The sequence below is a fragment of the Podarcis gaigeae genome (genome assembly GCF_964106915.1).
Source record: "Podarcis gaigeae genome assembly, chromosome: 16".
NCBI classification, from domain to species: Eukaryota; Metazoa; Chordata; class Lepidosauria; order Squamata; family Lacertidae; genus Podarcis; species Podarcis gaigeae.
Genome location: NC_139693.1, coordinates 6,941,758 through 7,012,727, shown reverse-complemented (window position 1 = coordinate 7,012,727; position 70,970 = coordinate 6,941,758). Strand labels below are relative to the sequence as shown.

Genomic DNA, 70,970 nt, shown 5'->3' with positions numbered 1-70,970 from the left:
CTTAACTGCCAGGGGTCCCTTTACCTTTACCTTTTACAACTCCCACCATCCATGTTCCTTGGCCATGTTTGCTCGTGCTGATGTGAGTTGGTGGAGCTCCAGTCGGAGTAAGTTGTAAGAGTTGACAGACTCCCATCCCATCTCCGACCTATTTCCAAACCAACTAAACCATGGGGGATACTCTCCAGCCAATTCGTTGCACAGGAGCTTTTTGAGGGTGATGAGAATGGAGCTCAGTAACACTAGGATGATCAAGATTTCACCACCTCTGAACTAAGTAATGCTTAGGTTATGTCCATGTGAGCATGAGTGGAGGAAAGCACCAGAGGAATGCAGTTGAAAACTGGTGAGAGCTCATCATCAAGCCTACCTGGTGAAAACAGTATACTTTGCTGCCTCCATCGCATCCTCATTGTGTCGTCCAACAGAGCTTTTCCAGGTAGTGTTGAGCCTTCTACAATCTGGCCTGAAGGAGGTGAAGGGGGAAAATGGTAGCTTGTTTGCAAAGCATTTCGAGGATAGAATTGCTTCCATACCTTGACTCCACTGTTTACATTAGATGAACCTCAAGAGGTGTCCAGAGCTCTGTCTAGTTTTGTAACACTAAGTGAGTTTCAGTTAGTAAGGCTTGAGGATGTGGACAAGGTGCTTTGATTGGTCAGGGCAAAACCACTTGCACTCTGGACCCTTGCCCCTCTTGGCTGATAAAAATTAGCAGAGAGGGTTAGGGTGTGTAGTAAAGTAGGAATATTTAGAAAATTATTCTTTGGCCAAGCAAAAGAGAGTGAGGCCTTGTGGGAGTCTCATCAGCCACAAGGACCCTGGGAACGGAATTGTGTATCTTTAAAATTCTAGACAACTGACTCCTCAGCTGAAAGGTTTATTAGAACCCAGGATGTCTTGATTAATGAAGGATCTAACACCTGAGTTCAATGATGTAAACATCCCCCCTCCCAGTGTTGTTATCTGCCCTTGAATTGCCTGGGAATGTGTCTTTGGCGGAAGGGAGGAAACCCTTTGATTTAAAAGTTTGAATTCCAAATTGGCCCAGCTGTCAAGAGGTAAATTGATAGACTAGCAAGCCGATCATTGGTGCATTCAAAAAATAATTTGAGTTTATGATTGGCTTGAAAGTTACGACGCAGGTTGCGAATTGGAAATAAAAGATCAGAGAATCCTCTGCTCTTGGCCTCTCTGCCTTTGCCCTGCAAATCGCAAAGATGCCCGGCTCTATGGTTCCAGCTTAATAGGCCGCTATTCATCTTTTGAAATGGAGATCTTCGATCGTCTTCTACTTGCAGAGGCTTAAGGAACAACAACTACCCTATCTTTGTGTTAGAGTTGTAAGTATGTAATCTTAGTTAGTCTATGTAGCTTTGTTGTTTTCTTACCTGTAACGTTCTAAAAGATGTGCCTGCTATTTTAGCATGTTTCTTATGTTATTTTAAAATAAACATTTTAAAGATGAAACTGTTTTAGTTGTGTGCCTTTCCAAAAGGGAATAGCTAAGTCCTAGCCTTACGCTTGGTTACGCTATACCGTAGAACTTCTGCCTGCAAGTCTGTGGATACAGCTTGTAGAGAAGGGGACAGCCAGGCTAACGGGTCACAGCCTTCTCCCTGGGTTGTGATTCTGGGTCCCCTGGACAAGAGGGAGTGGTGGCAGCCCTACCGGGTTTTGTTTGTTCTGTTTTGAAAAAACGTAGTGTTCGTCCGCCAACCCTGTCCTGGGTGTCCTGGTCTGGCCGGAGAGCAGAGACAGGAGAAGGGAGGGGCAAGAGGTTGGGGACGAGCATTACTACATGTTGGCAGCGTGGTGGGATTGGACTTCCCGTGGAAAGGCACTTTGATTTTTTTAAACTTGGCACGAATCTTTTGTGGGTTACAGGTGGTTTGTTTTTTTGGATAGTGATAGTTAGGAGCATGGAGGACAGTTCCGCAACTTCGCAGCAGCAATCGTTGCAAACTTTAGATCAATGGGGAGGAGAGGGAGAAGACAGCTCTCTCCCGGTGGAAACCGAACCCCCTAAAGCTGTGAGTCCTGGAGTGAAATCCGCTTCCTGGTTTTCAAATGACTCGGAAACAGGGTCAGAGGAAGAACTGGTGGATGCCAGCGTGATCCGGAAGGGTCAGAGAGAGTCCTGCATTGTGGACGGAGGGAGGGGCACTCCCGGTAAACAAAAGTTATCTCCTCGTGAGGAGGTGGAGGCGGTGAGGGCCTCCACCCGTCCTAGGAAGAACTATTCTGTTTATGCAGAACCCAGAGAGATGGATGTCTCGCAGAGTTATGATGTTGAGTGGGTTCGTGATCCGGTGAACGGTGGATTCCGCTGCCGGGAGAAGTTTCCCCAGATGGGCTACTTCATGAGACCAAGAGTTAGCCGGATGGCACCTGACTATCAAGAATCGCCACAGCAGTCCCAGGATGTGACTGTGGGAGACTGCCGTCGGGAACAGCTTGCGCCTGACGCCCGTCGGAAGGTGAGACAGCGCTCATTCAGCCCAGGCAGAGTCTACTCGCCGGTTGCGGCTCGAGAGGTGCGCGTGCCGGCGCGAAAGTACGTGGCAGAGGAGGAGGAGGAGGAGTACTTCCAGAGACCCCTGCGTGGATACGCAACAACGGCAGCGGAGCAGCTACGTGCCGAGGGGCAACCGCCTCCTGTGCCTGCGCCGAGGTATGGACTAGTCCCGAGGAGGGGGGGAGATCAAAATCAACAGTCCCCTCCAGGACTGACTTTAAGTAATCTCAACTGGAAGGTGTTCCAGAAATACCACCCCCCCACTGATGTCCTTAGTTACCTAAATTTGTTTGAGGTGACGTGCCGGGACATGGGCGTAGCCCCAGAACTTTACATGGCTGTGCTTCGGCCCCTAGTTTGTGGTGATTTGTCAGAACTTATGGGACATCTCCCTTTGGAAGAAATAAATGACTATGAAAGCTTCAAGAGGCTAGTCATGCAGCGGCATGGCTTGCACCCTGAACATTATCGTAAAGCTTTCAGGAAAGTGGAAAAGGGGGGGCTTACTGACAACATTGCGGTTTTTTCTGCAAAAATGGCCCAAAATTTCGAACTATGGCTGGCGGCTGAAGGGGTGGAGGATGTGAAAGAAATCAAACAGCTGATGCTGATTGAACAACTAATGCGCTCCCTGCCCCCTGAAATTGTTAGCCTGGTGGCTGATAAAAAACCAAAGACACTAGCAGAAGCTACTACTCTTGCCGAATCTTTTTGGCTGAACCGCACCCATCTTGTTAATAAAGGACAGAGTAATATGTATAAAGCTACAGCGTCATCGGGGAGGACCGCCCCCCCCATTAAAGAATCCAGCAAGGGATTGTCTACACCTGCTAAAGACTCTGTTGCAGCTGGGGGAGAGCGTGCTAAAGTGCCCCCGAGTTCTGGACTGTGTTTCTTTTGCAAAAAACCGGGGCACATGAAAGCAGCATGTCCCCAGTTGGCTGGGAAAAAGTCCACCGTCCTTACCTCCACGCCTGCTGTTCGCATGATACAGCAGCAGGAAGAAGATTGGGAGGAGGGGCCGGCCAAATCTGGAGCGGTGGAGAGCTTGGCTCCGGAGGAGGAGGGTGAGGTGACCCCTGTTGGGAACAAACCTGAAAAAACTAGTATCACCGTGGGTCCTGTTTGCACCCGGGGAACTCGAAAATCACCCCATGTGAATTGGGCGAACTTGGAGTTTTCTGCTCCTATTGAAATCAATAAAACTGTTGTGAACTCGTACCGGGACACTGGGTCTGACATCACTAGCGTCTCAAAAGATTTGGTTTTGCCTAGTCAGATGCAGGAAAGACCCTTAAAAATCAGTCCTTATGGGGTAGAAGAAATTTTGCAGCCCACAGCAATAGTCCCCCTTAAATACAAAGGTTACAGCGGGGACCATCTGGTAATTGTTCATGATCCAGAAGTTTGCAAAAGCCCAGTTTTGGTTGGGAATGATCTTGGGTTTCAAGTTTACTTGCAACAACAGTTAAATGAGGAATCGGTAACTGTAGCAACCTCCCTCACCCCCTCCCCGGCAGGGAAGGATGTGGTGGAGTCTGAGACTGGGTTGAATGAAAAACCCGGAGGGGAGGGAGAGTTACCTGCCTTGGATGAGGATGCCAAGAAGGACCTTGGTGGTTCTATTGAACTGGGAGATCTGGGAGAGTTTGCTGCTGAACAAAGGGCTGACCCCTCCTTGCAGGGATGTCGGGAGGCGGTTGGAGCCCCTCTTCGAGGATCAAAGAAGGCTCAATTTGTGTATAAAAAGGGACTTTTGTATCGGCAATTTGTACCAAAAAAGGTGAAAGACAAGGATTTTGTTTTGCAGCTAGTGGTTCCAGAGAAGAAGCGATCTACTGTTCTTAGCTTAGCCCATGAAGACGGCTTAGCAGGTCATATGGGACTGCAAAAGACTTTAGAAAGACTTACTCGTTATTTTTACTGGCCTGAGGTGTATCAAACAACTAAAGCATTTGTACGTTCTTGTGTGATTTGCCAGAAGGTGGGGAATGACCGTGATAACTTGCCCAATGAGTTACAGAGTGTCCCCTTAGAAGCAAATGTTTTGGAAAAATGGGGAATTGATCTAGTGGGCCCCTTACCAAAAACCCGCTCAGGAAAGCAGTATCTATGCGTGATCATTGATTATGCCTCTCGTTATGTTTATGCCACAAGTTTGACCAATACCTCTGCTAATAGTCTGGTTAAGGCTTTAATTTCTGCCTTTTGTTCCCTAGGAATTCCTAAGGTTTTGGTGAGCGATTTGGGAACTAATTTTATGGCTAAGGTCACCCAAGAGGTTTTGCGTTTGTCTGAGGTGCGCCATCATACCTCTATTGCTTATCAACATCAAGGAAATGGGTTGGTGGAAAGAGTGCAAAAGACCTTGGTTCAAATGCTGCGCAAGTATGCCCTGGCCCATGGTTCCAGTTGGGACCAAGATTTGCCTTTGGTGGTGGCTGCTTACAATGATGCCCATCAAAGAAGCCTTGGGTTTGCACCTAACCAGCTAATTTTTGGAAGGCTTCTGAATACCCCCCTCTCAATGCTTCGAAGAGAGTGGGAAGGTTCAGAAGAAGAGATAAAACTGCCTTCTGTCAGTGAGTACTTTGCTCAACTAAAAGGAACTCTAGCCGACGTTTGGCAATTGGCCAAAGAGAATTTAGAGAATGCCCGATTAGAACAAAAAAGAGTACATGATGCCAGAGCGGTGTGCAAACAGTTTGAGGTGGGAGATCAAGTATGGATTTTAAGACCGTCTCGCCCCCACAAGTTAGATGTGAAATGGCAAGGTCCTGGTGTTGTGGAAGCAAGGCTGAGTCCTGTGCGTTACCTTGTAAGTTGCAAGGAATTGCACCCTACTGCTCGCGAGTATCATGTTAATTCCTTGAAAGAATGTGTTGAACAAAAGATCTCTGTACTGGCCATTACGCGTAGTCAGGAAGAGGTGCCTGCTTCGCCTGTGGATCTTTTAACTGAGTACAAACAGGCTGGAAGCCTTTCTGATGTATTGCAGTTGCCGAGTTTAAGTGAGACTCAGGCTAAAGAGCTTTATGAGGCACTGCAACCCTATAGCAACACTTTCAGCACCAAACCTGGTAAGACTCATCTGGCTCAGCATCATTTTGTCACGGGGGATGCCCCCCCTATTTCCTCACGTCCTTATCGGGTCGGTGAAGCACATGCGCAGAATATTGAAACTGAGCTGAAAGAAATGCTGGAGTTGGGAGTTATAGAACCTAGTAAAAGTGCTTGGGCTTCGCCCATAGTGCTGGTTCCAAAACCCGACGGATCTATTCGTTTTTGCGTGGACTATCGAAAAATTAATTTAGTCACTGTTCCTGATGTGTTTCCTTTGCCTAGAATTGACACATTGATTGAGAAGCTGGGGCGGGCGAAATTCATCACAGTTATGGATTTGACGAAAGGTTATTGGCAAATCCCGCTGTCCCCAGAAGCTTCTGAGAAGTCTGCCTTTGTCACTCATGTAGGCTTGTACCAGTTCAAGGTGTTGCCGTTTGGATTGCGAAATGCTCCCGCAGCCTTCCAAAGGCTAATTAATTCCTTGATTCATGACCTAAATGAGTTTTGCTGTGCTTATTTGGATGACCTGGCAATATTTTCTGAGACATGGCCAGAACATCTTAAACATGTGCAGAGAGTTTTGGCCCGGCTGCAGGAGGCAAACCTGACTGTTAAAATATCTAAATGTCAGTTTGCCCAAGGAGAAGTGGTGTATTTAGGATTCAGAGTGGGGTCGGGAAACATCAAGACCTTAGAGGCCAAAGTGCAGTGCATTCAAGAATGGCCTCGCCCCATCGTGAAAAAGGATGTACAGTCTTTTATAGGGTTGGTGAATTATTACAGGCGCTTCGTTAATCACTTCTCAACTCTAGCTGTACTTCTTACTGACCTTTGTAAGAAATCCCTGCCAGTCAAAGTAAATTGGACTGAGGAGTGTCAGAGGGCTTTTGATTTGTTAAAGCACGCCCTTATGAGCTCCCAAGTCATGCTGGCTCCTGATCAGAGACGTCCGTTTGTAGTGCAAACTGATGCCAGTCAAACAGGGCTAGGAGCAGTTTTGCTTCAAGAAGATGAAGAAGGGAATTGGCGTCCTGTGGTTTACTTAAGTAAAAAGTTGTCCACTGCTGAACAAAATTATTCAACCATAGAGAAAGAGTGTTTTGCTTTGGTCTGGGCCCTAACCAAACTGCGGCCTTATCTGTGGGGTAACACCTTTGAGGTTCAAACGGACCATTCTCCCCTGTGTTGGTTGGAAAGGGTAAAATCATCCAATCAGAAACTGCTTAGGTGGAGTATGGCCCTTCAAGATTTTCAGTTTAATGTCACTCACATTGCAGGAAAGAACAACGTTGTTGCTGATACTTTGTCTAGAATGTACCAATCTGTGCCATGAAACTGTGTAAATATCGGATTAAGGGGGTGCTGCTAGTGATGTATGGTTTTAAAAGCTGCTAAAGCCCCCTGGACCGGATGATCTACCTCAGTGTGTAAATAATTTTCTTTGATGAAATTAGGGAACTTTACCCTTAATTTCATTCTAGAGGGGAGGGTGTAGTAAAGTAGGAATATTTAGAAAATTATTCTTTGGCCAAGCAAAAGAGAGTGAGGCCTTGTGGGAGTCTCATCAGCCACAAGGACCCTGGGAACGGAATTGTGTATCTTTAAAATTCTAGACAACTGACTCCTCAGCTGAAAGGTTTATTAGAACCCAGGATGTCTTGATTAATGAAGGATCTAACACCTGAGTTCAATGATGTAAACATCCCCCCTCCCAGTGTTGTTATCTGCCCTTGAATTGCCTGGGAATGTGTCTTTGGCGGAAGGGAGGAAACCCTTTGATTTAAAAGTTTGAATTCCAAATTGGCCCAGCTGTCAAGAGGTAAATTGATAGACTAGCAAGCCGATCATTGGTGCATTCAAAAAATAATTTGAGTTTATGATTGGCTTGAAAGTTACGACGCAGGTTGCGAATTGGAAATAAAAGATCAGAGAATCCTCTGCTCTTGGCCTCTCTGCCTTTGCCCTGCAAATCGCAAAGATGCCCGGCTCTATGGTTCCAGCTTAATAGGCCGCTATTCATCTTTTGAAATGGAGATCTTCGATCGTCTTCTACTTGCAGAGGCTTAAGGAACAACAACTACCCTATCTTTGTGTTAGAGTTGTAAGTATGTAATCTTAGTTAGTCTATGTAGCTTTGTTGTTTTCTTACCTGTAACGTTCTAAAAGATGTGCCTGCTATTTTAGCATGTTTCTTATGTTATTTTAAAATAAACATTTTAAAGATGAAACTGTTTTAGTTGTGTGCCTTTCCAAAAGGGAATAGCTAAGTCCTAGCCTTACGCTTGGTTACGCTATACCGTAGAACTTCTGCCTGCAAGTCTGTGGATACAGCTTGTAGAGAAGGGGACAGCCAGGCTAACGGGTCACAGCCTTCTCCCTGGGTTGTGATTCTGGGTCCCCTGGACAAGAGGGAGTGGTGGCAGCCCTACCGGGTTTTGTTTGTTCTGTTTTGAAAAAACGTAGTGTTCGTCCGCCAACCCTGTCCTGGGTGTCCTGGTCTGGCCGGAGAGCAGAGACAGGAGAAGGGAGGGGCAAGAGGTTGGGGACGAGCATTACTACAGGGTGTGTGTGTCCCTGCCTGCTTGAAGGAGACAGTGGCGATACCACACAAGAGATGCTCTGTGGATGAAAATTAGCAGAGAGGGTTAGGGTGTCCCTGCCTGCTTGAAGGAGACAGTGGTGATACCACACATGAGACGCACTGTGGATTCAGAAAATCTAAGTAAATACTGGCCACTTGCCAATCCACTTCAGAGCAAGGCTCCTGAGTGGATGGTCATGGAACGGATCCAGTTTCTTGGAGGAAACTGATTTTCTAGGTCCATTTCATTTGGGGTTTAGGCCCAGTTTTGGCACAGAAACTGCTCGGGTCACCCTGTATGATAACCTCTGTTGGGAGAGAGCCAGGGGAAATGTGTCTTTGTTTGTGTTTTCATGTTTTCTCCTGCATTGGTCTGTACTGCAACTTTCCAACAGTTTAACTTCACCCACAAATGCACACTCCTTCATTTTCTTCCAAAACAGACAAATGCCAACTCATTTCTCCTCAGCCTCTCAGTGACTTTCGATACTATCAATCATGATATCCTTCTGGAACAATAACAGGCATAAGCAAACTCGGCCCTCCAGATGTTTTGGGATGACAGTTCCCATCATCCCTGACCACTGGTCCTGCTAGGGGTCATGGGAGTTGTAGTCCCAAAACATCTGGAGGGCCGAGTTTGCCTATGCCTGAGCAATAGTATGAGTTAGGGATGGATGGCATGGCATGGATGGATGGTCTTTTCCAGAGGATTATGCTTGGTGAGTGCTGTTCAGCCCTGTGGAGCCTTCAATATGGGGTTCCTCATGGTTCAGTCTTATTGCATATGCTGTTTAACATCTACATGAAACTGCTGAGTGGAGTTGAATACAGTTTTGGAGTATGTTTTCGCCAATATGCTAGTGACTACACAGCTCTGCTTCTTCTTGACATCTACAGGTGAGGCATTGGATGTGCTAGACTAGGCTTCCTCAACCTCGGCCCTCCAGATGTTTTGAGACTACAGTTCCCATCATCCCTGACCACTGGTCCTGCTAGCTAGGGATCATGGGAGTTGTAGGCCAAAAACTTATGGAGGGCCGAGGTTGAGGAAGCCTGTGGTAGACCATTGTCTGGCCTCAGTAAGAGACTGGATGAGAACCAATAAACTCAACCAACAAGGCTGAGTCAATGAATGGTTCCCTAGATCAGATGGATGGGAGGTTGCTTGCTTTTGATGAGTCATAGAATCTTAGAGTCAGAAGGGACCCAGGGGTCATCTGGTCCAACCCCCAAGTTTACATTCCCTCCGAAGGAGTGAGTTTTCAGCTTAGTATGGACATCAGTGAAAACCACCCAGTTGACCTCAGTGCCTCCTATGCCTTCACTCCTGCCTTCCAACAGGTGGACTGAGGTTGAGTTTCAGGAATGATTCAGTGTGCAGAAAAATCAATGGATTTGTTGGGGAGGTGGTTGCAATTAAAAAACAGGGTCAGAGATGTTTTCTTCCAACTAATGGTAACAGCCATTAGGTCAGCAGAATGCTAACAGAGAAGAAGGTGCATTGGCCACTTGATGCCTTAGGAAGCTGTGATCACAGAGAATGTGGTAAAGCCATGAAGCAATTAGGCAAAGAAATGTCTCGATCTGTTCTTAATTAGCATGTGTGGAGCTCCCTAGCCAAGAGCCCTGAAATCCTTGAGGGATGTTGGGAGAAACTCTGACTTCAGTACCTCCCCAATGCTTCGTCAGCTCAGCTTTTGTAGGTCAGCAATGCCAGAAGCAAGGGAAAAGGTTCTAATATAGAGCCGTCCTTAAAAATTGCCCAGTTGGAATATTTGACTCAAAATCTGGAGGTTCCTCTTCAATAGGATTTGATGAGACATTAAAATATGAGCTGTACAAACCCAGCCATGCTTCTCAGGGAGGTTGCAAATGTCCCCATTCCCTTCATTGGGCATGGGAGAGAATTTATTGGACTCCCAACTCCTCATCAGCCAGTGTGGTCCACCCTCAGGGATGCTGGGAGTTGGAATCCATCATCATTGGGAGGGCCATCGTTTTCTGAGTCAGTTTATATGGGGAGAGGTGGTCCTTGGGGTATTGCAGTCCTGAGCTATGGAATGCAAATAAAAATTTCGGACCCTACTTGCCCAAGGACAAACTACCTACAAAAGAAGAATGGTTGATAAAGATGATGGATGATGCCAAAATGGCAAAAGTGATCCAGAAAATCAGAGATTAAGAGGACAATAAATTTAATAAAGAATGGGGAAATTTTATAAGTCACTTGAAAAAAACACTGTAAACAATTAAAAACATTGGATGATTTAAAAACAACACTTGCAATGAAGCGAGAACTATGATAAAAAACTGAGTTTTATGAAAATATGGAGAATATGATATGATGCAATTTGAAAAGAAGATCTTGGGAAACCATGGAGGGGTAGAGGGATGTTCGGGGATTATGAGTATTCTATTTGTAAAATGATTGTGATGATAATTGTTAAAAGTGAAAATGAATTTAATTTTTTAATAGATATATAAAAAGGAATGCAAATAATTTTTCCACTGATTGCATAGGTTTCAATAATTCTCATATTAAAACAAAGCTACTAACACTCCAATTCTCATGCTAACAATCTAACAATGACTGCTTGTATCTTCACCCTGCTACAACTCTTACACATTGTGAGAATGGACAAGTTGTGGAAGGTCTTTTTACTATCTCATATTAAATACGATCCAAAGGTTACCCCCTGCCTCTTTCCCTCTCTACTATATTTCTGTAAGGGAAAAAAATGTTGTCATGGTGTAGTTCTCATTGGTGCCAATAGGTGGCAACTGCAACATGATGACAGAGCAGCAGGCAGATGGCACCGGCAGGCAGAAAAGTGAGTACTGTGGTACCTCGGGTTACAGACACTTCAGGTCACAGACTCTGCTAACCCAGAAATAATACCTCGGGTTAAGAACTTTGCTTCAGGAAGAGAACAGAAATTGTGCGGTGGCGGTGCAGTGGCAGCAGGAGGCCCCATTAGCTAAAGTGGTACCTCAGGTTAAGAACAGTTTCAGGTTAAGAACGGACCTCCAGAATGAATTAAGTTCTTAACCCGAGGTACCACTGTACAAGGGCTGTGGAAGCTGCTAAGGAATAGCTAGTAATATCCAAGGCAACACAATGACCAAATACAATGATACGATATCAATATACACTCTTTATATAATATGAAATATATGAAAACAGATAAATGGAAAAGTTATGAATCTCTGAGAGTCACAAAATATGCACTCTTGAAAACATAAAACCGAATAAACGTAAGTCTCTGAAAGTCTATGAAGACTATGCAAGTCTCTGAAAGAAGCAATGTATCAGATTCTTATCTGGTGAAAACAGGCTATAAAGCTTTGCTTATGGCGTCCAACACTGCCAAAGTAGTTCACAAACAGACGTTGTGAACAGTGATTCCGGATATACCCACGGTTTCATGGAATTCTTCTTCAGCACAGCAGAAGGATACAGAAATGCTTCCTAAACCCATCTATATGGTGAATGGAAAAGTGTAACAAGAATAGCTATGGAGCAGTGGTCATAAAGTTATGTAGGAATAGCTAGGTTAGGTCAGGGATCCTTCCCTCTCCAGCAGCTGTGCTGCTCTGCTGCATACCTCTTGCCAATACTCTTCCCCATCTCTGCTGTCGGATGCTTTTGGTAGATTAGCCGGCAGAGCCAATGGTTGCCTTCCCATGCCCTGCTGTGTAGTGGAGAAGGGCAGAAATACTTTCTCGTCTTCATTCCCTGCAGCTGCAGGAGCAAGAACTACTGGACCAATGCCATAAGCACTGGCATAGGCAAGACCTTCATAGCTGAAACCTCCGCAGCTGAGACCTACTTACGGTGGAATCTGCAAAGTACAGCCATTCCACCAGCTTTCCTGAGATGCCAGTTTATGGTTAGGCAAACTAAGGCCTGGGGGCCGGATCCGGCCCAATCGCCTTCTAAATCCAGCCCACGGATGGTCCAGGAATCAGCGTGTTTTTACATGAGTAGAATGTGTGCTTTTATTTAAAATGCATCTCTGGGTTATTTGTGGGGGATAGGAATTTGTTCATTCCCCCCCCCTCCCCAAAATATAGTCCGGCCCAGAGCTGTCAACTTTTGCCTTTTTTTAAGGGAAATTCCACTATTCTGAATAGGATTCCTCGCAAGAAAAGGGAAAGGTTGACAGCTATGGTCCAGCCCCCCAAAAGGTCTGAGGGACAGTGGACAGGCCTTCTGTTGAAAAAGTTTGCTGACCCCTGTGTCAGCTACATCAGGCATTTCCTTTCCCTCACTTGTTATCTTGCAGCAGCCATTTCAGCAGAGGTGGGGGCACAGAAGCAGGGTCCCTCCTTCAGCTCTGCTGAGGAGACAGCTCCATTAGGGTCCTCCCTCTATCAGCTTTCAGCCCACCAATGCCATTCCATCAGGCTGCAGCAGAGGGAGCAGAGAGAAAGAGGAGGGAAGCAAAACCTCTCTGTTGGTTCCATTGAGAGAGTAGCTCCACCAGGTTCCTCCCTCTGCCAGCTATCAGCTAACTGCTGCAATTCTACCAGGCTGCGGCAGAGGGAGCAGGGAGGGAGGAAACAGGAGCAGGACCGCTCCATTAGCTCACTTGGAGCTAGCAACTTTTGACTTGTGTTGTGTCTTTTTAGTTTTAAGCCCAAGGGCAGGGACTGGCTTCATAATCTCAGAAAGCTGTTCTGCAAACTGTCTTAGCTGAAGAGTGGATAAGAATGCAGTAAATAGGTACACAATAGTTTGAGGGGAGAGACTTCATCAGGCAAGCAAATTACAGCCCTTGAAGCTGTCCCAGAAAATCCAGCGGGTGCAGAATGCTGCAGCGAGGCTCCTCACGGGGTCTCTGCCATGGGAGCATATTCACCCAGTGCTTTTCCAGCTGCACTGGCTCCCGGTGGAGTACAGGGTTAGATTTAAGGTGCTGGTTTTGACCTTTAAAGCCCTTCACGGCCTAGGACCCTCGTACCTACGGGACCGCCTCTCCTGGTATGCCCCATGGAGGACCTTAAGGTCCATAAATCACAACACCCTAGTGGTCCCGGGCCCTAAGGAAGTCAGATTAGCCTCAACCAGAGCCAGGGCCTTTTCAACATTGGCTCCGGCCTGGTGGAACGCTCTGTCTCATGAGACCAGGGCCCTGCAGGATCTGATTTCTTTCTGCAGGGCCTGCAAGACAGAGTTGTTCCGCCTGGCCTTTGGCTTGGAATCAATTTGATTCCCCCCCCCCCTCTTTCTTTTTTCCTTTCTCCTTCTGTGTTGGAACTCCTATTTGGGGACTTCCCTGGCTTTTTTCTGGCCCATGTAGGACCAGTCTGGATAGTTAGCCTTGATGAAGACTTGACGTTTTTATCTCCCAAAAAGTTTTTGATTGAGTTTCCACTGAAATGAAATTGCATTTTAATGTTTTAATGTATTTTAATCTTGTTTTTAAGCTGTATTTCAATAAATTGTTTTTATATTTGGTGTTAGCCGCCCTGAGCCCGGTCTTGGCTGGGGAGGTTGAGGTATAAATAAAATTTATTATTATTAATATAAGGCTTTGCCCAACCCTTCAGTCTCTGCTTCTCAATTTGTTTTGTATTATTTTATGCACCGTGGCTTGCCGTTGTTTTATCGATTGTAGTTTAGAAATTATTTATTGTAATAGTTAAGAGTAGATTTCTGTTTATTTTTTATATGCTGATACTTAATATCATTCTATACTATTCTAATGATTGTTGAATGTTGCTTTATTTGATGTAGGTTGCTTATTTTAAAGTTATGTTTCATTAACACAGTTTTGTATTGCATTAGATTGTTATAAGGTGTACATTCTTTGTTTCTTCAGCTTGTAAACCACCTTGGGTACTGTAAGATAGAAAGATGCTATACAAATTAAAATTGATGATGATGATGATGATGATGATGATGATACACAAGGCTTAAATACTATAGCACTATTCAGCAACTGTCCTTCACTGGAAGGACAGATCGTGAAGCTGAGGCTCCAATACTTTGGCCATCTGATGAGAAGAGAAGACTCCCTGGAAAAGACCCTGATGTAGGGAAAGATGGAGGGCACAAGGAGAAGGGGACGACAGAGGACGAGATGGTTGGATGGTGTTCTCGAAGCTACCAGCATGAGTTTGACCAAACTGCGGGAGGCAGTGGAAGACAGGAGTGCCTGGCGTTCTCTGGTCCATGGGGTCACGAAGAGTCGGACACGACTAAACGACTAAACAAGAACAAATTCAGCAATTATCCACCACGTGTTGAGTTGAAATTAACCTACATGATTAGCATACATCTGTGAACTCAGTAGGAGACCGCCCAACAGCTGAAGCATCTGGAGCATCAGCTACACCCCCACCAAGACATAACCCACCACCCTGAAAGGCAAGTCAGCATGCAAGTGCTTCCTAGGCATTTTTCTATGCAAGCACCAGCAAACAGCTCCTTCCTTCTCCCAGCAGTCTGCCAGGGGAGGGAGATTACACATGCCAAAAGTGTCAGAACCCATCACCGGTAGAGGTGCCTTGAAATTAGGCATACATTAAGAAATCAATATAAATATGTCTATATTTCGAAAGGAACAGAAATGGTTTATTGAGTATTTACAAACGTACTATAAACAGGTGAAGACATTAGCAGGATTAATGTAAAAAATCTGCATTTTCAAAATATATACGGGATATATATGAGAACAGATATACAGTGGTACCTCAGGTTACAGACCTGGTCAGACTTCAGGGACTTGGCTCCCCGCCTCCTCCTTTGGCAGTAGATAAGCAGAACAAAGCAAAAGGAGTCTCTTACCAGTTAGAAACTTTAATGATCACAGCGTAAGAACAAAGAATCCATTTCTAGGAATGAAGGTGCTGCCAATTAAGGATTCCACCCACTTCCCCTCTTGTCATCCACGTCACATCCATGTCTTGCAACCTGATCTCACAACCACTTTGCTTTCTGTGCTGCCACCTTATCTGCTCTCCTTGACCTTGGGCTGAGCGGATGGACGCTTTCCAGTGAAAGAGAGTCCATTAACTCTCTCTCTCTCCCAGTTCTCCTCCTCCTAGCTGTTCATTTATTTATTCACAATACAATCAGAGTATGGCTACAGCCCTCTGCACCATAGAAATCGGCTGGTCACTCTGCGAAATCACTTGTGTCACAACAGGAAAAATGCCAACGTCCCACCTTTCCCCTTTTGCACTATTGTTGCAATCTGACCTTTTCAGCTCTTTGAAAGGGTGGGATACAAATGTGATAAATATTGAATTCATGCAGTTTCCCACTCTTCCACTAACTTATGAGCCTAGTATGTCCTCCCTTCGGTTCTCTGTTAGCTCAGGAACTCCCTAGGACAAAATACTCCAAAACAGTTCCAGCATGAGATAATACCCTCTCCCCCCCCTCCTTTTGAGAAATAAGAGCAGGTAACAAACCAAGAAAGAGAGACATATTTGAATTCAGAATGAGCTTTATTGAAAATATTGAGTGGGCAATTGTACAAGAAGCAGACATGAACAAGGAAAAGGCACACACAATGGAACGTGGCTCTGAACTTATTACTGGTCTACAGACTTTGAGGAAATACTTGAAAAGGAGTAAGGAAAGGTTGCTGAGAGCCATTTAAAAGCTGTTGGCTTGATGATGGTCCCAAAAGCTCAGATTTTTCAGAATCCAGAATGAGACACTCAGTAATGGATCTGCATGAGGAGATGGATCTACCAGCCCAGAACCAGTCAACCATTCTCTCCGGCTCCCAGTATATTCTGCCTAAGAATTTTGGCTCATCTTTCCCTCTCCAGTAAATCTTTCCCTCAGACACTGGGAGCTAATCTGGATGCCATCTGTGACCTTTGCTGTTTTGTGAGGAAACATATTTGTGGAAGTATTTAGATCTTCTCTTAATAAAGTGATTCCTGTACCTGTGTCTAGAGATGCCCACTGTGTGTTGTTATTCATTAAATTTCCTCCATTAACTCAGTGTCAAAGTTTGCGGCTATCTCAAACCTCATTTTACAGAGTTTGACTTTTTGAGAGGGCTTGGACTGGTTTGGACTCAGTCTGACCCTTATGTTTCTCTCCCCTTATGGTTTTGATCTATGGGCTACTTTTAAAATGAGGCTGCATTTTAAATTGAATTTTAACCTGTATTTTAAATCGGGGGTTTTTTCTATTATGTTTGTATTGTAATTTTACTGGTGTTAGCCGCCCTGAGCCCGGCTCTGACCGGGGAGGGCAGGGTATAAATAAAACTTCTTCTTCTTCTTCTTCTTCTTCTTCTTCTTCTTCTTCTTCTTCTTCTTCTTCTTCTTGCGAGATGTCTACAGCTTTTGCCATTTTAACTGGGGAGCTGGGATACTAGGTGCTACTGACCTGACTTCGCACCTTCCTCTGTGCAGTTTGCTTGCCTCCCTCCTCTTCAAGGCTAATTGGTCTGCTAACACACACACCTCGTGGACATTCTGAGGATTTCTGTCTCTCAAAATTCGAGAAAATGTATAGAGAGACTTTTTTCTCCCTTTCTCATCTTGCTAGAAGCAGGGGTCATGCAGGGAACCAGAATCTTGCAGAATTCAGTGGAAGCAAAAGGATATAGTTCTTCACAAAATGCATAAACCTCTAGAATCAGTACCAGAAGATGTGGCGATTGCCACTAGTTTGGATAGCTTTAAATGCTTAATATATTTCTTTAACTCATGTATGCAATAATTTAAAACTGTTATCAAAATACAGTATCTGTAATGGGAATTGGGTTGCTCATGCGTAAGTTGCCTCTACTCTTGGCAAAGTTGCCTGGTTAAACCTTTCCCTGGCTGCACAGCCCTTACTCCGCGACTGTGTCAGTCACTGGCAGAATCCGTCAGTGGGTGTTTCCTGAACTTCTTCCAGCATAAAAGTTCTTTGACGCCAAGTCGCCACCTAGCCTCCCTGCACGGAAGTCTTCTGCGCAGGGTGGGCATGGGCAGCGGAGGACCTGTGCTCTCCCCGCTAGTTTCTGTGGAAGAGTCCTGAAGACATCTCTCCGAAGCCCTCCCCTGCTCCCCTTTCTTCCTGGTGTCACGCTGATTTCAGTGGATGAGTTCCCTCTCTCCCTGCTGGGCCCTTCTCCGGCATCGCTGGAGAGCCTTCCCTCCACTCCTGGCTCCGATGTCAGTTCCCTGACAGTATCTGACTGAGAGGCTGGATAATCCTGCAGCATTTGACTACATTATCACCCACCAAAAATATGTTATTGTCCAAAGTCTTGTAACATATTGATTACAAAAGCTGTAGTCCACAATAAATTCCACACTGTGTACATATGCAAATGTTGCAAAACTACAAAAGATTATCCAGCTATTATGACTGTTGCTTCTCTGAATAAATAATGGTTTGAGGCACTCTAAAAGGGGACTTGTTTTGAAAAAGAGGGAAATGATAATTCTCTCAAGGCGAATGTACCTTATTTTAACCACATAGAACTATACCATTCAGGGGGCCAGAGAGAAAGATGTCCTGCAAATGTTCCAATTTTAGTTTGGCCAAAAACTGCTTCAGACAGCTGAGGCCCTGGACACCTTGCTATGTGGAACTGAGGCTTTACATTTAAAAACCAAGACAAGCAGGTTATTAGAATGCAGAACAAGCTTTATTGAAAAGACCAAAGTAAGAGCATTGAAAGGGGCAAAGAAGAAAATCGGTGTAGAAGGATCTTTTTTCTTCTGCACTCTGAAGCAGAGAACGGAGGATGAATTCCAGGAGTGATTGCTTGAGTTCAGCTTTTCTGAACCATGGCCGATAGATCTGTATCAAGCCCTCTGATTATCAGTTCAGGATATGCTTCTCAGGTTTAATTGGTCTATGAACAGATGCTAAAACGGCGCCCGAACTTCCTTCCCCTCCCGTAGCCCAAACCATAGCCAAAACCTCCAGAGCTTCCAAGGAAACCAGACCCAAGGCCCAAGCCCCCATAGCCTCCTACGATCCCGGAACCACCAACGGCACATGGAGTGTTGCCTCCAACAGCCACAGGCTCACAGCTGGCAGAGAGGATGGGCCCTGGGATGGTCACAATGGAGGCAGGTGGCTGGATCACGACCTCTGCTGGTGGGATTTGGTTGATGGGTTTAGGGATAATCCCATCTAGGATGCCAAGGTTGGCTGCTCTTTCAGCACCTCCATTTCCATAGCCCAGGCCTCCATATCCATAGCCGAATCCTCCATTTCCATAGCCGAGACCTCCCAATCCATAGCCGAGACCACCATAGCCAAGACCTCCTGCTGAGCCAAACCCAACGGTGGGGGTGGAAGCACAGGATGGGACAGCGCAGGATGGACCACAGTCAACCATTGTTGGGTGGAGGTGAGTCTGAAACCAAAAACACCAAGGGAGAAAATAAGTGTGGGGTACATCACTTCAATGGACAGTGGGGAGAATATTTCAGGCATAATCATCCTGTGGCAGTAGGATATTTTACCCATTCCCAGTTCACTAAACTCAATCCATCTTCCTTTCTCCATCACTGAAAATCAGCTGTCTTTTATAATTCTGAGAACATTAAGCCCTCATGCCTGAAACCTTTATTCTTCTGTGCTTTTGTTACTACAGCCCTTCTCTTTGTTGTGGATCCCCAATCTAATCCCTGATAATTTCAGGATAGTCTAGGAATGTCCCCTGCTTCAAGGCCTGTAGAACAACGGCCAATCTGAGTAGGTAAAACTGAACTAGGGATTCCAATGGTCTGCCATGGTACAGGACAACTCCCTATGCTCATTTGAGTCAGGTATTTATTTGGAACCATGAAGATTAGAACCTTACTATAATTTTAGGGGGAGGACAATTGTTCAGTGGCCGAACACGTGGTTTTCATTCAGAACATCCCAGGTTTGGTCCTTGGAATCTGCAGATTGAGCTGTTAAAGATTCCCTTCTTGAAACTCAGAGAACTTCAGCTGGTTAGTGTAGACAAAACTGAGCTAGATGGACTAACACTCAGAATCAGGCAGCTAAATACTTGATTTCATAAGGTACATATAGAAAAGAAGCCAGCCAAAAACTTAAGAGTGTAAGGTTCCTGGTGGAAGATCTACCCAATTCACAGAGTAATAGAATTTTAGCCTTCTTTTGGAGTTCAGTTACCTGAACGCTCTGACCACTGCAAGAATTATTCAAATATAACATCATATGTGCACAAACTTGACTTACCAAAGTCTCAGAGGAGTAGAAATGAAGTGAAGGAGATGAAGCCAAAGGAAGCTGTTGGAAGATCTCAGCTCAGGGAGCCCTTTTATACCATTTCATCTGTAGCTGCTGGTGGCTCCACATCCAGCTTGGATACACCTCCTTTCCCCTCCGGCTTTAATTAGTAAGCAGTTTTTGGAATGCATCATGGCCCTAATTAAGAAACGAGGCAAAAGTGTTAAGTGTTTTCACAGCACCCCACTCTCCTCATTGTTATTCTTCCACAAGACAAAGTTAATAAAAGATTAAGAAAAATAAAAATTCTTGTCTGTTCCTCCTGGCAGGCAGATCAAAAGGTGTTTTGTCCCCGTTCATTATTTTCAAAATAGTTGTTGATTTTCTCAGAAGTCTAATTGACTTTAATACCCAGGATTTTAGTTAGTCATTCTGTGCACAACACATAGCAGGTTTTGTTTATGTTTAACCTCCACTGTTGGAGGTAAGATTAGGGGAGAAATTTGATCCAGGTTGCGTCTTCTGAAATGGTATAGCAATTGAAGCAGTGTACTCCTATGAAATCCACACTTACACGAAAATTTCCATGCAGTTCTGCAGCCAGGTGATGTGTACAAAATTGTGTATAAGAATGGACATACTGTACTAAGTGAAAATAACATACAAAAAATGCATTATAATCAAGGATATTGTTTTTTTGGGGGAAAGAGTTGCTATTAGCTCAGTTCGTGCTTGTCGGGCTTCCCATAAGCATCTGGTTGGTCATTGAGAACAAGGCTCTTCCAGTCTTCAATGATGCAAACGTACCATATAGCGAGGTATGGATAAGTGTACACAATAAAGCAAGGAAGCGTATGAGAATTTGGGAATTCTTTTCAAAGAGGATATTTGAAGAAATAAAAGGTTCGTATAGTGCCAGCTGTTTTCAAAGAACCAGGGATTTAAGGACATAAAGAGGGTCGACTGGATCATACTAAAGGCCCATCTATGGAAAGCTCATTACCATGGCCTGAATCCGACAGCAGTGATTTCCAGCAATAGGTATACAAAAGCATGCTGACAGTAGCTATTGAACATAGTCATCATGGCTCGTGACCATTGATACCCTCATTCTCCATGAATTTATGCAGTTCTAAAAAAACAATCCTTCTGGATCAGGCTAAATGTGACCCATTAAGCCCAGTATCCTATTCTCCCAGTGGCCAACCAGATCTCTTAATGGGAAGTCTGAAAACAAGACCTGGATGCAACAGCACAGTCACCACCTGAGATTCCCTGCAACTGGTATTCAGAGGCTTACTGTCTCTGATAGTGGAAATAGAACATGCATACAGTGCTGGAAGCTCAGGTATATAAGCTAGGTGACCTATGGCTCCTTAAACCAGGGTTACAGTTGCCAAAATGGAATGCCTAGTTGCCATTTTGGGGCCAGATGGCTCAAAAGTTGTATTTTTCAATAGAACCTTTTGGCTCCTGAAGTTGGTCACTGAGAACAGAATGAAGTTCATTCTGATTTTGCAGATAAAATATAACAGAATTCTACAGGATGTGCTGCTAGTGTATGAAAAGAGCCAAGATCCAAGGATCCCCAGGCATGCACCTCCAGATGGTGGAAACATCAGGCACCATCCTGGTACCTGGGCATCAGCACTTGGTCGCAAGTGGTCAATAGCCAGGTGCAAAATGAGCCTGGCACCTGGTGAATTTCAAACACTGCTATCATAGCTATTGGCCATTTATAGCTCAGCCTCTGGCATTGTTACAAAATGACAAGAAGCGGGTCTGAATAGGGAACTGTGCACACTTTTCCTTGGATATGAACCTCAGCAATAGAGGAGGTTCCACAGATTCCTCATTCCTGGATTGGATGTATTTGCTTTAGGCTTAGTTTAAGCAGGGCAGAGGTAGCCAACAGGATTCCCCCTAGTTTTTGTGGAGTTCACTCACATAATTTCTGACTATTGGCCATGCTGACTGGGGCTGATGGGAGTGCAGTGATATCTTGTCAGAACCATATACACTACCAGGACAGTAGGGAACAAGGACCAAGTAGAGTAAGTAGAGTACAGTAAGTAGAGTAAGTTTAAGTAGAAACAGGAATGAAGTTTTTTCAGTGATAGAGGCAGGTGAGTTTAGGAATGGGAGAGAAATTCAATTCAATTGACCCTTAAAGAAAAATAAAATTTATTCACCCCTTTTTGAAACAATGTGCAAACTGAAACATTGCTGTGCTACAAAATCTGTAGCTGTCTGCATTTCCCAGTGCAGTTATCCAAGTACAGTGAAATCTTGGGTCTCAAACTTAATCCGTTTGTCTCCTGAAATTATTGGGAAACCAAGGGGCGACTTCCGATTGGCTGCAGGAGCTTCCTGCGGTCAAGCGGAAGTTGTGTCAGGTGTTTGGCCTTCAAAAAACATTCAAAAACCGGAACACTTACTTCCAGGTTTTTGGCGCTTGGGAGCTGATTTGTTCGACAACTAAGTCATTTGAGAAGCAAGGTAGCACTGTAATGGGTAGCAAAATGAATACATTGGAGTAAACTGTGCCTACAAATGCATATCTTAAAGAAAAGAAGGCACAATGATGTATGATATTAAAGAGAATTGCACTCCAGTAATGTGTAGATGAGGGGAAACTGAATACAACTGTGTGCTGATGGATTTTCGTGAGGACACTGATACTGGAGATCTCTTAGAATCCGGTATGCATATGCAAAATATTTGATGATGTCCTAGAGTCCCTTAAGCTGATGAAAGAGCTTTGAAGATCTCTATCTGCTCCCTCTGGGTGCATCTGGTTTCAAGCATCAGACTCGAAGTCAGCAAAATTAAAAGGAAGGGAGTGGGAATGGTGTTGAGACTATTAGTCTTTCATTATTACAACCACTTAATTTTGTGACCTTTTGTGCTTAGTGAAGTAATTTTGCACATTAAATTGTCAACAACTAAATAAAATATTAGTCAGAAGAGGCGGTCCCTTGATCACTGGGGCGGTTGCAGAACTGTATAAAAGCTCAACGTTCTCCCAGTTTCTCCAACAGCTTCATCTGACTCTCCTGTCTTCACTACATCTCACCAAAGCAGCAGGTAAGCCTATTTTCTTGGGGGGATATTTCCAAGCCTGTCATAGGTTCACATTAAAGTAAGGCTAGATGGCTCTTCCAATTAGAGCAGGGATGGGTATCCTGAGGTCCTTGCAATGTTGCTTCCATCATTCTTGTCCATTGGGAATGCTGGCTGAGAGGACTTGGGATCCTGCAACAACTTCAGGGCCACGGGTTCCCCATCCCTCCTTCACCCCCTGCAGGTTTATAAAATAAATCATCCCTGATTCTTTCGACATATGTTTAGAACCGGGAAGGAGAACCAGGGGCTTTGCAGATGTTTATGAACTATAGCTCCTATATTCCATGGCCATTGTCTATGGTGGCTGAGGCAGATGGGACTTGAAGTCCGGTTGTGCCATTTAGCAAACATAGTAGGAGAAGATCTCCATGGTAATGTCATGTATGCCTGTTAAATATACCGTATTTTTTGCTCTATAAGACTCACTTTTTCCCTCCTAAAAAGTAAGGGGAAATGTGTGTACGTCTTATGGAGTGAATGTAGGCTACACAGCTATCCCAAAAGCCAGAACAGCAAGAGGGGTTGCTGCTTTCACTGCGCAGTGATCCCTCTTGCTGATCTGGCTTCTGAGATTCAGAATATTTTTTTCTTGTTTTCCTCCTCCAAAAACTAGGTGCGTCTTGTGGTCTGGTGCGTCTTATAGAGCACCAGTTTCTATTATCTCTCTTCCTAAATGTTATTTACACACACACACACACACACACACACATATACACACATTTCTGCCTTTTATAGCACAAAACTCTGCGTTTTTACTAATAAGTAAACCCAATTGTATTCACTAATGCTTAATCCCAGGTAAATAGATAACAGATTGCAGCTTTATTTTTTCATACTCATCCCCACCTGGGTCGATAATAGTTTATTGTGGTCCAGTCTGTCAAAAAATGCTTGATAGAATTGTTGACATAACAAGCTTCTTTCTTTAAAGCACGATCATGGAAACATGGAGACCTAATAAGGTATGTGAGTATTTTCTTCTTTTTCTACAGTGTCTACCACAGGGGTCTAGTTCCTATAGTCTCATCACCCTTCTCTATTGTTCATGCTGGTTGGGTCTGATGCGAATTGAAGTCTGCAACATCAGAAAAAACTACACGCTGACTCTCCCTGAAGTACCTTATATCTGAGCTTTTATAATTATTTGGCCCTCTTTGGTTCTCATGCTCCATATTCAACTCAGTTCTTCAATTATATAATTTAGATTCTTCTTCAGCCATGGTTGACTGTGGTCCACCCCCATTGAAGTGATGTACCCCACACTTATTTTCTCCCTTGGTGTTTTTGGTTTCAGACTCACCTCCACCCAACAATGGTTGACTGTGGTCCATCCTGCGCTGTCCCATCCTGTGCTTCCACCCCCACCGTTGGGTTTGGCTCAGCAGGAGGTCTTGGCTATGGTGGTCTCGGCTATGGATTGGGAGGTCTCGGCTATGGAAATGGAGGATTCGGCTATGGATATGGAGGCCTGGGCTATGGAAATGGAGGTGCTGAAAGAGCAGCCAACCTTGGCATCCTAGATGGGATTATCCCTAAACCCATCAACCAGATCCCACCAGCAGAGGTCGTGATCCAGCCACCTGCCTCCATTGTGACCATCCCAGGGCCCATCCTCTCTGCCAGCTGTGAGCCTGTGGCTGTTGGAGGCAACACTCCATGTGCCGTTGGTGGTTCCGGGATCGTAGGAGGCTATGGGGGCTTGGGCCTTGGGTCTGGTTTCCTTGGAAGCTCTGGAGGTTTTGGCTATGGTTTGGGCTACGGGAGGGGAAGGAAGTTCGGGCGCCGTTTTAGCATCTGTTCATAGACCAATTAAACCTGAGAAGCATATCCTGAACTGATAATCAGAGGGCTTGATACAGATCTATCGGCCATGGTTCAGAAAAGCTGAACTCAAGCAATCACTCCTGGAATTCATCCTCCGTTCTTTGCTTCAGAGTGCAGAAGAAAAAAGATCCTTCTACACCAATTTTCTTCTTTGCCCCTTTCAATGCGCTTACTTTGACCTTTTCAATAAAGCTTGTTCTGCATTCTGATAACCTGTTTGTCTTGGTTTTTAAATGTAAAGCCTCAGTTCCACATAGCAAGGTGTGCAGGGCCTCAGCTGTCTGAAGCAGTTTTTGGTCAAACTAAAATTGGAACATTTGCAGGACATCTTTCTCTCTGGCCCCCTGAATGGTATACTTCTATGTGGTTAAAATAAGGTACATTTGCCTTGAGAGAATTATCCTTTCCCCCTTTTTCAAAACAAGTCCCCTTTTAGAGTGCCTCAAACCATTATTTATTCAGAGAAGTAACAGTCATAATAGCTGGATAATCTTTTGTAGTTTTGCAACATTTGCATACGTACACAGTGTGGAATGTATTGTGGACTACAGCTTTTGTAATCAATATGTTACAAGACTTTAGACAATAACATATTTTTGATAGGAGATAATGCAGTCAAATGCTGCAGGATTTCCAGCCTCTCAGTCAGATACTGTATTTTGATAGCAGTTTTAAATTATTGCATACACGAGTTAAAGAAATATATTAAGCACATTTAAACCTTGACTTTATTTTTTGATTTGTAATCTGCATTTAAAGCCATCCAAATCAGTGGCAATCGCCACATCTTCTGGTACTGATTCTAGAGGTTTATGCATTTTGTGAAGAACTATATCCTTTTGCTTCCACTGAATTCTGCAAGATTCTGGTTCCCTGCATGACCCCTGCTTCTAGCAAGATGAGAAAGGGAGAAAAAAGTCTCTCTATACATTTTCTCGAATTTTGAGAGACAGAAATCCTCAGAATGTCCACGAGGTGTGTGTGTTAGCAGACCAATTAGCCTTGAAGAGGAGGGAGGCAAGCAAACTGCACAGAGGAAGGTGCGAAGTCAGGTCAGTAGCACCTAGTATCCCAGCTCCCCAGTTAAAATGGCAAAAGCTGTAGACATCTCGCAAGAAGAAGAAGAAGAAGAAGAAGAAGAAGAAGAAGAAGAAGAAGAAGAAGAAGAAGAAGAAGAAGAAGAAGTTTTATTTATACCCTGCCCTCCCCGGTCAGAGCCGGGCTCAGGGCGGCTAACACCAGTAAAATTACAATACAAACATAATAGAAAAAACCCCCGATTTAAAATACAGGTTAAAATTCAATTTAAAATGCAGCCTCATTTTAAAAGTAGCCCATAGATCAAAACCATAAGGGGAGAGAAACATAAGGGTCAGACTGAGTCCAAACCAGTCCAAGCCCTCCCAAAAGGTCAAACTCTGTAAAATGAGGTTTGAGAAAGCTTCAAATTTTGACACTGAGTTAATGGAGAAAGTTTTAATGAATAACAACACACAGTGGGCATCTCTAGACACAGGTACAGGAATCAGTTTATTAAGAGAGGATCTAAATACTTCCACAAAGCGTGTTCTCACTAAAAGGAGAGCACGGGTTGCGGATGGGGCTATACAAGGCACCCCATGATTGCTAGGCAAGTTAAAGCCAGGGCTTGTTTAGATGGGAGGATCTGGTTATCTGGGGAAAGTTGATGTTGCAAACTTAGGGGTGGGGTCAGTGGCTATTTAAGCAAGGTCCACAGCTTTCTCTTTCTCTTTTGCTGTGGACATCGGATCTCCCGCCCGCCCTCCCTTGTTGGGCTTCGCTTGACCTTGCTATGCCTGTCATGGGGTCGTTCGCCTTGGTGCGGGGGCCCAGTAGGAATTTACCTCTTGGCTGATTAGTGTGTGCCAATTGGGTTTTGCCTACTGCGTAGCAAATCGTCACAACTTGTAAGGTTGGCGGTTAGGCATTGGTTAAAATTGGTTGGTGGAGGGGTATGGATAGGCTGGGCCTGCCCCTCCAATGCTGCACGGGTATTCCGTTAAAGGAATTCTGGAACTTACCATCCCCTTCGTCCAAACCCTTGGTGCAGGGTGCGGGCCGTGTAAGTTCCAAGGAGCATGCGGGGATTAGCTGAGGGTCTGTTTCGCAGCTCCAGTTGACCCTGATCTTGCTCTTCCGCACTGACTACGGAGTCAGGGCTGTCCCCAAGGCGGGGAGGACAGATAGTCTAACCAATGCCTAAGCAACCACTCACAATTTGTATTGATAATAAAGTTGTGGCCAAAATTATGCCAAAAACCTTAAACAAAAATAATGTGTGAAGTTTGAGTTATTGGGTTTGGGGTGTCTTGGGGACCTCAGCACGCAAATATGTTTCCTCACAAAACAGCAAAGGTCACCGAAGGCATCCAGATTAGCTCCCAGTGTCTGAGGCAAAGATTTACTGGAGAGGGAAACATGAGCCAACATTCTTAGGGAGAATATACTGGGAGCCGGAGAGAAGGTTTACCCTGTCACTAGAAGTCAAAAGGCAAAAGCTGCTGTAAGCAAACCTGGAGACTGTTTTCTGTTGAGGCGGAGTCCGTGTCTAATATGCAGGGAGCTAATTCAGTTTGTGATGAAGCAGATACAGAAAGAGATGGATTCAAGAATAGCATCTCTCTCCTCACCAGACTTTGCTGAAATGACTGGCTTCAAAAAGGAAGTACCGTATTTTTCCTTCTATAACACGCAGATTTTTTCTTCTAAAAAGGAAGGGGAAATGTCTGTGCGTGTTATAGAGCGAATGTGTGGTCCCTGGAGCCGAAAAATCATGCAAAAATCAAATCGCGGCGCTGCACGCTGCACGGAGAAGCGAAACCTGAAAAGAGGAAGTGGCTGCTTTCCTGCATTCTGCCTCAGGGTCTTACTGCCCACCCCCTCTGTTTCGTTGCTGTGTTTGCTGAAACGGAACAAAGAGCAGGGAAAGCCCCTCCCCTCCAGGCAAGCTCCGGTGCTGCTGGGGGAGAGAGAGAGGGGGGAGGGGGAGGGAGAGGGAGGGAGGGAGGGAGGGGGAGAGAGGGAGGGAGAGAGAGAGAGAGAGAGAGAGAGAGAGAGAGAGAGAGAGAGAGAGAGATATGGCTGGCTTGGGTGGGGGGAAACTTTTGCCTTTCTTTCCTCCCTCCCGTTAAATCCCTCTCCTGCATTCTTAGCCAGCTGCTTCTCTGCACACCCCTCTAATGTCCCTTCTTTGTTTTTCCTTCGCTCCCCACTTAAAATGTGGTTACAAAGCATGGATCCTCAGGATCTTTGCATTGGGTCACCCCAAATTCACCATCAGATCACATAGCATGTCCATGGCTACAGCCTGCACCAAAAAAATCACGCACCCACTGTTGCCTGGGGCTGCAATGGTGCAAAAATGTGGTTAAAAAGCATGGATCCACAGGAATTCTCAGGATTTTGGCATTGGGTCACCCCAAATTCACCATCAGATCACATAGCATGTCCATGGCTACAGCCTGCCCCCCCCCCCCCAAATCACATACCCACTGTTGCCTGGGGCTGCAATGGTGCAAAAACGTAGTTACAAACCATGGATCCACATGGATCCTCAGGATCTTTGCATTGGGTCAGCCCAAATTCACCATCAGAGCACATAGCATGTCCATGGCTACAGCCTGCCCCCCCAAAATCACGCACCCACTGTTGCCTGGGGCTGCAATGGTGCAAAAACGTGGTTACAAACCATGGATGCACAGGAATTCTCAGGATTTTGGCATTGGGTCACCCCAAATTCACCATCAGATCACATAGCATGTCCATGGCTACAGCCTGCCCCCCCCCAAATCACATACCCACTGTTGCCTGGGGCTGCAATGGTGCAAAAACGTGGTTACAAACCATGGATCCACATGGATTCTCAGGGTCTTTTCATTGGTTCAGCCCAAATTCACCATCAGAGCACATAGCATGTCCATGGCTACAGCCTGCCCCCCCAAAATCACACACCCACTGTTGCCTGGGGCTGCAATGGTGCAAAAACGTGGTTACAAACCATGGATGCACAGGGATTCTCAGGATTTTTGCATTGGGTCAGCCCAAATTCACCATCAGATCACATGTCTGTGGCCACAGCATGAAGCACAAAAATGATACATCCACTGTTTCATTCAGAATGTTTTTTCCCTTGTTTTCCTCCTCTAAAAACGATGTGCGTGTTATGGTCAGGTGCGTGTTATAGAGCGAAAAATACGGTAAATATAGACAGCAGATTGAAAATTATCTGAAGCAGTTCCTTTGACTGATGGAGTAAATGTATTTTGGGGAAAGGGGTTTTATGTCGGTTGTGAATGCCTAGGGAGTTGTGAAGCACTACAACAAATGGTAGTTTCCCAAAAGTGTAGGTGACAATTAATGAAACATCCCGTGTGCAGAACATTTGTGTATTAAGAAGATCAAGGAACTGGGAAGGGTGGGAACAATGGCAAAGCATGGGTTGCCAGTGCCTGGGGGACATACAGAGTGGGATTAAATGGACAGAATATGCGTGCACATTCAGCCACCTAACAGCGTCCGCGTCACCCAGGAGATTGCAACCACAGAGATAAGAGCACGTTTCTGAGTATAATTCAAAGTGTTGGTGCTGACCTTTAAAGCCCTAAAAGGCCTTGGCCCAGAATACCTGAAGGAGTGTCTCCACCCCCATCATTCAGCCCGGACACTGAGGTCCAGCACCAAGGGCCTTCTGGCGGTTCCCTTACTGAGAGAAGTGAGGTTACAGGGAACCAGGAAGAGGGCCTTCTTGGTAGTGGCACCTGCCCTCCCATCAGATGTCAAAGAAATAAACAACTATCTGACTTTAAGAAGACATCTGAAGGCAGTCATGTTTAGAGAAGCTTTCAATGTTTGATGTTGTACCGTGTTTTTAATATTGCATTGGGAGCCAACAGAATTATTATTATTATTATTATTATTATTATTATTATTATTATTACTATGTCATTCTGTTGATTGGAGAGGTCACTTTCTGGAGAAGTCACTTCCTGCTTCACATAGAGAAGCCATTTTCAATTGGCCCAGCAATGGAATTGCACAGCTGTATTGAGGCAGCACCAGGTGTTGAAATTTTGCACCCCTAGCAATTTTGTGCCCGGGGAAGCACCCCTGTACTCCCCCACCCCAATCTATGCCACTGGCTGGGAACAATCAGGTCTATGTAGACTCAGGGGTTGTTGTTTTTTTATGTAACTGGTTCCTCCCCAACGTAAAGAACAGTTCTTGACTAAAACTCCTAGTGTAGCATGGCCATGGTTTGATTTTAATCAGTTGTTTTTCTTTCTGTTAAAACCATGCACAGCCGTTTAAGCAGACTGAGAGTTGACTGCTTTAGAACAACTTATGGTGAATGCTCCTGCTACAACAAAGGGTGTAGTATCACAAGCTCATTGGGGGGGGGGGAAGAGTCTGGGAGAGAGAGAGGAGATCCCAGCAGACTTTAGGGATGCCAAAATTATCAATCTCTTTAAGAAAAGGTGATAAAACGAATTGCAGAAACTATCAAGAAATCTTTTTATTATCTGTGACCGGCAAAATTCTTGAAGAATCTTAGCAAACCATCTCCTAACAATATCCGAGGTTACCCTTCCTGAATCCCCAAAAGGTTTTAGACCTTCTAGGAGGACAGTGGACATGATTTTCACCTCCTGACAATTTCAAGAAAACTGCAGAAAGCAAAACCAATCCCTCTATATGGAATCCTCCAAGTAATGGAGCCAGTGTGGTGTAGTGGTTAAGAGCGGTAGACTTGTAATCTGGTGAACAGGGTTCGCGTCTCTGCTTCTCCACATGCAGCTGCTGGGTGACCTTGGGCTGGTCACACTTCTCTGAAGTCTCTCAGCCCCACTCACCTCACAGAGTGTTTGTTGTGGGGGAGGAAGGGAAAGGAGAATGTTAGCTGCTTTGAGACTCCTTCGGGTAGTGATAAAGCGGGATATTAAATCCAAACTCTTCTTCTTCTTGAAACTCTTACATAGCTGGTCTCTTACACTTTTCTGTATTTCCCACATGATACCAGCGGTGTCATCAATCTTAGTACTGGATCTTAATACTGTACATATGTAGGGGTTTTTCAAATCTGCTTATCCATTTTGGATTCTGGAATTTAAAGAACTGAGTTTAATAAACAAAATGAACCTACCCATCAACTTGCTTTGCTTGGAATAAAGGGTATGTCTTCTCCAACAATTGCTCATAAAGTACTTTTTATGTTTCTCCTCATAATGGCACACATGGAAATAGTCATGTGATGGCGCACTGCCTTGGGCTTGGACATTAAAGCATGGTATTCTAGAGCTTGGACAATTGCCCTGGCTGAAAATCTGATGTGCCAGATTGTGAGACCAAGGAGAATAATAACCCCCATCTTTTCTATAATGTGTGACAACCATTTTTGGATTATATGTGTCAAGAAGGTTGTGTTGTTGTTCAGCGTCTTTATAAATGACTTGGATGAAGGAACTGAGTGGATGCTCATCAGATGTGCAGATGGCACCAAACAGGGAGGGGTAGGTAGCACCACTGAAGACACAATCAGGATTCAAAATGACTGTAACAGATTGGAGAGCTGGGCTCAAACTAGCAAAATGAGTTTCAATAGGGACAAATGAAAGGTTCTGCATTTATCAAATAATTCATGGTCTCCCTAGGCCAGCATACTCCAAAAATGTGCCAGTGTGAGAGGCAACCATTCTACTTATCTCAAATCAAAGCCCATCTATCACTCTCAGCATAGAAATGTATTGTGCTGCAGCAAGCAAAATTCACCAAGAACTGACATTTAACGTTCTGAAATTTTCCTCTTTGGAGTTTGTGCTATGATTTAGATGTTTCATATGTTGATGCCCATTTTATTTCATTCTGTGCTGCTTGTATTTACTTTGTTTCACACTGTATTTTATGTTATTTGTCCATCCCCCCCCCATTTTTTAAACACACCTGGACAATGTGTTTGTAATGTTGATCAATGACCATGGTATTGTAGATTAAGAGGAAGATTTCCTCCTCTGAGGAATTGTTGCCAAAAGATGCCAAATGAAGAGAGAGCCATAGTAGAATAAAGAATGAACTTTAATGAAAAGGTGGAAGGTATCAATTGTTCAAGAAGAAGGAGATGAGGAAGGCAAAGGAACACAGAGCACAATGGGGCTCTGAACTCATTCATGGATTAAATACTTTCAAGGGGGAAAGAAGGAGAAATGAAACATGGCTAGAATTCAGGCAAAAGATGTTGGCTTCTATGATGGTCCCAGAAGCTCAGAATTCAGGACAAGACACTAAATAATAATGGATTTGCATCATCTTCACCCATTCAGGGTCATGGCTATAATCATCAGACAGATTTTTTCTTAGCAAGTTCAGTAGGCTTAATAGCACACACTACCACGACGTGCCAGCAGGGATTTCCTTCCAAAGAGCCCACCCCTCCTCAGACCAAAATGGGAACCTCCAAGGAAGCCACCAAAATTGCTTCCAAGGAGACCAGACCCATAGCCATAGCCTCCTACGATCCCAGAACCACCAACGGCACATGGAGTGTTGCCTCCAACAGCCACAGGCTCACAGCTGGCAGAGAGGATGGGCCCTGGGATGGTCAGAACGGAGGCAGGTGGCTGGATCACAACCTCTGCTGGTGGGATCTGGTTGATGCAGGATGGAGCAACTCCTGCCAGGACTCCGAGGTTGGCTGCTCTTTCAGCACCTCCATAGCCATAGCCGAGACCACCATATCCGTAGCCGAATCCTCCATTTCCATAGCCGAGACCTCCCAATCCATAGCCGAGACCACCATAGCCAAGACCTCCTGCTGAACCAAACCCAACAGTGGGGGTGGAAGCACAGGATGGGACAGCGCAGGATGGACCACAGTCAACCATTGTTGGGTGGAGGTGAGTCTGAAACCAAAAACACCAAGGGAGAAAATAAGTGTGGGGTACATCACTTCAGTGGGGAGTGCAGGGTTTCTGCCTGATGTATTAGGATATTTCCCTTATTCCCATTTCACCCAATTTAAACCATCTTCCTTGAATGAAAATCAGCTGTCTTCTGTTATTCGTCAAATATTAAGCCCTAATTCATGTATTCTGTATTGTCCTCTACGTCGCCACTACAGCTCTTCTCTTCCCTCATGGTTCCAGGAAGGTCAGAGCCATGAGGTCTGAGCTCTTTATTTCTAGGGGAAGGACCATCACTTTCTGGGGGAAGGACATATGTTTTGCTTGCAGAAAGTCTCATGTTTAGTCCCAGGAATCTCCAGGTTGAGCGAGGAAATGTTCCCTCTTTGAAACCTGGTCTGGAGAGTCACAGCTCGTCATTGTAGACAATACCAAGCTATATGGACCAAGAGTCTGACTCAGTACTAGGCAGCTAAATACTTGACTTCATAAAATACACAAGATATACTGTACACAATACTGAGTTAGATGGACCAATGCCCTGCTTTTCAAGCACAGATCTTGCATGAAAATTTGTTCCATGAAAACACATTAATATTATTCTGTGCTGCCCTCTGGTGTCAGTTCTCGTGAAGGTTACATGATTGGTGAAATATGGAAGGTATCCAACCATAGAGAGTGATGAGTGCTAGTTTTTGTTGGTTCAATGAAAAAAAATAGGTATAAAAGAGAATTCCTGGGGGGAAAGTATGGACATAAAAACTGTTATACCTTTAAAACATGCTCTTGCAAGTTCCAAAACTTCCCTCCTTCCTGAGCATAGGAAAAGAGCACATGGTTGGTAATTTTAAAATTGGTTTACTTACAAACCCTTCAAAGGTCAGTTTCATGTGCTTTTCCACACATCAGTCAGACAAGTTGCACAGGCAGTACTGGGCTTAATTGCAGCATGATGAAAGTTCCTAATTATTTTTTATGGGAACTCAAGAGTGGCTTGTGTGAGCCATGCGGCGAAGCTGGATCAACCAGCCTAGCCTCTTCACTTGCTGAACTACTCACTTAGACCAGGAAAGAACAAAACCTTGATTATCTAACCCCTCTCAAGGTCAGTTTACCCTAGCAAGACAGCTTACTCTATGGCCTTAACCCCTTCATGAATTAAAAAGACTTAAGCATATGAGGCTAGTTTTGCTCACGGTAATGATGAATGCTGGATTTCCACAATGTGTGGTAGAATGGGACCCAGAATCCCAGCTTCCCAAGAAAACAGAGATACCTACTTCTGAAAGCATGTTTCAAATACTATAAGATGGGTGGTGGGCAGGGGGAGAGGCTGTAGTTAACTGGGAGAACATCTGCTCTGCATGCAGAATGTCATGGGCTGGGTGCAGCTGGGCAGGGAATCTGATCAGAAATCCTGGATCTTTACTGGTGGTCATTGTAGATAATACTGAGCTCAACAGGCTAACACTGCAAGCTAGGAGAAGGCAACTTCCAATTTTCAGAAGACTGTGTATACACACATAAAAGGTAAAGGGACCCCTGACCATTAGGTCCAGTAGTGGCCGACTCTGGGGTTGTGGCACTCATCTCGCTTTACTGGCCGAGGGAGCCAGCATACAGCTTCCAGGTCATGTGGCCAGCATGACCAAGCCGCTTCTGGCAAACCAGAGCAGCACACGGAAACACCGTTTACCTTCCCACCAGAGCGGTACCTATTTATCTACTTGCACTTTGACGTGCTTTCGAACTACTAGGTGGGCAGGAGCTGGGACCGAGCAATGGGAGCTCACCCCGTCACGGGGATTCGAACCGCTGACCTTCTGATCAGCAAGCCCAGGCTCTGCGGTTTAGACCACAGCACCACCCGTGTCCCTGTATACACACATACAAACACACAAAAAAGCAGCAGATGACATTAAGTAATTTAATTTCTTGGTGTAATTTCTACACATCTCAAAGATTAATAGAATTTTGGTGTTCTCTTGGAGTTCAGAAATCTGAACCTCTTGAAAGTGCAAGAATCATTTAAAGATAACATTCTAACATATAAAGGTAGACTTGACTTACCAAAGTTTCCGAAGAGTAGAAATGGAGACAAGGAGATAAAGTCAAGCGAAGCTGTTGGGATATCTCAGCCCAAGGAGCCCTTTTATACTATTTTGGCTGTGTCCTTTGATGGCCCTACAGCTAGCTGGGATACACCCCCTTCACCCCGAGGCTTTAATTAGCAAACTGTTTCTGAAATGTCTCATGCCCCCTAATTACTTTAATAAGAAAGAAAAATGACACAAAATCGTTAGCATTTCTTCAGCTCCCCACAATGCGCCTTGCCCTTTCTGACACTTTTGATCTTTGCATTTTCATTCTTCTGCTAAACAAATTTAATGAAACATAAAATTGCTTGCATGTTTCTTGCTTTCAGACAGATCAGCAGATACCCTGTTCCTATTAAATCTCTCTAAAGTAGCTGAAGTAGCTGGCTATCTTCTCAGCAGCTTGTGATACTGTCAGACATAGGATTTCAGTTGATCAGTCCATGCACAGAACAAATCTCTTCTTTTCTTTGCCTAGAGCTTAGCTAGCCGATCAGAAGGTCGGCGGTTTGAATCCCTGCGATGGGGTGAGCTCCCGTTGCTCGGTCTCTGCTTGTGCCCACCTAGCAGTTCGAAAGAGTGTCAAAGTGCAAGTAGATAAATAGGTACCACTCCGGTGGGAAGGTAAATGGCGTTTTTGTGCGCTGCTCTGGTTTTACAGAAGCGGCTTAGCCATGCTGCCCACATAACCCGGAAGCTGTCTGCAGATGAACGCTGGCTCCCTCGGCCTCTAGAGTGAGATGAGCACACAACCCCAGAGTCATCCGCGACTGGACTTAGCGGTCAGGGGTCCCTTTACCTTAACCTAATATTTTATTACATTTTCTGCTTTACAATTTAAAGTACTCAGTTTTTACATCCTTAAGACATCAATGACTTCCATTCTTCTCTTTCCATGATTCATTTTACATATCATAATTCCTTGCATATTTTATAGAAACTATACCATTCAGTATTCCATTATTCCATCCATCATAACTTATTTACACTGTTGAATTTATCTTAATGCTGCCAGCATTTTCACCTGTCCACTGTTATTTCCCATATATTCAATAAACGTTTTCCAATCTTCTCTAAACATATGCTCTTCTTGTTCTCTTATTCTATATGTTAAGTCTGCAAGCTGCACATATTCTGCCAACTTAAGTTGTCATTCTTCTTTGGTTGGGACCTTGTTAGTTTTCCACTTGGGGGCTAACAAAACACGGGCAGCAGTAGTGGCATATAAATAACGTTTTTGACACCTGGGAATTTCAGTCTGAATTATCCCACAACAGAAAGGACTCTGGTTTTGGGGGGGAAGTACTTTTAAATATGTTTTTCAATTCATTATGGATCATTTCCCAATACTCTTTTACCCTTTTACAAGTCCACCACATATGAAAGAACATTCCCTCAACCTCTTTGCATCTCCAGCACTTATCTGATTCAGTCTTATACATCTTTGCCTACTCAGAGTAAATCATTTTCAGGTTGTTCTCCTTCAAAGAATAACATGCTGTGAACTTCAGATCACTTTTCCAGAGTTTTCCCCAGAGGTTAAAATCTTTATTGTGAACAAAACTCTTGTTTTCTACCTCCACTGTAAGAGGAAGGAATGGAGAACAGCAGCAACAACAATAGGCTTCTACATGTTTCATACTGATTGATAGATCAACAGATAACCTGCCCCATTCATTATCTTAAAAGATGCGGCAGTAGCTGGAAATAGGCTCAATAGGCTATTTGACTTCCATACAAAATATTGCCATTGTTTTCTGCCTCCACTGCCAGATACAATATGTCTCTGTTTACCAGTAGCTGGGAATCAAAGTTCGGGGGTGTGTGCTAGTGAAATCATGACCATCTTGTGGGCTTCCCAGCTAATTGGCAAGAGTTTGCAAATGTTCACAATCACTTGAAGTCCCCTCTCTTGAAAATGAGGTAATGAAGGTATAGAAGGCAAGGATGATGAGACTTTTGATCCAGAAACATCTTGAGGGCAACAGATTCCACACCAGACACCTGTCCCAGCCAATTAGAGATCACATATCAAATTCACTTACATTACTAGATGCCTGTGATTTTGTGATTTTTTAAACTGCCTGTAAGCTTTAATGTCAAAACAGCTAACACAATGCAAAAGTAAGAAAAGCACTCAATAGTCATCTGTTTCCATATTCAACTTTGAAATCACCCTATCCTCGTCTGGCCCATCGATATGCAAGAGCAAATGGACACATAGATGAGATGGTGCCTTCAGTAAAGATCTGTAGCTATCCATCTACCTCCCTTGTTAGATTTTTGCAGAAATGCTAGTTATTTCCAACTAAAGTCATGCTGATAGTAGACCTGTTGAAAGCAATCAGCAAGTCAGTGATCACAATTGATTTTGATGGATGTAACCTGAGAATGACTTTCTTAGGTAAAACCCACCAACCTGTCACCACCATCCAGCTATGCTTGTGTGTGATTTTCTGCCTTTAAATGAATTTGTTTTGAGTTGCAGCCTTTGAATACATTTCATGGCTTCCCAATATAAAAGTTTCAATTCCTTTTAAAAGCCATTTTTAAAAAGAAGAATGTCACCATTTTCTTTTGATTTCAAATCTTTGCTGATTTTATATTTCTGGCTTGGACTTGGTTCCATGAAGCAAATTTCGTAACAGCGTCTGGAATCTGCAATGCAACTGATTCCCAGAGGAAGAGGTTCTTGGTGCTGAAATAGTTTTTTCTCCCATCCTTCAGTTCCCTTAGTAGGGCTGGGCTGCGGAAGCCAAAGAGAGCTGTCGAGCACTGCCTTGGGTTTTTCACCAGGGCTTTCTCAGCCGTGGCCCCAATCTGGTGGAATGCTCTGTCACAAGAGACTAGGGCCCTGTGGGACTTGACATCGTTCTGCAGGGCCTGCAAGACGGAGCTGTTCTGCCAGGCACAGTCTGACCCCCTCTCTCCTTCTGTAATCTTCATAGAGCTCTAACCCAATGGTTGCCATTAATTTGATTCTGAATTGATTCTAGAATGTATTTTAATTAATTGACTGTGCAATTTTATGTACACTGTACTATTTTTACCTGTTGTTAGACGCTCTGAGCCCGGCTTTGGCCAGGGAAGGCGGGATACAAATTATTATTATTATTATTATTATTATTATTATTATTATGTGTTTATGTGTGGGGGGGAGGGGTATCTACATCTCTTAAACACATACAAACATACACTACTGCTTCTCTTATTTTCAAATAAGGACTGCTCCTGCTCTGAAGTACATCACTTCAGATTAACCCTAAACTTTGCTAGGCTGAAGGAAACATCTCTGACATGCCAGAGCGAGTTCAAGTGGAGAAGATAAGAATATAAAGAGCATTGCAGTTGGCTCAAACCAAAGAGCTGTATCCTCTAGCATCTTGTTTCCTACAGTGGACAACGAGATACTTCATGGTTATCCCAGAAGGAAAGCATGGGGGAACGTAGCTTTTCCAACTCTTTCCCTCCAACTGGTGTTGGTGTTGCTGGACTCAGGTCCGGCTTGCTAGCATTTTGGTAAGGGATCTGGTGGGCAAGTGAAAGGAAGGGATGTCGTATTTGATGGGCTCTTTGGCCTTGTTCAGCAGGACTCTTCTGATGTACCTATGGCATTTAAAGACACTGTTTTCCACTGTTACTGGAGATGTCTCAGAATCCTGTATGCATATGCAAAAAGCTTTGATGATGTTCTACAGACCCCGGTGCTGATGAAAGAGCTTTGATGATCTCCATCTCCTCCCTCTGGGTGTTTCTGCTTTAAAACATCAGACAAAGTGCAGCTATTTGACTCGAGGTCAGCAAAATTAAAAGGAAGGGAGGCACAAAGGGATAGGTGTCATGATTATGTTGCACTGCTACCACAGTTTAATTTTGTGGCCTCCCTCTTTGTGCTTCGCAAACTGATTTTTTTTTTAAAAAAATTGCACATGAAAGAACAATTGCCAACAACGATTAGCTGGAAAGGGGCAGCACCTTATGCACTGAGGAGGCTGGCAGAACTGTATAAAAGCTCAGACTTCCTTCAGTTCCTCCAACAGCTCCATCTGACTCTTCCATCTTTACTTCATTTTCTCAAAGAAGCAGGTAAGTCTATTTTCTAGGTGGAATATTCCCAGAGTTGTCAAAGGATAGGCTAGATGGACTTTCCAGTTAGGACAGGGATGGCTATCCTGTGGTCCTTGAGATGTTGCTCACATCATCCCTGACCATTAGGAATGATGCCTAAGGTGACTTGGGATATTGAACAACTGGAGGGCCACAGTTTTCCCAACCCTACTTTACCCTCTGTAGTTATATTTAATATGTGATCCCTGGCTGGTTGGGACACATGTCTAGGGGAAAAGAGGAGAAAGAGGGATCTTGCACATGTTGTTGAGCCAAAACTCCCATCATCCTCGGCCATTTGGCAGGCTGGCTGAGGCGGATGGGAATTAGAGGCTGGCTCTGCCACCTTACATTTAGGAAGGCTAAAGTGGGAAATTCATATTAAAGGTAAAGGTAAAGGTACCCCTGCCCGTACGGGCCAGTCTTGACAGACTCTGGGGTTGTGCGCCCATCTCACTCAAGAGGCCAGGGGCCAGCGCTGTCCGAAGACACTTCCGGGTCACGTGGCCAGCGTGACAAAGCTGCATCTGGCAAGCCAGAGCTGCACACGGAAACGCCGTTTACCTTCCCTATTTATCTACTTGCACCCGGAGGTGCTTTCGAACTGCTAGGTTGGCAGGGAAATTCATATTAATGAACTCTAAATTTGTTAGGGAGAATTGTGATATTTGGAAGGCACCACCAGCTTTCCATTGTCTCCCTGAATGTAATTTAAACACAGTCAGGGATAAACAGACAGGTGCTCGCATGCACACAGGCACAAAATATCTGCATTTTACTGATAAGTAAGCCCTGTTGTGTTCACAGATGCTTAATCCCAGGTAAATAGATAAAGGATTGCAGCTTTACACTCTCTCTCTCTCTCTCTCTCTCTCTCTCTCTCTCTCTCTTCATTCCTACCATGCTAGAAAATGGTTTATTGGTTTATTGAGCTCCAGCATGTAAGTGTTTTTGATAGTATTGTAGACATAGCATGCTTTTTAAAATTCAGAGCACCATCACTGAATCATCCTTCTAATGTATATGAGTATTTTCTGGTTTTTCTACAGCGTCTACCACAGGGGTGTAGTTCTCACTCAGTAGTTATAGTGAGGTTGCTATAGTCTCATCACCCTTCTCTGTTGTTCATGCTGGTTGGGTCTGATGGGAGTTGAAGTCTGCAACATCAGAAAAAACGACACACTGACTCCCCCTGATGTACCTTATATCTGAGCTTTTATAATTATTTGGTCCTCTTTGGTTCTCATGCTCCATATTCAACTCAGTTCTTCAATTGTATACTTTAGATTCTTCTTCAGCCATGGTTGACTGTGGTCCACCCCCATTGAAGTGATGTACCCCACACTTATTTTCTCCCTTGGTGTTTTTGGTTTCAGACTCACCTCCACCCAACAATGGTTGACTGTGGTCCATCCTGCGCTGTCCCATCCTGTGCTTCCACCCCCACCGTTGGGTTTGGCTCAGCAGGAGGTCTTGGCTATGGTGGTCTCGGCTATGGATTGGGAGGTCTCGGCTATGGAAATGGAGGATTCGGCTACGGATTTGGTGGTCTCGGCTATGGATATGGAGGTGCTGAAAGAGCAGCCAACCTTGGAGTCCTGGCAGGAGTTGCCCCATCCTGCATCAACCAGATCCCACCAGCAGAGGTCGTGATCCAGCCACCTGCCTCCATTGTGACCATCCCAGGGCCCATCCTCTCTGCCAGCTGTGAGCCTGTGGCTGTTGGAGGCAACACTCCATGTGCCGTTGGTGGTTCCGGGATCGTAGGAGGCTATGGCTATGGGTCTGGTCTCCTTGGAAGCTCTGGGGGCTTCGGCTATGGTTTGGGTTACGGGAGGGGAGCACTCCTTGGAAAGAGGTTCGGGCGTCGTTTTAGCATCTGTTCATAAGCCCATTAAACCTGAGAAGCATATTCTGAACTGATATCCAAGTGCTGAATCTAAATAACCATGGCTGAAAAATCACCCCCGCCCCTTTATTTTAAAGTAGAGAAGAATAAGATCCTTCCATACTGTTTGTCTTCCTTGCTTCTTCTACAACTCTATGTACCATTTCCTTGAACTTTTCAATAAAGCTTCTTCATTCTTAGAATGTTTGTGTCTTGGTTTTTGAACACTAAGCCTCAGTTCTTCATAGCAAGCTGTTCAGGACTTCAGGTATCTGAAGCCCCCTTTGCCCATATTAAAACTGGGGTGTGGGGGGGAAGCCCTCCATTCTAGCACCCTGAATGCTTTACTTATATGTGGAAATAAATTAAGACAGATTCCCATAAAATGGGAATCAATTTATAATGAACTCAAAAAAATATTTAGATATACTTTCCCCAAAAGACTGGAAGCGTGTCTATTAGGCTTAATAGGAACAGAAATTAAAATAGAAGATCAAAATTTGTTCATGTATGCTACAGCTGCCGTGAGGACCCTTCTGGCCCAAAGATGGAAAGTATAAGATATACCAACTATTCAGGAGTGGCAGGCGAAGTTGACAGAATATGCAGAACTTGCCAAACTGTCAGGGAGGATCCGGGACCAGGGAGATCAAAGATACCAAAATAACTGGAGTAAATTTATTGAATATTTAAAGAAGAATTGTAAAGAGGTCAAGACACTAGCAGGATTGACATAATACCTCCAATGTATAATAGTACTAATATGAGAATGATGTGCGTGATGGAAAGAGGATAAATATACCAGTTGTGGGGAGGGAGGGGGGTCGCGACTCGGCAGAGTCAAAGGGAATGTATGGTGCTATTACAATTTGTTGGAAAAGAATATGTAAGGAAAACAATAAAAATTCACTTGGAAAAAAAAGAAATAATTTAAGATATAGTCATCTTGATAAAATTCACATTTCCCTCTTTTTCAACATGAGTGCAGTGTCATCCTTCAGAGTGCCATGAATAGTTATTCATTCAGGGGAAAAACATGCCTTGAAACTGGAGCTAAGAATTAAGTTCGTTACTAGAGGTACCACTTACAGATAGGTAGCCGTGTTGGTCTGCCATAGTCAAAACAAAAAAAATCCTTCCAATAGCACCTTAAAGACCAACTAAGTTAGTTCTTGGTATGAGCTTTCGTGTGCATGCACACTTCTTCAGATACACTGTGCATGCACACGAAAGCTCATACCAAAAACTAACTTAGTTGGTCTTTAAGGTCTACTGGAAGGATTTTTTTTGTTTTGACTAGAGGTACCACTGTACATGTAAAAAGGATTAAGGAGTCTTGGTGGACCACAAGCTTAACATGAGTCAACAGTTTGATAAAGCAGCAAAAAAAAAAAAAAAAAAAAAGACACACAAAAAGAAGCTATTGCTATTCTAGGCTGCACCAACAGAAGTCTAGTGTCCAGATCAAGGGAAGTAATAGTACCACTCTATGCAGCCTTGGTCTGACCACACCTGGAATACTGTGTCCAGTTCTGGATGCCACAATTTAAGAAGGATATTGAGAAGCTGGAATGTGTGCAGAGGTATGTGAGCTTCATGGCCAAGTGGGGATTTAACTCTTGGTCTCCCAGGTCCTACTTTGACAATCTAGTCACCACCCCCATTCACCACCCTCTCCTCACCAGCTATGAAGGTTTGGATTATTCCATATTGCTTCAGTGAGTGTCTCCAATGAGAAAGAGAGGCAACAGATATCCCTGTTTCAGCCTTCACAGTATTTCAATATAGAATATTAGCTGAATTTGTCCACACTGATGCAAAATCCTTGGTTTATAGTTTTTTTGTTTTTTTTACCGGTCTTAAAACTTTAAATCCAGGGCCATAAACTAGAACTATCTTAAAACAATCCTATTCAGGGCAATCAAATGCCTCACATCGTAGATCCATAAATAACACGAAATAAAATAAATGCGAACTTTTTTTGTCTTTATTTAATAGGGTTATGGGTCAATAAGAATCTTTATCCTTCCAAACATGCCCTGACTTGGGAATGATTATGATGCAGAATGCTAACTAAGTATCAGGGATTTTGCCTCCTCACAAAATAATATAATATAAAGAAATTGATGGATGACTCAGGGCTCTATCATTTTTCCAACTTTTGTGTAGCATATTTACTTTCTTCTCCTGAAATTTCCTAATTTAAAACTTCTCTATAGGTAGGGTCAATTGGCTGCAAAATTGGCTTCATTAGTAATTAGTATAAGTAATATCTTCCCTTTGGGGTGTGATTATCCATATAACTTTAAATAGTAGCTTGCAAAAAAAGGATATTGATTTCTTTGGGGTCATACATCAATTGGACATTTGCTTGATTTATAGCAGTAATGTGAGATTTAAGTTTTCTTATAGTTGGAATAATTGCTATTAATTTAGTGTTTCTATCCCCTGCCTCATAACAGTTCTGTTTTAAGAACAGTATCGATTTAGCAATTTTGTGTAATTTGAGAGCCTCTAGCTATTTTCTTTTGGCAATTATTTTGGCATGTATATGATTGGGGCCAGCTCCTTTATGCTTTAATTCCAAATCTTGCATTCTGCCATGATTTGTGTCTTTGGAAGAGAGCTCCATTTCTTTTAGTATCATCCACAATGCAAATGCCTCAGACATCCCCAAGAATATTGTGTTGGACATCAGGTGAGGCATTCCTGTTGAAATGATTTGTTATAGCCATTTGGTTTGCCTCCTCTGAGATATCATGGTATAATAGGGATGGTTCCAACTGCCAAAAATGGTAGGTTCAGGGGTGATATGATATTGCATTTGCAACATGACTGTGGTAGGGGAATGATCTGATAGGATTATAGCTTCAATTTAAATATGTTTAATTCCAATATAAAGACTAGAATATTTGCAATTTCTGAGAATAACCGAAGCTTGGAAGAAAAAAAAATACAGTGGTACCTCGGGTGACATACGCTTCAGGTTACATACGTTTCAGGTTACAGACTCCGCTAACCCAGAAATAGTACCTCGGGTTAAGAACTTTGCTTCAGGATGAGAACAGAAATCGTGCTCCGGCGGTGCGGCAGCAGCAGGAGGCCCCATTAGCTAAAGTGGTGCTTCAGGTTAAGAACAGTTTCAGTTTAAGAACAGACCACCGGAACGAATTAAGTACTTAACCCGAGGTACCACTGTATATTCTACAGCTGTCCAATTCAGAAAATGCCACACATCCACTAAATTGCACCTGTTAAAAAATGGAAGCATACTCTTCTTTCCAGATTACTGGTCAAGTGATGTGCTGGAAATTCTGTTGAGAACAAGTTTGTTACAAATAACATTCAAATTCCAAGAAAATATAATCTCGCCAATTTTTATTTTTATTTTATTTTGCAAACACCTAAGCATTTGAGCTATAAAGTGGGTGGATTACTACTCCGAGAGTAAACAGATGTGAAAGTAAGGGGATGATTGTATAGTTCCCCAGCCACAAAAATATTTCCCCCTCTGTCTTGGTTTTTTATTTTTATACCTGGAAGTGAAATGATCAATATATAAAAATGGTCATCCCTCTAGAATACCTATTTCCAGCTGCCATACAGTTACTACCAAAGTAGAAGTGGGATAATAATCTATTAGTAGTGGTCACATGGGGTGTCTGTTGTAGAAAAATAATAATGTAGGGCCTCTGCCTTCTTGTACAGTCAGAGACCCTCCATCACTTGATGGCATTCCTCAGCCCTCATAAATTTATAGAAACAATATGGATATTTGCCATATCAATGATTTTCTTTCAGTAATATGTTTTAATGACCTTGGCTGAATCATATTGCACACACATATCTGAACAAAACATCAATCCCATAAACATTTATCCTTTGGGCATCTCCCATATAATAGTTTGGTTTGTTTGTGGTTCGTGACATGAAAGCCACCTTGCTTGTCTCCTTCTCTCATAAGACTAGAACTGACTGTTGAACTATTTAGGACCCAGCGGGGAGGGACTTCACACAGAATATATTTGAATAATAGTATTCCCTCCTACAACAATTAAAGAGATGGCAATCAACTTTGTTGTTGCCAAGAGAGGATTGTGCTGGAGGAGACTCTTGAGAGTCCCGTGGACTGCAAGAAGATCAAACCTATCCATTCTTAAGGAAATCAGTCCTGAGTGCTCACTGGAAGGACAGATCCTGAAGCTGAGGCTCCAATACTTTGGCCACCTCATGAGAAGAGAAGACTCCCTGGAAAAGCCCCTGATGTTGGGAAAGATGGAGGGCACAAGGAGAAGGGAACGACAGAGAACGAGGTGGTTGGACAGTGTTCCCGAAGCTACCAACATAAGTTTGACTGCGGGAGGCAGTGGAAGACAGGAGTGCCTGGCGTGCTTTGGTCCAGGGGGTCACGAAGAGTCAGACATGACTAAATGACTAAACAATAACAACAACTTTTGTATGGGAGGGTGGGGGGAGGGAGGAAAAATGGGGAAAAAATAAGGATGGTATGTTTCTGGATAATATGTTTTGTTTTAATTTTTAATTTAATTTTTTTAAAAAAAGAAATAGCAATTATGAGGTCTGAAACAAAATATACCTAATGCCAGGTGTGGTGGTCAGCAATATTGGGAAGGCCAATGTTGTTACCAAAAAGGAGCAATGCAGCAGCGAGCAGCAGCTTCGTCAGCTGCAGGTGGCTGGAAAGCCAGACAGGATGTTGATGTTTGTGACTGTTACCATGGCAAGAGAGGGGCAGTCCATTCACCGTACTGAGCACCGGATGTTAGCTCAGTGTGTGTCATCTGACCTGGACAGGATGTACATGGGTGGAGTTTATATACTCTCTCTGCTGTTGTTGTAAAAGAGTGCAGACATGTTTATCTGTACGGATGCAAAAGACAGAAATAAAAGCATGTAGATACATTTCTGTCTGTCTGTTTCCCCTCCCTGGGGATAGCAGGGGGGAGACTGAAGCAGTGGTGTATTCTTCTCACATCTGGGAAGGATCGCCGATTACAGATCTTGCCTGTTTGCCTGCCGGGAGTCGCAGGGGAAGGTCAACAAGGAATTCAGCCGGTGCCTGGAGAGTGGCACATTCCTCTGACCGAGGCAGGATTCCAACAAATGTTTCCCCACTCGTGCACTGCCTTCTGAACCTATTAAGTGCCCCTTAAGTTATCAGTTAGCTCAGGGTCTTCTAGACCAACATATTCCAGGATTTTTCAAACATGGGAGACTACCCTGGTATTCTTTTTTGGGGGATTTTCACCATAAGATGCCAAATCAAACAAGAGAGGGAGAGGGAGAGTGTCGACGACAGAATGCTTTTTAATGCAAATATGGATAGTGTCAAGTAGACAAGTGTACAGATAGCAGAAATGAACAAGGCAAAGGCGGATTTAGTACAATGTAGCTCTGAACTCATTCATGGATTAAATACTTTCAAGGGGGAAAGAAGGAGGAAGGAAACACGGCTGGAATTCATGCAAAAGATGTTGGCTTCTATGATGGTCCCAGGACAAGACACTGCATCATCTTCACCCATTCAGGGTCATTCCTGTCATCATCACAAATATGTTCTTCAAGAGTTCAATATATCTAAAAGTACGTACTACCACAACATCCCAGCAGGGATTTCCTTCCAAGGAGCCCAACCTTCCTCAGACCTCTAAGGTAGCCACCAAAATTGCTTCCAAGGAGACCTGACCCATGGCCATAGCTTCCTACCAGCACAGAATCTCTTAAAGTTGAAGTATAAAACCTCCAAACATCTGACAATTTTTGGTGGCAAACATGCCTTGAGACACATTCCAGTTTTGACGTCCGGGTTGGCGCCTCCAGCAATGGCGGAGCTCCTTCGATCGGGAGGAACTTGCTCCGTGGAAAGCAGGGTCTCACCGCCACAGCGAAGGCAGAGACCACTGAAATCACAGGCAGGAGAAGCTTGTGAACTTGGGATTCGGCTGACACCTTTTGCGCCTCCCCTACTCATGGGGAAACCCTGTTTTGGGGATCCGGAGCGACGTGGGGTGAATCGACTGCTTCTTTCACGGAGTGAAGCCACATTGCTGTTGCCGGAGAGTGCTGACTTTTTCCTGTGGACAATTGGACTTTAAACAACTACCTGTGAGTAGAACGGAAAATTGGATCTTCAAATACCTTAATTTCACATCGAAACAGGAAGGTTTTAAACAGGAAGTCTGCCTTCCTTTTTTGTAAATAGATTGAAGCAAAGACGCTACAAGCTAAAGTCTTGGGAAGCCTTTGGTAAAGGATTAAATTTCCATTGGTTAAAATTACAAAACCCCCCTTGGAAGCAGGAGAAGAGGGGGGAAATTCTGGACCTAGCGAGCCTGCAGGAGAGAGTAAAAAATCAAATTACCACTGCTCTGAACCTGGAAAAGGGCTATCAGAAAAAGTGACTTTTGGGAGAGTTCATTGACTATGAACAGAACATATTTGACAGCTAGCTAAATAAAAGAAAGATACTGTTTCCATTGTCCTCTTCTGAGTTTAAAAAGGAGGAAAAGTAACTGAAAATTGAAACTATCTTTATTGCTTGAGTTGTGTTTGAAAGGACTGATACAAGTGGAGACGGTTTCCCTCTAGAGGGAGCTTTTGAAACTGTTACAGGAGTGTAACTGGGAAAGCTCTAGCTACAAGATAAGGAATTGTGGGAACCAGAGATTGACCTTGGACTTTTTAAAAATGTTGACAGGAGAAGCCATAGTAACTGCATTATGTAGGATAAGCTATTTGCTGGAACAGCTTCATAAAAAGACGGATGACATGACAATTAAAATTGACAACTTGGGACAAAAAGCGATTAATTTGGGACAAACAGTGAGCACCAATACAGAAAGTATTCAGGATTTGGTTCAGGAATAGATCCCTCTATGCAGGGATTAATGGACTTTTGGGATATGGACGGGTCAAGAGGAGATTGAAGTTCTGCGGGCCTTTGGACTTGGAAGAAGCTTGAAACATGTTCTGAAATACTGTTTGGATCTTAATTTTAGCCATGGAAATTTGGCTGACCTGTCGAGAAGGAATAAAAACATTGTTAGGTTGGAGTCTCCCCGAGATCTGCTCTCTAGCATTAAAGAACATGAAGAAGATCCGCAGAAGGGACTTGGAAAAGAGTTAAGAGCTTCGGACATAAGATCTCCAGGTTGATGGACTATATGGAATTGACGGAAAGGACTGGCAGAATCCGAGCCCAGGGAGAAGAGATGGTGGAACAATTTAAAGTTTATTTATAGAAATACTGTAAAATTAATGAATGATAGAAAAATGTTGGAATAAAATTTTATGGCCTTAGTGGAAATGTTATAAGGAGTTAAGCATACATAAGTATTCTAGTTTTAATGGAAAATAAGGTTAAAAATATGTTAAGATATCTGTAGAATGACAGAAAACAGAGAAAGATGGAAAGGATTTGCTGAAACAATTAATAGAAGTGGAATACAAAAAGGGAGGTGAGAGGAGGTCAATGAAACAAGGGAATGAAAATAGAGTATGGAAAAGGTGTGATGTATGTTTTTAAATTGTTTTTGTTTTGTTCAGTTTGGGGTTAGGGTTAGGGATAGGGTTTTGTTTAGCTTAATGTGCTTAGTTTAATGTGTTAAGGTTGTGTTGTGCATTGTTTATATTATGTATTGTATTGTGGTTTTTTTGTTTTCCTTTGTTTTTCTCTTTTCTCTTTCTCTTTTTCTTTTCTTTTTTTGTAAACTTTAAAAGTAATAAATATTATTTTTTTGGGGGGGGAGACACATTCCAGTTTTAATTTAGGCAAAAATTACTTTAGTCAGCTGGACGGCTTGCTGTGAGGAACTGAGGCCAAGTGTTACAAAAACCAACACTCATGGGTTACTGTAATGCGCCAAAAGCTTTATTGAAAATATTCAGGAAATGACATTGATAGCTGTATGAGAAATACAGAAGAAATTTAGCGTATAAGCATCTTAGTTTTCTAGACTTCAAAGCGAAGAGGTGGGGGATGAGGAAGGTTCAACTTCAGCAGTGGTTTCTGGGATTAAGCTCTTTTGAACCATGCCCAATGGATCTGTATCAAGCTCTCTGATTATCAGTTCATAATATGCTTCTCAGGTTTAACTGGCCTATGCACAGATGCTAAAACGACGCCCAAACTTCCTTCCCCTCCCGTAGCCCAAACCATAGCCGAAGCCACCAGAGCTTCCAAGGAGGCCAGACCCATAGCCCAATCCACCATAGCCATAGCCTCCTACGATCCCGGAACCACCAACGGCACATGGAGTGTTGCCTCCAACAGCCACAGGCTCACAGCTGGCAGAGAGGATGGCCCCTGGGATGGTCACAATGGAGGCAGGTGGCTGGATCACAACCTCTGCTGGTGGGACCTGGTTGATGCAGGATGGGACAACTCCTGCCAGGACTCCGAGGTTGGCTGCTCTTTCAGCACCTCCATTTCCATAGCCGAGACCACCATATCCGTAGCCGAATCCTCCATTTCCATAGCCAAGACCTCCCAATCCATAGCCGAGACCACCATAGCCAAGACCTCCTGCTGAGCCAAACCCAACGGTGGGGGAGGAAGCACAAGATGGGACAGCGCAGGATGGACCACAGTCAACCATTGTTGGGTGGAGGTGAGTCTGAAAGCAAAAACACAAAGGGACAAAATAGGTGTGGGGTACATCACTTCAATGGGGAGTGCAGGGAATCTGTCAGAGGTGGTAGGATATTTCCCCCATTCCCATTTCCCCCACCTTAAACCATCTTCTTTTCTCCTTGATTGAAAATCAGCTGTTTTCTGTTATTCAACAAACATTAAGCACTGATTCATGCATTCTGTATTGTCCACTACAACCTTTCTCTCTATTGTGGGTCCTAAATCTTATCCCTCATGGTTCCAGGAATGTCAGGGAATGTCCCTTGCCTGAAGTCCTGTAGATCAGTGTTCCCCAACCTTGGGCCTCCAACTGTTTTTGGACTACAACTCCCATCATCCCTTGCTAGCAAGACCAGTGGTCAAGGATGATGGGAATTGTAGCCCCAAAACAGCTGGAGGCCCAAGGTTGGGGAACACTGCTGTAGAGCATCTTCTAGTCAGTGTAGACAATACTGAACTAGGTGCCAGTGGTCTGACATGGTACAGGTCAACTTCATATGCTTCTATTTAAGTCAGCGCTTTAGACAGAGCCTTGAAGTCTAGGCTCTTTCTTTGTTTCTATGGGAAGGGTCATAGGGTCATTGCTCAGTGGCAGGATGCATGGTTTGCATGCAGAAAGTGCCAGGTTCAGTTCCAGGAATCTGCAGGTCGAGCTGGTAAATGCTCCCTCCTTGAAACTTTGGAGAGTCACAGCTTGTCATTGTAGACAATAACAATTTGGATGGACCAAGAGACTAACTCAGTATAAGGCAGCTAAATACATGATTTCATAAGATAGATACAGAAAAGAAGCCAACCAACAACATGAAGGATTAAGATTCCTGGTTGAAAGTCTCTTTGGCGAGCCCATAAAATATTTGAGTGGGCTGCCCTCCCCCCAAGTTGATTAGCATTGCCATTCAAATGGCGTAGGCATGCTTACCTGCCCCCCATATTTTATTCAATTTGGCACCCCTGGCGAGAGCTACCCATCTCACAGAATAAAACAGTTGGAATTCAGTTATTTGAACCCTCTTCATCAGTGCAAGAATCATGCAAATGCAAGATCCCAGCGTAGATTCATAGAATGGTAGGGTTGAAAGGGAACAAGAGGGTAATCTAGCTCAACCAATCCAGGAATCGTTTTGCCCAATGTGGGGCTCAAATCCTTGACTCTGAGGTTAAGAGCCTCATGCTCTATCAAGGGAACAAGTGACTTACCAAAGTCTCAGAAGAGTAGAAATCGAGAGAAGGAGATGAAGTTCAGGGAAGCTGTTGAGATATCTCAGCCCAGAGAACCCTTTTATACTCTTTTGACTGGATCCCCTAATGGCCCCACAGCTGGCTTGGATACACCCCCTGTTCCTCTGAAGCTTGAATCAGCAAATGATTTGTGATATGCCTCAGGCCCCCTAATTATTTTAATAAGAATGAAAAATAAGACAAAAGTGTTAGCATTTCCTCAACTTCCCACAACGCGTCTCTCCCACTCTGACACTTTTGATCTTGGCTTCTTAATTCCTCTGCAAAACAAAGTTAAAAGAAATGATTGTATGTTCCTTTTCTGTCAGACAGATCAACAGATACGTTGTCCCCATTTCTCTCTCTTCAAAATAGCTAAAGTAGCCGTGGGTGTTCAGAGTGGGCTACTTGACTTTCACATCCAGGATTTCAGTTGATCTTTCCAGCCACAACACATTGCCATCGTTCTCTACCTTCACTGCAGTGTGAACCATTGGGAAGAGGGCTATCAAAATCACATCCTTCTTGTGGGCTTTTCGTTGAATCTGGTTGGGCACAAGATGCTGGACTAGATGCGGTTTTTCTTTTTATTTATTTTTCTGATTTTTTTTTTAAAAAAACAAACAATCCTCTTGTACCCCCACCTCCCAAGAAACATTCCACATATTAGCAATGCAAACAGTGCTGTTAAATATTAAGCAGGTTAGTCTCATTGTTTAGAGTAGGTTTTTATCACCTGTATCTTCCACTTTGCCTTAACTGATGGTTCCAGAGCGAGCAATGGGTGGCTGCTGGTGAGGAAACAACATTGTTCTTTCCACTGTGTTGAGTAAACATATATTGCATACAGTTTCAAAATGATCTTTGGTATTTGTTTCCCTTGGTGCTCTAAAATGCTTTCCTGGTGTCTCCACAAGAGCTATGTTCCATAGTCATCATGCTTCTGAAGCTAAACTAGTTGCTGTTTTCCAATACGATATGATATGATAATCTTTATTGTCATTGTCCCATACAGAACAACAAAATTGAAAAAAAATAATAATAATCTACATCAGACACTCAATAACCCATAAGCCTGCTATCCCAGCTATCCCAGCCTGGTCACAGTATTGTGTTTATGAATTTCTAGATGCAGACAAAAAGACTATTAGATCCTTCCACATTGAATTTTTATGGCCATCTCTAAACAAATTAAGTACAGTGGTACCTCAGGTTACATACGCTTCAGGTTACATACGCTTCAGGTTACACTCTGCTAACCCAGAAATAGTGCTTCAGGTTAAGAACTTTGCTTCAGGATGGGAACAGAAATTGTGCTCCGGCGGTGCGGCGGCAGCAGGAGGCCCCATTAGCTAAAGTGGTGCTTCAGGTTAAGAACAGTTTCAGGTTAAGTACGGACCTCCGGAACGAATTAAGTACTTAACCTGAGGTACCACTGTACAGCTAGCTTTTAATCAGGTTGCATCGCCTGCCTGTAATAACAGAGATCCCTTCAAATACAGTTTCAAAAAATAACTGTATAAGTAAAGCTCTAATATTCACTGGCACGGTTATCATATATACAGGTACCCAATAAAGCAGCATTATTTGACAGCGTTAGTGAGAAAAAGTTTTTTTTGGGGGGGGGGGAATAGGTTTGATGTAGCCAGTGATGGTGGGAGTTGTGATCCAGCAAAACATCCGGAGAACTTCATATTTAGCTGCCCTGTACTATAAAATGGTGCCAGTAAATAAGGGATCAAATATTAAATTCACTCATTATATCAGCCACCCTGGATTACATGAATTTCCAATCTCTCTGCAACTCATAATGTCAAAGTTGCCAACAAAATGCAAAACTTAACTAAGAACATTAGGAAGAACTTCCTGACAGTAAGAGCTGTTCGACAGTGGAATTTGCTGCCAAGGAGTGTGGTGGAGTCTCCTTCTTTGGAGGTCTTTAAGCAGAGGCTTGACAACCATATGTCAGGAGTGCTCTGATGGTGTTTCCTGCTTGGCAGGGGGTTGGACTCGATGGCCCTTGTGGTCTATTCCAACTCTGATTCTATGATTCTATGTAATAAAATTCCCGAATAGCCACCTGTTTCCATATTCATTCTTATACAAGCAGCAGATATCCTATCCTCTGCCCCATCAATATGCAAGATTGCATGGGGCAGTTAGGCAGCTTTTTTGGTGATCTGTTGTCTATCCATACTGAGAGTAGACCTGTTGAAAGAATGAACAAGCCAGCCATCACCCTTGATTTTGATGGATGAAACCTAAGAATGACATCCACCATCACAATCATTTCAGCTATCTGTGTTTGTGATTTGTTGCTAATAAATGAAAGTGTTTCGATGGTTTCTGAAAACAGGATTGCTAATTGTTTGTTAACCATACACACACACACACACACACACACACACACACATACATATGGTATATATATAACATAAAAAACTTCCATATATGTGTGTGTGTGTGTGTTTAACGTTTGATGTTTTGTCATGTTTTTAATATTCTGCTAGGAGCTGCCCAGAGTGACCGGGAAATAATAATAATAGTAATAGTAATAATAGCATTCTTTTTGGGTGTTCAGGGTGTTCAGGGAGGGGATAGTGCCTCTGTTTGGGGACACAACATGCTCCTTTTTGGATAATTTGCCCACCTTTGGTCCCCACCCTGCACTCACCTGTGGCTCCTAGCAGCTGGCAGCATGAGACATTGGCCACACCCCAGGAGCAGCTTCGACTGTCCAGGTGAGGGTAGTCAATGGGCCTCAAACCCTTGGTGAGCTAGGGACTTTCCCTGCTTGGATTGAGCTAACGAGACCAATAGTGGGCCCAACAATCAAGAAGGTGGTTTCTGCATGAGTTGTAGAGGGAAGTGTGGGGCAGATGTTGCTTGTCAACCTGGGAAGGTAGCCCATCAAGGAGAAGGAAAAACTCTGATCTTAAACCTCTGGTGCCTTGCAGGATATCTTCAGATGAAGAAATGGCTAACAAGTAAACACTACACAAATCTGGAGTACAGACCCCAAGACGGTTGGATGGGGCCTTGTAAACTGCCTTCCAGCAACTCATGCAGCCAAGCTGGTCCCAAATGTATTGGTCTACTTTCATTTGGCCACTGGCCAGGACCTCCATGCCCACTGCCCAGGCTTTTGCCCCAGGGAGATCACTTCAGTGCTGCTAACACAGTGGCTTGACTTAACCCCTGTAGGCGCACTCCACTGTCTCTCAAGACAAGCAGATGCCAACAACAGTGCCTTCCTTTGGTTTCAGATTTTTAAAATGTATTATATTTATTTTATAAACAGTGGAACCTTGGTTCTCTCTTTTTTTCAAATAATATTTATTCAAGTTTTAAAAGGTTACAAAAAGAAACACAATATAACATATATATTCACTTTAAATTCCCAATTTTTCTTTCACCATCTCCCCTCCCCTCCATCAACCCGGAGATCTTAAGTCCGAGGCTCTTAACTCTCTTTCATGTCCCCTCTGCCGATCTTTTTGATAGTCTTTGGTATTAAAGAACAGATCTCGGGGGGGGGGGGGCTCCAACCCAATGGTAGTCATATTCCTTCTTAGCAAGTCTGCCAGACTTCCATAGTTAAAGATAGGGCCCATGGAATATTCCAAATCTTGCTTCACACTCCTTCCAAATCCAAAGGCCCCAGAAGCTCCAATCTCCACCTGGCTCAGATTCAAATCCCAAAAATTATTTGATCCCCACATAGGGTGATCTCTCTAACTTTCATTTTCCAAACCAAGAGAGGCTCTCATCTCCAAAATCTGGCTTCTCCTAGTTGCAAACATGTAAGGCCTCAAGTTATAATCCACCATTTGCCTCTGTAGGGTTACGACTCCCCCTTGCTTCACTTTAACAACAACAACTTTCTCCTTCTCTGGTTCTTCAATTTGTTCAGTTAAAAGAGATTCCTGTGCCGGGTTCTTGTCTACTTCTTTGCTGATGCCCACTTTTGTTCCCAAAATTTCAACATTAGTAGCCATGATGTTTATCTGTTCTTGCAGCTTTCCCAGCAGATAAAATGTCCTATTCAGTTCAGACGTGGCTTCCTTCTCAACCGCCATCCTTGACATTTCCAAGGTCAAAACTAGTTTTCTCAGAGGCTTTATCTTTAATGTCAATTTCCCAGCTGCATTCTTGCAACACTATCCCAAAACTCCCTCTAGAGGGACACAGTTTCTCTATACACTCCTTCCAGCACAGTTCCAAAAGTCCCCAACGTAATTGTAGCAATTCCAATTACCTTCCTTCTTTTTAAACACAGAAACTAACAATAGCAGCAAAGTCCTTATTTTGTATCTTGACAGCTAGCTGTCAAATTTATCTATTCACCATCCACAGGCTCTCGCAGACCGCTCCCAGGTTTAGGGAAGTGGCGCATTAATTCCAAAATATTAATCTTCTGCAGGCTTCCCTGCTTCCAAAAAGAGTATTGATAGTAGTTTCAATCAGTGGAGTTTTAATCCTTTAAGAAAGACTCTCTGCGACCTTAGTTAACAGATTCTTTGCTTCAGTTTATTTACAGAAAAGGGAGGTGGACTTCCTGTTTAGACCTTCCCCGATCGGTGCCAATTTAAAAATACTTTAAAAGCCCAATTTCCGTTCTACTCACGGGTTGTTGTTTGAAATCCAATTGTCCACAAGAAAAAGTCAGCGCTCTCTGGCAACGGCTACACGGCTTCACTCCGTAAAAATAGTGGTCGATTCAAAACACCACGCCGCTCACCCCACGTCACTTCGGAACCCCAAAAAAGGGGTTTCCCTGCGGGTAGGGGGGGCGCTCCTGGTGTCAGCCGAATCCCACGTTCCCAGGCTTCCTCCGCCTGGGATTTCTAAAGGGTCTCCACCTTCGCCGTGGCGGCACAACCCGAATTCCATGGAGCGGGTTCCTCTCAGTCAGAGGAATGCCACCATTGCCGATGGCGCTAACCCGGAAGTCTCAAATGGCTTAGTTGATGAACAAATTGGAACCCAAACGCCGCAAACCCGGAAGTAAATGCTTTGGTTTGGGAACTTTTTTTGGAAGCTGAATATCCAGTGCGGTTGTCGGCTACTGTTTCTGGGGCGCCTGCATCAATCAGAAGCTGTGCCTTGGTTTTCGAATGTTTTGGAAGTCGAACAGACTTCTGGAACGGATTATGTTTGAGAACCAAGGGACCAATGTATTTGCATGGAGTTTATAGTTCTAGTTTGTTTGCTTAAATTTGTTTAGAGCAAAGGCATCATCTTTTCCACAGTGGCCATCAAGATGCTTCTTGGTTATTCCATGTAGAACACTGGGGCCATAGCGCTTTTCTACTATTGTTTGCAGGTCCTGTTTTTGCCATCTGTCTGGCCATTACAAGAACAGGGTTAGATGGGTCTTTTCCCTGATGCAGCAAAGCTTCTCCCATGTTTTTACATCATTTTAAGACTCTGCCTTCCTCTAATATTGGTGGTGTCCTAAAATCCCATATATGTATGCAAAAAGCTTTGATAATGACAGAGAGTCCCCAGAGCTGATGAAGGCACCTTAATCTCCATCCTCTCCCTCTGGGTGTTTCTGGTTAAAAGCAACAGATAAATTGGAGCAATTTGACTTGAGGCCAGCAACATTAAAAGAATGAGTGAGGGAAAAACATGGTGTCAAGACTATTTGTGTTGCATTATTACAACCACTTAATTTTGTGACCTCCCTCTTTTGTGCTTAGCAAAGTAATTTTGCATATTGCATTGTTGACAGCTAAGTAAAATGTTTGCAGGAAATAGGCGGTTTCTGAGTCAAAGGGGCAGCTGGCAGAACTATATAAAAGCTCAGAGTTCTCTCCTTTCCTCCAACAGCTTCATCTGACTCTTCTGTCTTCACTACATCTTCTCAAAGAAGCAGGTAAGTCCGATTTCTTGGGGAAATACTTTGTAATTTATCAGAAGATTATGACAGTGGAAGGCTAGATTGATATTCCCACTAGAGCAAGAATGAGCACCATTTGGTCCTTGACCTTGGGTCACGCTTGACCTTTGGGCTTGCTGACTGAGGGGACTAAAGTCCAGTGACAACTGGATGACTACAGTTCATACCTACTTCAGAGTTGTATAAACTGCTGCATAGCCATACTTTGCTTAGGGTTAGACTTGTGGCAAATGGGTTGCTCTCTGATAATATTCTCACAGAGAGGGGAGTCTGACAGGGATGCCTCCTACCATCCTTTCATTCAATTTTTATATAAATGATATTGTTCAAGAACTAAGAGGCCTAGAATATTTTTCTGTTTCTATTCAGGATGTCAGACTTTCAGTTCTTCTGTATGCCAACGATATTGTTTTGATTTCTGCTACCTTAATTGGGATGCAGAGACTTTTGAGGAAGTTGAATGTCTTTTGCACAAAAGAGCAGTGAACAGTGAACAGTCAACCATTCTAAAATTAAAGTAGTAATTTTTGGGAAGAAGACAAAAACTCACAGATGGAGTTTGGACAATAAACCTATAATATGTGAACCCTAATTGGTTGGAACATGTGTCGGAGAGTGGAGAATAAGTACTGGGCTTCCAATTGTTGTTGAACTACAATTGTCATGATCCTTGACCATAGGACGTTCTGTCTACATCTGGTGGGAGTTGAAGCATACAACACTAGGCCTCCTTCATATACATAATATCAGAGGATTTATGATTCTCTGTTGTTTTTGGGTTTTCATGCTCCATGTTCTGCTCAGTTCTGCAACCTTATTTTTTAGATTCATCTTCAGCCATGGCTTACTGTGTTACCTTGGTCTTTTTGGTTTTAGACTCACCTCCATCCAACAATGGTTGACTGTGGTCCATCCTGCGCTGTCCCATCCTGTGCTTCCGCCCCCACTGTTGGGTTTGGCTCAGCAGGAGGTCTTGGCTATGGTGGTCTCGGCTATGGATTGGGAGGTCTCGGCTATGGAAATGGAGGATTCGGCTACGGATATGGTGGTCTCGGCTATGGATATGGAGGTGCTGAAAGAGCAGCCAACCTCGGAGTCCTGGCAGGAGTTATCCCATCCTGCATCAACCAAATCCCACCAGCAGAGGTCGTGATCCAGCCACCTGCCTCCATTGTGACCATCCCAGGGCCCATCCTCTCTGCCAGCTGTGAGCCTGTGGCTGTTGGAGGCAATACTCCATGTGCCGTTGGTGGTTCCGGGATCGTAGGAGGCTATGGGGGCTTGGGCTATGGGTCTGGCCTCCTTGGAAGCTCTGGAGGTTTCGGCTATGGTTTGGGCTATGGGAGGGGAGCACTCCTTGGAAGGAAGTTCGGGCGTCGTGGTAACATCTGTGCATAAGCCAATTAAACCTGAGAAGCATATTATGAACTGATAATCAGAGAGTTTGATACAGATCCATTGGGCGTGGTTCAAAAGAGCTAAATCCCAGGATCCACTGCTGAAGTTGAACCCTCTTCACCCCCCACCTCTTCGCTTTGAAGTCCAGAAAACTAAGATGCTTATATGCTAAATTTCTTCTGTATTTCTCATACAACTATCAATGTCATTTCTTGAATCTTTTCAGTAAAGCTTTTGGCGCATTACAGTAACCCATGTGTGCTGGTTTTTGTAACACTTGGCCTCAGTTCCTCACAGCAAGCTGTCCAGCTGACTGAATCGCCCTTTTGTCTAAATTAAAACTAGAAAGTGTCTCAAGGCATGTTTGCCAACAAAAATTTGACAGATGTTTGGAGGTTTTATACTCCAACTCTAAGGGATTATTGAACATCAAAATGCCAAATAATTGTAATAGTAAATTCTAGAGAATAAATAACAGTTTATCAGTAAGAGGAGATAGAAAGACACAAATAGAACAATATTTAGATTGGTTTTTTAAAGTGCATAAACACCATGGCCATATATGGGATGCAAGTGAATCTTATATCAGAGGTGTTCTGACAAAACAAAAATAGCAGCAGCAGAGATGTATAATAGATTCTCTCAAGCAGAAAAAAATGGTGTAAAATATAAAGAAAAGACACATTAGCATAAGCAAACATGGTGTATGAAGTTAAGAACAACAGAGAACATTCAAAATATCCAAGCCTAAAAACTGGAATGCTTTGCCAACTGTAAAAAAATCAAAGATGGTTGAAATACCTCAATAAACCATCTAAATCACTATCAAAACATCTGAAAGATAAACAGATCCAAATGTTTATTCCATCAATTACCGGTAAATATAAGGATAAAGATGCGAGAAATTGCAGAAACCCTTTACCAGGAATTGTTTACTTAGCGCAAAAAGCATATATTGAAACTTGCAGCAGCAGCATTAGAGGGGCAGGCACAGCCAATCCATGCCCCTCAACCAACCAAACCATAAACCAACGCCTAACTGCAACCTTACAAGTTGTGACGATTTGCTACGCAGTAGGCAAAAACCAAATGGCCCCAGCCAATCAGCCAGATGGACAAAATTCCTACTGGGCCCCTTCCCCAAGAGCAGACGACCCCATGACAGGCACAGCAAGGTCAAAGCGAACAACCCTAAATATAGGGAGGGGGGACGGGCAATCCGCTGCACGGAGCGAAAAGAGGAAGCTCTATGCCTCGTGCAGGGAGTTTTAACATTTCTGGCTGTCAATCATCAAATGGCAACATTAACATCTTCCCAACAACAAGGGAAGCCCAATCACAACAGTGGCCAAAGATCAATTAGCCCGCCCCACAACTTTGGAGTGTCCTGTCAGCCCCCATCGCGACACATGCTCTCCATGAAGGAGAACACGCTTTCTTGGAGTGAATATTTTGAATAATTTCTGTTACATAACTGGCAGATGGAAAATTGGAAGTGCCTTTCTCTTTCTTCTTTCTTTCCTCTTTTCTTCTTTTTATATTCTTTCCTGGCTCCCAGCCCCCTTTTGTTTTCCTTGGTGTCCTCAGCTATGGGCCATTATTGGGACCCAAGAATTACACACACATTAAAGTGATGGATTGTTGGTGAAGGACTCGGAGTAAGAGGCCGGGAAGGGAGAGATCGAGAGAACAAAGGAAAGCATCCAGGCACTGGAACCAACGCTTGGGGGCCAGGGCACCCACAAAACATTGTTGTTGGTGCTCAGCACCTGCACCGCAATGCCTCTGACATGACTTCCAGGTCCTTATGAAGCACCAGAAATCATGTCATGTCAAGGCTCTGTCAAAGCATCAAAATTGGAAAAATGAGGAAGTTCTAAGCTGCCATTTTGACTGCAGCAACTTGTCAGAGAAGAGTTCTTGTTGGCCAGCAAGGAGGGGGAAAAATAGTTAGAAGATGGACATTTTAAATATTTTTTGGGGGGGATAAGAAAGTTGAAGAAAACACTCCTCCATATAATTTACTTTACACACACACACACACACACACACACACACACACACACACAGAACTGGTAATATGTCTGTGATTAATCAAAGTATGAAATTTATATTTTCTGCTCCTCCACATTGATTTCCACAGATATTTTTTCATATTAATATAGATGGCTATTTGTTTTTTGAGTATCTATAGATATGAATTTATTTTTAAAATAAGAAAGTTTATTTAAAGGTATGCTTTTTTATCTCCCTCCTTTCTTTTCCCCTTTTCTTTTTCTTAGCTAAGTATTTATTATTATATACTTCCCAGTAGTGATGTATGGAAGTGAGCTGGACCATAAAGAAGGCTGATCACCGGAGAATTGATGCTTTTGAATTATGGTGCTGGAGGAGACTCTTGAGAGTCCCATGGCCTGCAAAAAGATCAAACCTATCCATTCTTAAAGAGATCAGCCCTGAGTGCTCACTGGAAGGACAGATCCTGAAGCTGAGACTCCAATACTTTGGCCACCTCATGAGAAGAGAAGACTCCCTGGAAAATACCCTGATGTTGGGAAAGATGGAGGGCACAAGGAGAAGGGGACGACAGAGAAGGAGATGGTTGGGCAGTGTTCTCGAAGCGACCAGCATGAGTTTGACCAAACTGTGGGAGGCAGTGGAAGACAGAAGTGACAACAAAGAAGAATCAGGAGAAGGGGCACAACTGCTTCCTTGCACCTATTTAACCCATCCTTCCTGGTCCTTTAGCGATCAGCAAAAGTTGCATTTGACCCCTGACTATGAGTTGTTTCTCTGAATGAATAACTAGTCAGGGTGCCCTGGAGAGAGATCTTGTACTCATGTTGAATAAGAGGCGAATGGTATTTCTAGAGGAATATAACATACTCTCCCCACACTCCATGTAAACCCTTCAGGGTGCAAGAGAGAAAGACGGCCTCCAATACTCCAATTTTAATTGGGACAAAATTGGGTTTAAGACCTTGGACACCTTCCTATGAGAAACTGGAGGTGGAGTTTTAAAAACAAAGACACACATGTTATCAGAATGCAGAACAAGCTTTATTGAAAAGATCAAAGAAAAAGAAAGGATAGTTGTACAATAGGCAAAAAAGCTGCATATTGTAGAAGGTTCTTGGTCTTCTCGACTTCATAATACAGAGGGGGGAATTAAGAGAGTTCAACTTCAGCAGCGGTTTGCTTGGATCTTCTAAACCTTGGCGATTGGATCGGTATCAAGTTCCCTGGATATCAGTTCAGGATATGCTTCTTAGGTTTAATTGGCCTAAGAACAGATGCTACCACGGCGCCCGAGCTTCCTTCCAAGGAGTGCTCCCCTCCCATAGCCCAAACCATAGCCCCAGCCCCCAGAGCTTCCAAGGAGGCCAGACTCATAGCCCCACCCACCATAGCCATAACCCCCTACGATTCCAGAACCACTAACAGCACATGGAGTGTTGCCTCCAACAGACAGAGGCTCACAGCTGGCAGAGAGGATGGGCCCTGGGATGGTCAGGACACTGGGAGGTGGCTGGATGACGACCTCTGCTGGTGGGATCTGGTTGACGCATGAAGGGATGACTCCATCCAGGACACCGAGATTGGCTGCTCTTTCAGCACCTCCATAGCCGTAGCCGAGACCTCCATTGCCATAGCCAAGACCTCCGTATCCGTAGCCAAGACCTCCGCGTCTACCAAGAGCTGCAGATCCAAATCCAACTATGGGGGTGGAAGCACAGGATGGCACAGCACAGGATGGGCCACAGTTAGCCATGGCTGAAGATGAATCTAAAAAATAAAATTGCACGTGTACAGCTGAAAACTCTGGCAGCATGAAGATAAATTCAGCAATGCAAATAATATTTTGATGGATGTAATAATGGAAAACCGATTGGTATAGTTTTTGTGAGATATGCAGGGATATAAGATATGCAAAATGAACCATAGAAAGAGAAGAAGGGAAGTGTCAGGCTTCAGGGAATCTGATCCCTCTCCCTCGTGGCAGGCTGCCAGCAATAAATGTTAAAAACAATACAGCATTAAATATTAAAAACTTCCCTAAACAGGGCTGCCTTCAGATGTCTTTTAAAGATAAGATAGCTACTTATTTCCTTCAAATATGAAGGGAGGGCGTTCTGCAGGGCGGGCGCCACTACCAAGAAGGCCCTCTGTCTGGTTCCCTGTAACCTCACTTCTCAACATGAGGGAACTGTCAGAAGGCCCTCGGCGCTGGATCTCAGTGTCCAGGCTGAACGATGGGGGTATTTTATTCAATGTTCACAGAGAGAGGCTTAGAAATGTTGCTTCTTAGAGTAATGATGCTGCTCTGAGTGAAAACCCCACCCCCTCTGTCTCTCCTATTATACATCTTCCCTATGGTGGCTTCTCTATGCCTTTTGCCTCTGAGCTCTCTGCTCTCCTACTTTCAATGCCTGCCAGGTTCTGGGAGAGAGAAGGGTCTGGAATGCATTCTAAAGACACTCAGTCTGCCAGCTGTCTCTCCCCTCGTGCTTCTTCTTGTTCCTGCTCCTTTCCCGATATTTCCCAGCTTCTCTCCTCTGCAGCCTCTGAGCTATGACCTCCCGCAAACCACTGTTGTAATTCTATACTGTCTCCCTCTTCTTTGGAAGCTTCAGGAGGAAAGTGGGTGGTCTCCACCATTCCTCCTCAGTCCAGTCCCTGACAGGAAGTCACTGATATTTTAAGTATGTAGAATCTTTATCTGAAAGTGTGAAACAGAAAATGGAATAAAAAATTATATTCAAAACACAACATAAAATTGCAGAAGGGAGTTGAACATGGACCACGAAAGGCAAAGAATGAAAAAGTTTCAGATATGGTGCAGATCAAGGGGAATCAAAGTGATGCCTGCCCTGGTATCATGGACTTCAACGCCCATGAGACTCAGCTAGCATGGGCAACTGTTCTGGGTGAGATTAGCTGCGATATACTAAATGTGGGCTTTGTTGTCTATATTGTCTACACCAGGGGTCAGCAAGCTTTTTCAGCAGGGGGCTGGTCCACTGTCCCTCAGACCTTGCGGGGGGCCGGACTATATTTTGAAAAAATAAATAAATAACTTCCTATGCCCCACAAATAACCCAGAGATGCATTTTAAATAAAAGGACACATTCTACTCATGTAAAAACATGCTGATTCTGGACCATCCGTGGGCTGGATTTAGATGGCGATTGGGCCGGATCCAGCCCCTGGACCTTAGTTTGCCTACCCATGGTCTACACTGATTGCCGATGACTCTCCTGGGTTCCAGACAGGGGACATTACTGGCCCCACCTGGAGATGTAGGGGACTGATCCTGGAGACCTTGTGCATGCCAAGTATGGGCTGTATCACTAAGGAATGACCCCCTTTCTTGGCATTTTAACCCACAACATCTGGAAGGTGCTATGCTGGCTACCCCCAGTACTGATGTTCTGAAATATAAGAAAATGATGAGATAACCCAGTAAGGTTCTTTTAAGAAAAGGCATGTTTTATCAACAATGCTATCAACATGTATCTTGAACATACTGCACCACAGTATACCATTCTCTAGCAATTATACCATTCTCTAGCACAGTATACCATTCTCTAGCACTTCTGAAGAAGTGCGTGGACACGAAAGCTCATATCTAGAACTAACTTAGTTGGTCTTTAAGGTGCTACTGGAAGGAATTTTTTATTCTCTAGCAAGTTGGGGATGAGCTTGAAAAAAATAAGACAGCCCTGCTCCTGCCAACTTAGCAGTTTGAAAGCACGTCAAAGTGCAAGTAGATAAATAGGTACTGCTCTGGCGGGAAGGTAAACAGTGTTTCTGTGCGCTGCTCTGGTTTGCCAGAAGTGGCTTAGTCATACTGGCCACATGACCCGGAAGCTGTACGCCGGCTCCCTCAGCCAATAAAGTGAGATGAGCGCTGCAACCCCAGAGTTGGCCATGACTGGACCTAATGGTCAGGGGTCCCTTTACCTTTGCATAACACATTCGGGTTTACTTCTGAGTAAAATGCAGAGTTTTGTGCTGTAAAAGACAGAAGTGTATATGTTTGTCTAAATATCATTTAGGAAGGAAGGAAGAAGATAGAGAGCTGGTGGCACCTTCCAGCTTTCCTTAAAAATGCTTAATTAGAGTTTCTTCTAGCAATATCATATTAAATGCACTTACAAAGTATGAAGCTGGAATATCCATCTAGTCTTAATTTGATGTGATTTTTTTGATAAATTCAGAAACATTTGCCCCCAAAAATGAACTTACCTGCTTCTTTGAGAAGATGGAACGAAGACAAAAGAGTCAGATGAAGCTGTTGGAGGAACTGGGAGAATTTTCCGTTTTTATACAGTTCTGTCAACCACTCCTGTGACCAAGAGACCGCCTCTTTCCAGCTAACATTTTATTTAGTTGTCAACAATTTCATGTGCAAAATACTTTACTAAGCACAAAAGAGGGAGGTCACAAAATTAAGTGGTTGCAATAATGCAACACAAATAGTCTTGACACCAGTTTGTTCCCCTCTCCCTTCCTTTTAATTTTGCTGACCTCAAGTCAAATTGCTCTAGTTTATCTGCTGTTTTAAATCAGAAACACCCAGAGGGAGGAGATGGAGATCATCAAAGCTCTTTCATCAGTGTAGGGAACTCTAGGACATGATCAAAGCTTTCTGCTTACACCTTCTGAGACATCTCCGGTATCAGATGAAATCGGTGTCCTTGAATGCCTTGAGCACACCAGAAAAGCCCTGCTGGATGTGGTCAAAGCCCCATCTAACTCAGCTTCTTGTATTCGCAGTGCAGAAACAGATGCCTCAATGGGGAACTCACAACTGGGACCTGAGAGCGCCAATGCCACTTGGAAGAGAACAATAGTGAGAAAGAGCTATGGTCCCTATGTTGACCACTACATCTGGTTGACCACTGCAGGAAAGAGGATGCTGGACAACATGGGCCTTTGGTTTGATCCAGCTTCAGGGCTCATTATATGTTATCTTCTTCACTGGTCCTAGGAGGTCGGAGATGTTTCCTTCAGCCTGGCAAAAATCTAGAGTTAATCTGGAGTGGTCTTCTGGGTGGCAGAGGTGGGAGGGGGCTGCCCCAACTTCAATAGAAGATGGTGTCTGTGGTTTAAAAAACCCCACACCAACCAAAAATATGTTAAGCATCTAAACCAGATATATAAAATCAGTACCAAGTTGAAACCAAAAAGAAAACACTCCTTTTTTTTCTTTTTAAACAGGCAGCTTAGAAAGGCAATTAAAACTTGCATATTGGGAAGCCTAGAAAATGTATGAAATGTATTCAAAATCTGTAGTTTAGAACATGCTAATTTATGAGCGACAAGCCACACACAAACATAGCTGAAATTATGATGGGCTGCATCCAATAAACTCATTCTCAGGAAAGTTCCATCAACATGCATGGTGTTGACTGACTTTCTTCTTCTTCTTCTTTTACAAAGTAATAAGCATAAATAAATAAGAATAAAAATGTGCACCCCACCCACCACCGATACCATCCCATTGTAACTATCCAGCCTCCCAAAATTTCAACACCTCTTATGATGGTTTGACCCTTTTCCGTTTTAACAGTACAAGTTCTACAAACACCCTCCATATCTCCTCAAAAATAATTTCCCTTGCATATTTCCCATCTTACCTCAATGGCACATGTTAATTTATCTTTTAACAGCTATATCCCACACCTCTTTATACCATTATTCCATTTTATATTCTGCTTGCCCCTTCCACTTCTTATCTATAATAATTCATGCAGCTGTCAATAAATTTGTGAGCAAGTCCTTCATAGCCAGCGAACCTTCCACTCCATTGTAAATTGATAATAATGCTACCGCTAGACTTTCAGTCAGCTGTAAACCAGTGATTTCTGTTATCTCATTAAATAACCTTTGCCAAAAAAATGTGTACATATTTACACTCCCACCACATGTGAACATAATTCCCTGTTTCCTGGCATCCCCTGTCCATTGCTTTCAATAAGTCTAACATGGGCTAGTTGAAAATAACCTTAGAATTTCAGTAAATGGAGATAGATGGATACCAACAGATCTCAACTGATCACCATGAAGGCACCAACTCTTCGATCTGCCCACCTGATCTTTCATATTGATGTAACAGTGGATAAGATTTCCCTTGCTGATCTCAAAGATGGATAGAAACAGGAAGCTATCGAAGGATTTTTTAAACATCATTATTAAATTTTACCCTTGCATTGTGTTAGCCACGTTGACATTATAAGTTACAGGAGGGCTAGAAATTCAGGAAACCAGGAGCTGCTAATATTACAAGTGAATTTAATATGTGATCCCTGATTGGTTGGGACATAGGTGTCTCCTATCATCCCTGCCTACATTATCCTTTTATTTCTTCAATCATTTTATTTGGGAGGTGGGCTTCAAATAATTGTGAATTTTTGCTAACGCTTCAAAATCATTTTTGCTTTATTGGGTATACTTATTCATACATGTGTATATGACATCCTTGCATCAATGAAGGTTAGAGCATTAGGAAGATTCTGTTCTCACAGTGGTCAACCAATAGGAATCTCATAAGAAGGACAGGAACTCAGTGTCCCATTCCCCAATTCTGATTCCTAACAACTGGTATTCAGAGGCATGCTACCTCTGACATTGGAGGCAGAGAACCCTGGCTATGTGCTGTGAACGGAATGATAATCTTGGATATGGAAGTCAAGGAGGCTGCTGATAAAATCTCCAACCATTCCAGCCACTTTAATTCTCTTCAAAGCCATAGCACCTGTTGATCTGTCCGAAATGAACATACAAAGGCATCTTTACATTTTCTTAATTTTTTTATTAACTCCTTTGGTGGAAGAATGAGAATGCAAAGATCAAAAGGGTGAGGATGGGAAAGAAGCTTTGTGGGGAGCAGAGGAAATGCGAAGTCTTTTGCCCCATTTTTCTTTCTTATTAAAACAATTAGAGGGCATGATGTAATTCATAAATTGCTTGCTAATTAAAGCCTCAGGGAAAGGGGGTGTATCCCAGTTAGCTGTGGGGCCATCAGGGGATACAGTCAAAAGAGTATAAAAGGGCTCCCTGGGCTGAGATAGTCCAACAGCTTTCCTTGACTTGATCTCCTTCTCTCCACTTCTACTCCTCACAGACTTTGGTAAGTCAAATGTGTGCATTTATGTTATGATCTTGTCTTTACGTGCTTTTTTTTTTTGCACTGCTTAGAGGGTTCAGCTGGACGCGGGTGGCACTGTGGGTTAAACCACAGAGCCTAGGACTTGCCAATCAGAAGGTTGGCAGTTCGAATCCCCGCAACGGGGTGAGCTCCCATTACTCGGTCGCTGCTCCTGCCAACCTAGCAGTTCGAAAGCACATCAAAGTGCAAGTAGATAAATAGGTACTGCTCCAGCGGAAAGGTAAACTGTGTTTCTGTGCACTGCTCTGGTTTGCTAGAAGCGGGTTAGTCATGCTGGCCACATGACCCAGAAGCTGTATGACAGCTCCCTCAGCTAGTAAAGCGAGATGAGCGCCGCAACCCCAGAGTCGGTCACGACTGGACCTAATGGTCAGGGGTCCCTTTACCTTTATGTTGCTATTCCATCAGGAATCCTCCATCCTCCATTTTGTTGGCTGACTTATTTTCTATGTATTTCTTCTGAACACAAACGTTTTAGGAAGTTGTCTTACACTGAGACCAGAGTGTTCATCCATCCAGCACTGTAATGTTTGATGGGCTGCAATACTCCAGGGCTTCAAGGAAGGTTTTTCTTCCAAACCTTACTTGGAGATGCTGGGGAGTGAAGTCAGGACCTTCTGCATGCAAAGAAGATGCTCTAACAATTCACTATAGCCCTCTCCACCCCCATTGTTCAGCCCGGACACTGAGGTCCAGCTCTGAGGGCCTTCTGGCAGTTCCCTCATTGCAAGAAGTGAGGTTACAAGGAACCAGACAGAGGGCCTTCTCGGTAGTGGCGCCCACCCTGTGGAATGCCCTCCCATCAGATGCCAAGGAAATAAGCAGCTAACTTATTTTTAAAAGACATCTGAAGGTAGCCCTGTTTAAGGAAGTTTTTAATATTTAATGCTATGTTGTTTTTAACACTCGATTGGGAGCCTCCCAGAGTGGCTGGGGAAACTCAGCCAGATGGGTGGGGTATAAAGAATATATTATTATTATTATTATTATTATTATTATTATTATTATTATTATTATTATTATTAAAAGATTCCTGCATTCATTGTTCCAGCCAAAGGTCTGGTTTAAATAGAAACTTAGGGAGTTGCTTTTTACCAAGACAGATCATTGGACCTCCTAGTTCAGTATTGTCCTCTCTGACTGGAAACTATTCTCCAGAGTTTCAGATAGATGACATTCTCAGACATTCCTGGAGCTGCCAGTATTTGGATTTGGGACCCATAATGAAGAGAAGGGCTGTGGTGAAAGAAAGAGAAGACAATAACGAACCCAAGCATTAGGGCAGAGTGGTAGAACTGTCAATGACAGCTGATTTAAATGTCTCATGCATTCCCCATTGAAGTGGCATTCCACATGTTCATTTTGTCCCATGGTCTTCTTAGTTTCAGACTCACCTCTACACAACAATGGCTGACTGTGGTCCATCCTGCGCTGTCCCATCCTGTGCTTCCACTCCCACTGTTGGATTTGGATCAGCAGGAGGTCTGGGCTATGGGTATGGAGGTCTCAGCAATGGATATGGAGGTCTCGGCTACGGCTACGGAGGTCTCGGCTACGGTTATGGAGGTGCTGAAAGAGCAACCAACCTCGGAGTCCTGGCAGGAGTTGCCCCATCATGCGTCAACCAGATCCCACCAGCAGAGGTTGTGATCCAGCCACCTCCTACCGTCCTGACCATCCCAGGACCCATCCTCTCTGCCAGTTGTGAGCCTGTGTCTGTCGGAGGCAACACCCCATGTGCTGCTGGTGGTTATGGATCCGGATTTGGCAGCGGATTTGGCAGAGGGCTCTATGGTGGTGCAGGTCTTCTGGGGTCTAGGTCTGGTGCTTTTGGGGGCCGTGGCCATTATGGGTTTGTGGGGCGTAGAGGCAGCATCTGCTATACCCCCTGCTAAGCTCTCACGGTCTGTCAACAAGGAGGAAAGAAAAAGAGATCTGTGGTGGACTATTTCAGTCTGATTTTAGATATGCTGAGCACCCACGCAAACTCCCTAGGCAATCCCAATGGGAGCTGGAAGAGTGTTCTGCATCCCTTGTAATCAGGCCCATCTAGAACATGCAGCTGTTTCCAGTTTAATTTTATCTCACTTTCCCCTGCTAGTTACTATGATAGTTATTTACCTATATCTCTTTGAAACACACCAATTCACATTGGGAAGAAAAGCACAAGATCCATTCCCTATGTCTATGAAATTAGCATGCAAGTGTAAATATGTGTAATTGGTTCTTAATGTAAGGAAGGTGGAAAGAATGTTCTATACATGTAGAACCCCCTACTCTTCCTCCAGCCTTAATTCTAAAGGAGAAGCTGTTCACTGGAATGTGTTCTTTTTTGCTTTATTGTCTTCCAGTATGCTTAGTATTCACTTGGATACTTTTACTGTTTGAAATTCCTAATAAAACTTTTTCTGCATCATAGCACTGGCTTTCTGGTTTTCCCTTTATGTGGCAGCACAATCCTATGCATGTCTACCAAGAAATAAGTTCCTTTCAATACAGTTCAATGCAACTTACTCAAAAGTAAGTCGGTTCAGGGTCACACCCCTAAGAACATAACACATATCCTCTTGGACTGGTTCAAGCATCCACCATCCTGAGGTCCAGCGCCGAGGGTCTTCTGGCGGTTCCCTCGCTGCGAGAAGCTAAGTTACAGGGAACCAGGCAGAGGGCCTTCTCGGTAGTGGTGCCCGCTCTGTGGAACGCCCTTCCAGCAGATGTCAAAGTGATAAACAACTACCTGACATTCAGAAGACATCTTAAGGCAGCCCTGTTCAGGGAAGTTTTTAACGTGTGATATTTTACTGTATTTTTGGTTTTTATGTAAGCCGCCCAGAGTGGCTGGGGAGGCCCAGCCAGATGGGCGGGGTATAAATAATAAATTATTATTATTATTATTATTATTATTATTATTATTATTATTAGTGCAGCAAGTATTTCCAGAACTTGCCAGCTAGATATCATCAGAACCACTGAATGTTGGAGGAGGTGTAGGAGATATCACAGGGGTACTTAACAACAGAGAATATTGATAAGGCGTAGAACCAATAAATCCAGAGAGAGGTATCACTGTTGTTTTAAGATGGTCCGCTCAACAATAGGGGGAAACTTCAAATTTGGATTAGAGGAACATTTAATGAACATTCCATTCATTTTTTAGATTCTGTGGATCAAATTGATTTACTGATACCAAATATCTATAAAAACTGACCACTGGCTTTTTAGTCTCAAAGGATTTAACCAATTGTTCTAGTACCTCTGGTGCCCTAGATGCTGGGAAGGCTGCCAAAGGCCTGAGAGAAGAGGAATGTTCTTGCCTGGCACTTAAAGATCTGTAATGAAGGCATCTATTGAACCTCCTTGGGGAGAGCAGTCCAAAAACAGAGAACCACAAAAGAAAATGTCAATTTTCTTGTTGCTGTCCTTCAGACCTCTCATGGAGGAGGTACCTGAAGAAGGGTCTCAGATGGTGATCACATGGACTGGGTCAGTTCATATGGGCAGAGGTGGTCCTTGAGATATTGCAGTCCTGAGCCATTTAAGGCTTTATTGGTCCAGGAAACTACCACATTTTTTGCACCATAACACTCACTTTTTTCCTCCTAAAAAGTAAGGGGAAATGTCTGTGTGTGTTATGGAGGGAATGCCTATGGGTGGCATGCCTACGGATTTTCCTCCTCTAAAAACTACATGCGTGTTATGGTCGGGTGTGTGTTATAGAGTGAAAAATATGGTAATTAGCAGCCAGTGTAGTCAGGCCAGGATTGGTGTTATATGCTCAAACTGTCCTGCCCCAGTGAGCAACCCAGCCACCATATTCTGCACCAGCCGATGTTTCTGAACTGTTTTCAGAGGTTTCTGCATTGCAGAAATCTAACCTAGTGGTAAAGGCAATAGAGGTTAGGCCAATGATTGCCAAACTTGGCCCTCCAGCAGTTTGGGACTACAATTCTCATCATCCCTGACCACTGGTCCTATTAGCTAGATAGGGATAAATAACAACAACAACAACAATTTATTTATACCCTGCCCATCTGGGCTGCTTCCAACACTCTGGGCTGCTTCCAACAGAATATTAAAATACAATAGTTTATTAAACATTATTTGTAGTCCCAAAACAGCTGGCCAAAACATAGTCTGGCCATCACTGGGTTAGGCTATCCCTGTTCAAATAGACACACAGCTGGCTCACCAGCCAAATCTTATGGAAGGCACACCATGCCACCAAGGCCAACTGAACCTCAAGGGACAGCAGTGGAACCAGAAGGACTTCCCAAGCTACATGTCTGTTCCTTCAGTGGCTATGTAACCCCATCAAGAGCAGGCCACCTCCCATCT

General features: G+C 43.7%; 5 protein-coding genes across 7 annotated transcripts; 3 read left to right on the top strand and 2 right to left on the bottom strand.

Annotated features, from left to right (window-relative positions):
• Window positions 1-17,760: 17,760 nt before the first annotated feature.
• LOC310833046 (uncharacterized protein) lies at window positions 17,761-19,454 on the bottom strand. The gene is made up of 2 exons (XM_083715400.1): window positions 19,339-19,454; window positions 17,761-18,502 (listed from the first exon to the last, which is right to left on the bottom strand). Exon 2 carries the CDS (start codon window positions 18,482-18,484, stop codon window positions 17,993-17,995), a length of 492 nt encoding a protein of 163 aa, XP_083571526.1. The 5' UTR covers window positions 18,485-18,502; window positions 19,339-19,454; the 3' UTR covers window positions 17,761-17,992.
• Window positions 19,455-22,299: 2,845 nt separating this feature from the next.
• Window positions 22,300-24,491, top strand: LOC310833430 (uncharacterized protein). The gene is made up of 2 exons (XM_083716166.1): window positions 22,300-22,416; window positions 23,750-24,491. The coding sequence occupies exon 2, from the start codon at window positions 23,768-23,770 to the stop codon at window positions 24,257-24,259; it is 492 nt and encodes a 163-aa protein (XP_083572292.1). The 5' UTR covers window positions 22,300-22,416; window positions 23,750-23,767; the 3' UTR covers window positions 24,260-24,491.
• A 13,797-nt stretch (window positions 24,492-38,288) lies between these two features.
• LOC310833045 (uncharacterized protein) lies at window positions 38,289-40,486 on the top strand. The gene is made up of 2 exons (XM_083715399.1): window positions 38,289-38,374; window positions 39,772-40,486. Exon 2 carries the CDS (start codon window positions 39,790-39,792, stop codon window positions 40,282-40,284), a length of 495 nt encoding a protein of 164 aa, XP_083571525.1. The 5' UTR covers window positions 38,289-38,374; window positions 39,772-39,789; the 3' UTR covers window positions 40,285-40,486.
• Window positions 40,487-48,152: 7,666 nt separating this feature from the next.
• Window positions 48,153-63,805, bottom strand: LOC310833426 (uncharacterized protein). Of its 3 annotated transcripts, none has more exons than XM_083716162.1 (2): window positions 63,710-63,725; window positions 48,153-48,919 (listed from the first exon to the last, which is right to left on the bottom strand). In XM_083716162.1, exon 2 carries the CDS (start codon window positions 48,899-48,901, stop codon window positions 48,404-48,406), a length of 498 nt encoding a protein of 165 aa, XP_083572288.1. In that variant the 5' UTR covers window positions 48,902-48,919; window positions 63,710-63,725; the 3' UTR covers window positions 48,153-48,403. The 3 variants fall into 3 exon arrangements, with proteins under 3 accessions (XP_083572288.1, XP_083572287.1, XP_083572289.1); XM_083716161.1 differs by lacking the exon at window positions 63,710-63,725 and adding an exon at window positions 50,137-50,216; XM_083716163.1 differs by lacking the exon at window positions 48,153-48,919 and adding an exon at window positions 60,499-61,246 and having other exon boundaries at window positions 63,710-63,805.
• On the top strand, window positions 55,975-57,711 carry LOC310833425 (uncharacterized protein). Its single transcript, XM_083716160.1, has 2 exons — window positions 55,975-56,038; window positions 56,939-57,711. Exon 2 carries the CDS (start codon window positions 56,957-56,959, stop codon window positions 57,458-57,460), a length of 504 nt encoding a protein of 167 aa, XP_083572286.1. The 5' UTR covers window positions 55,975-56,038; window positions 56,939-56,956; the 3' UTR covers window positions 57,461-57,711.
• Window positions 63,806-70,970: the final 7,165 nt, after the last annotated feature.

What these genes read in the sequence shown, in the direction of transcription:
- LOC310833426 (XM_083716162.1), bottom strand. Translation starts at nt 48,901, where the DNA reads ATGGTTGACTGTGGTCCATCCTGCGCTGTCCCATCTTGTGCTTCCTCC.
- LOC310833430 (XM_083716166.1), top strand. Translation starts at nt 23,768, where the DNA reads ATGGTTGACTGTGGTCCATCCTGCGCTGTCCCATCCTGTGCTTCCACC.
- LOC310833425 (XM_083716160.1), top strand. Translation starts at nt 56,957, where the DNA reads ATGGTTGACTGTGGTCCATCCTGCGCTGTCCCATCCTGTGCTTCCGCC.
- LOC310833046 (XM_083715400.1), bottom strand. Translation starts at nt 18,484, where the DNA reads ATGGTTGACTGTGGTCCATCCTGCGCTGTCCCATCCTGTGCTTCCACC.
- LOC310833045 (XM_083715399.1), top strand. Translation starts at nt 39,790, where the DNA reads ATGGTTGACTGTGGTCCATCCTGCGCTGTCCCATCCTGTGCTTCCACC.